At 36.2% G+C, this 72,089-nt stretch overlaps 1 protein-coding gene across 3 annotated transcripts; it reads right to left on the bottom strand.

Moving 5' to 3' along the window:
* Nucleotides 1–29,254: 29,254 nt before the first annotated feature.
* LOC141657480 (MLO-like protein 15) lies at nt 29,255–59,667 on the bottom strand. 3 transcript variants are annotated; one of them, XM_074464727.1, is made up of 15 exons: nt 59,463–59,660; nt 59,323–59,374; nt 53,002–53,204; nt 51,390–51,506; nt 50,410–50,464; nt 48,318–48,412; nt 44,487–44,561; nt 44,252–44,340; nt 44,130–44,179; nt 32,066–32,106; nt 31,549–31,761; nt 31,377–31,444; nt 29,995–30,055; nt 29,769–29,902; nt 29,257–29,506 (listed from the first exon to the last, which is right to left on the bottom strand). In XM_074464727.1, the coding sequence occupies exons 1-14, from the start codon at nt 59,577–59,579 to the stop codon at nt 29,783–29,785; spliced, it is 1,356 nt and encodes a 451-aa protein (XP_074320828.1). In that variant the 5' UTR covers nt 59,580–59,660; the 3' UTR covers nt 29,257–29,506; nt 29,769–29,782. The 3 variants fall into 3 exon arrangements, with proteins under 3 accessions (XP_074320830.1, XP_074320828.1, XP_074320829.1); XM_074464729.1 differs by lacking the exon at nt 31,549–31,761 and having other exon boundaries at nt 29,255–29,506; nt 59,463–59,667; XM_074464728.1 differs by lacking the exons at nt 59,323–59,374; nt 59,463–59,660 and adding an exon at nt 53,632–53,652 and having other exon boundaries at nt 29,258–29,506.
* Between the last annotated feature and the right edge of the window lie 12,422 nt (nt 59,668–72,089).

Below are 72,089 nucleotides of genomic sequence, written 5' to 3'. Positions count from 1 at the left end.
TAGATTTGTAATGAGCTAGTGGTGTATGTGTTAGGACCTTAATTTATTTGGTCCTATTATGCTTGTAACCATGTACTTGTTTTGATGAGCTTAGTGAGAATTTTCACATTCTACCAAAAAAAAAAGAGTTTATATAGCTGAAAGTTTGAGTAAGAGCATGAATAATTGGTGGAAAAAGATGATAATTGTTGCATGATAATATGATATTTTTTTTTTATAACGCATGTTGTATGATGGAAGAGATTTTATAAGGTTGTTATGCTAGTAACATGTGAATATGATACTTGATGTCATATAATTGTGATTTTGTTTACGTAAAGTTATATAATAAAAACATGTGGGTAATATGTGATTGGTAAGTTGAATGATATATGTGCATCGAGTTATTTGTTGCTTGGCTTTTGAAGTTAGTAACATGTGGTTAGGGATACTGGTTTTATGAGCATCGAGTTGTTTTTGTTTACCATGTTGTCGTTTAAGTTGTTGGGAAGTAAAATCAAGTAGTTTTGTTTTCGATTATAGGGAGGTTGTCTTTAAACTGTTATAACTTGAGATCCATAAATTATTTTAATGTGATTCCAATTGGAGGTGATAGCTGGTCCTTTTACGATTCTAACGATAGGTCACACGCCCAAAACGACCAAGAAATGAGCGAGTTATGACTGTTTTAGGAAAACTGGACAGTGCTGAGAAATGCGTAGGTACTCGATCGAGTAGCCTTGGTACTCGATCGAGTAGGGGGGGAGGACTCGATCGAGTATGTTAGTTACTCGATCGAGTAGCCCTGGTAATTTGTTTTACGTGCTTCTGATCTTCACCTACTCGATCGAGTAAGTCACTTACTCGATCGAGTGTCCTGTACTCGATCTAGTGACCCCTGTTTTGGGTCATATGCTTATCTTTTGAATTCGTTGCATATTATGTTTAATTCAAAGTTGTTATTTTGCTTCTTTATGCATTGTTTTACATGTACGTTGGTCTTGACGCGTAAGTTACCCAATCTTGTGGTGTAGTGAGTGGCACCTGTGGTGAGTATGAGTTCGGTGGGAGGACATGAGTTATACGTGGTTGTGATAGATAGTGGAAAAAGAAAAGGAAGATCGTTATGGTTTATGGAGACATAGAGCATGTTTTGTGAGATGAGATGAGCGATATGTTTGTACGTTGAGTAATGCAAAAGTAATTAAATGTGGGCAAGGGATGATGTGAGTTTATGGAACGTGAGAATGAAAAGATTGAAATGAGGGACGCAAAGGGTGGCATCTTGAGATTTGTGAAGAATCATGGAGGGGGATGGTTAGGAGTCGTGTGGGTTAAGAATATACATAGTGAAAGTTCGTTTTAAAAGGGTTGAGAAGAGTAGTATATAGTGAACTTTGTGGAGACATGTCGCGAGGTGGATTTGTAGAAAGTGAATGAGTTTGGGAGATTTGGTTTATTAAGAGATGAAACTACTGTGTGATTTCCTTGGGCAATTAGCGGTATGAAAGGAATTTTGATTTCTAGAGATGTAATTGTTGAACAGTAAACGTTGATTCTATGGATGGATTAGTGGCAAGGGTGATTGATGACATAATAAGAGAATATTTGTGGTAAGAAAGAGTGAGATGATATCGATATGAAATAATTAGATATGAGTTTTGGAGCAGTGAGAAAGTAACCGGAACACTAAAGAGTTAGGTAGAAGTGATAAGGAGTTGAATGGTTAATTGATTTTGTAGAGTGTAAAAGAAAACAATGAGGGGAATAAAACTAAGGAAATGTTGACCGGAGTTATGTGATATAGAGGTAAGGAGACGTCGAGATGTGTGCTACCAATCATGAGGATGTTAGTTAATGGTTATAGAGGAGTTTTGGGACAACATGATTAGTCTTGAGTTTTGAGGAATTCAGGAAAGTAAGAAGTTGGTAGAATATCTGCATGATATGAGATTTTGGTGGAGATTTAGATGATGATACAGTTAAGAATGGTATTGGGAAGAATGTTGAAGTAATTTTGTCGATGGATTTGATGTTCGTTATTTGGGATGTTAACCAAAGATAGGAAAGAAATCGTGATATTTAGAGATGAGTGTAAGGATTTGATGTCCGGACAGTGGTAGTGATATGGTTTGTGACTAGTAGTTAAGGGTGATGGTATATTAGAAAGGTAACAATTCTGAAGCGGTTGATTTTGCAAAGACCAGGTTGATATGTATGGTTGTGAGAGAGTGTAAGATGTGGTTATATGAGGCGGTTGTTAGTAGTTGAGTATTAATAGTATGGTTACATTTGGTAGGGGGTGATGGATATGCGGATGGGAGAATATGTTATGAGGGGCATATGAGTTAAGCTCGGGCGACAGGTAACCTTTGTTGAGTGGTCACTTACGTGATCGGGATTGACTAGGTGGATGTGATTACGGGTCTATGATACGTGTAAATGTTTGTGTGAGGTTCTGACCTCACAAGAAGTGGCATGGTGTGATAATTATAAAGTTGTAATATGATTATTTTGTAATTTATGTTGGGTACGGTATACTAATGGAATGAGGTTCAAAAGGTAATAATGTGATTGATCTGGCATGGATAGTTAAAATTGTATGTGTATGGATGATACTTGTTTATTCCGTGAAATGGTAAGGATGATGTTCATGAGATTATTAGCTGTTTAATTCATATAACATGTTGCATTGTGATCTAGTAAAGTGGATTTGAGTAAGTTTTTCTTGTCCGAGAAGTTATGTTGGGTCAGTGTTTATGGGATTGTGTCTGTTATGATGTCTATCGGTGTAGTTGTGGTGCCTCAGGTGATGATCCGGGCACGGTACCTAGTGTTGGGATGCGGGTATTTTCGCACTGCGGTGTGGCTGTTGGTGGTGGTGTTGCGATGTCGTCACCGGTTGTGGTGGAGAAGGCGGGATGATTATGATTCGAGTTTCGAAAGTACATACCAGTTACACATAAATTGTTGTTTTGTTTGATGTTGCTTCCTGTGAGTTTCATTTGTATGCAGATAGACGTTGTTTTGTTTATTGATGTTCCTTACCATTAAGTTTTGGTATGAGGGTAGAGTATGATATGAAAGAGAGTTGTATATGTTTTCGTTGTTGTCATGGTATAGTGGCATTCTTGTTGATGGGACACGGTTGTCGGTTGTTCTGATTTTTGATCTTGTTTTAAGATGAGGCTTTACACATAGTCATGGTAAGTGATCGGTGGAACATGTGTTGTATTGATCTGGACGCTGCAGGTGGTTCATAATCAGATTTTGGGACAGTGAGTGTAGGGTGTTGGGAATTAGTGTCATGTTAAGTTTTGTATGAGTTTTGCGGTAATAAAGAAAAGAACTTGAGGATCTAGTGTGAGTGTACGTAACGAGTGTAGATCGTGAGTTATGCTTTTGGGAGATAGGTGCCTTACATAGAGAGGTATGTTGTTTTGCAGTAAGAATGGAGAGTTAGTATGGTGATTTTGCTACGAGTTTTATGGTATAGGTTAGGTGGTGTGCCGTACGAGTTGAGGTATGAAAAATGTTTAAGTAAGAAAGCCTTGGATATGTGCATGGCGAGTGTTTAGGTTATAGGTGGTTATCTTTGACATGCGGTGGTGATGAGGATAATGAAAACATATATCTAGGATTTAGTATTAGTGAGTTACGAGGACGTAACATTTATCTTAAGAGGAGTAGGATGCGATAAAAGAGATTTTGATGGTTGTTCATATGGTAGTATATTTGGAAGTAGAGTGTTGGTGTAGCATAAGATATGGACTTGTATATGTTGTGGTTGATAGTGTTAAAAGGTAATGGACGTGCTTGTAGTAGTTCGACGTTAGGAATGCGAGAATACTTCGATAGTGTTGACAGTTGGATGATGAGGTTATGAGTGTGAGTAAACTTCGAGGACGAAGTTCCTTATAAGGGTGGTAGAATGTAACATTCCGTTTGATGTTTATGTAGTTGGTTATATATGGAGTTAGTGTCGGGAGAGTTTATGATGTAGTTGATACGAAATCGTGAGCGAGGTGTGGAGGTAGGAATATTTGGTAGAGTTGGTGTTAAGAGTTCATGGTTTTATGTTTTTTAAGTTGGGGTTTTGTTTTGAGTTCTTAGTAGCTTTGTTGCGTCTTGACCGAGTTAGTATGTTGTTTTTATGTATGGGTTGAACTTCGGAGACGAAGTTCTTTTTAAAGAGGGAAGACTGTAATACTGCGGTTTTATGAGTCTCTGGGTACTCTATCGAGTAGGCCTTACTCTGTCGAGTAAGGGTGTGTTGCGTTTTAAAATAGTTTCTGACCTGTTGGGTACTCGATCGAGTAACGTAGATACTCGATCGAGTAAGGGGGCACTCGATCGAGTACCTTAGCTACTCGATCGAGTAGGCGGTTTACGGGGAATGATTTGACGGGTTTTGCTAATAACGCGAGTTTGATATAAAAGGTTTCCGTCAGTTTATTTAATCACTTTTAACCTTTCTAAACCCTTCAAAAGAAAAAGGAGTTACGTAGTTCTCTCTCGTCGCGTTGTTGCCAAATCCCCAAGGCTAGGAGTGTCGGATCTGTAGGGTAATATCCGTATAAAACCCTTAAATTATAGGACTATAACGTAGATTTAGCAAGTGATTATTGTCATAAAACATAAATACAAGAGAAACGATAAAGGTAAAGAATCAACCTCGGGTCCTAGTGCAATTCGGCAAAATGAACAGAAATCAACGTAGATTTCCTCCTAATTGTTGCACCCAAGACCGTCTGAGAATACGCGACATAGTACTCGGACTCAGTCGTAGAATCTGCTGTAACACTTTGTTTGGAACTCTTCCAGCTGACTGTAGCGCCATTAAGAGTAAAAACGAATCCAGACTGAGATTTCGAGTCATCTCGATCCATAAGTCAATGCCCAATCTTTAGTCCTCCGTAGGTACTTAAGAATGTTCTTGACAGCCATCCAATGTGATACACCTGGATGCTGTTGGAATCAACTTGTCATACTCAATGCATATGCCACGTTTGGACGTGTGCATATCATGGCATACATGATTGATCCTATAGCCGAGGCATAAGGAATCCGTGTCATGCGCTCTTTCTCTTCCGGTGTCTCTGGTGCCTGAGACTTGCTCAAATGCACCCCTAAAGCCATAGGAAGAAACCCCCTCTTGGAGTTAGTCATGCTGAATCTCTCTATAATCTTGTCTATGTAAGACTCCTGACTGAGAGATAACATCCGACGTGATCTATCTCGATAGATACGGATGCCCAAAATTCTTTGTGCCTCACCCAGATCTTTCATCTGGAAATGGTTCTTCAGCCATACTTTTACCGAAGTTAAGAGAGGTATGTCATTCCCAATCAGGAGTATGTCGTCAACATACAATATTAGGAAGACAATCTTGCTCCCACTCGACTTGATATATAGACATGGTTCCTCGACCGATCGAGTAAATCCATTTTCTTTTATCACTTGGTCGAAACGATGATTCCAACTCCTAGAAGCTTGCTTAAGTCCATAAATGGAACGCTTAAGCTTGCACACTTTCTTAGGATGTTCTGGATCGATGAAACCTTCGGGTTGTACCATGTACAACTCTTCCTCCAAAAAACCGTTTAAGAAGGCGGTTTTCACATCCATCTGCCAAATTTCATAGTCATGAAAAGCGGCAATCGCCAAGATAATCCGAATGGAACGCAAAGATGACTACGGGTGCAAAAATTTCATCGTAGTGCAAACCTGGCACTTGGGTGAAACCTTTAGCAACTAGTCGTGCTTTATAGATATCTTGTTGACCTTCCACCGAATGCTTTATCTTGTAAAGCCATTTGCATTGAAGGGGACGAACCTTAGCGGGTAAGTCAACAAGATCCCATACGTTGTTCTCATACATGGAGTCCATCTCGGATTGCATGGCTTCAAGCCATAGCTTTGAGTCGGAACTAGTCATGGCACCTTTATAGGTTGCGGGTTCACTACTCGTTAAGAGTCGAATGTCATCTATGTCATGTTCCTCGACCATACCAATGTATCTGTCTGCGAGGAATAGAGACTCTTCCCGACCTCCTAGGTTCCTCAGAATATTAACCGTAAGGTTCCTTCAATGGTCGCCGTATTTGGTTCTGGAATCTCCGACAGGTCGAAGGTTCTATCACTCTTTGCATTCTCGAGAAAGTCCTTCTCTAAGAATGTCGCACTAGCCGCAACAAATACACGTTGTTCGGTTGGCGAATAGAATTAATGACCAAGTGTTCCTTTAGGATAACCTATAAATTATGTCTTGACCGATCGCGGGCCGAGCTTATCCTCGTGTCTCCACTTGACATAAGCCTCGCAGCCCCAAACCCGTACAAAGGACAAGTTAGGGACTGTTCCCTTCCATATTTCATATGGAGTCTTGTCAACAAATAGACGGACTTCGGTTAAGTATTAGAGCAAATGACAGAAGAGCGTAACCCCACAATGAGTCGTGCAACACGGTGACTCATCATGGATCGAACCATATCAAGTAGTGTTCGATTTCTCCGTTCGGACACACCATTCAACTGAGGTGTTCCAGGTGGAGTTAACTGTAAGGCAATCCCACAGTCTTTGAGGTATTGATCAAACTCGTGAGAAAGATACTCGCCACCACGGTCCGAGCGCAGTTGTTTTAATCTTTCTACCCAAAGAGGTTCTGTACCCGATTCTCGGTATTCCTTGAATTTCTCAAAGGATTCACTTTTGTGCTTCATTAAGTAGACATAGCCATATCTACTTAAATCATCCGTGAAAGTGATGAAATACCTATAGCCTTCTCGTGCGGTGATTGACATAGGTCCACACACATCCGTATGTATGAGTCCTAATAGGTCGCGCGCGCATTCCAACACCTTTGAAGGAAATTCGAGTCATCTTACCGATGAGACATGATTCACACGTGCCAAATGATTGAAAATCAAAGGCCGAGATAGCTCCATTTTTGATGAGCTTTTTACGCGTTTCTCATTAATGTGTCCCATACTGGCGTTGCCATAGGTATGTTTGATCTTTGTCACCAACCTTTAACTTTTTATTCATTACGTGTAATATTTCGGTGGTCCGATCTAAAACATAAATTCCGTTCATGGAGACTGCCTTGCCATAAATCATATCGAGTAATGAGAAAATGCAAGAATTATTCTCTATTACAAATGAAAAACCAAGTTTGTCAAGTGCGGAAACTGAAATAATGTTTTTAGAAAGACTGGTACATAATAGCGATTATATAAAAATAACTCAAATCCGCTAGGAAGTTGGATCACATATGTTCCCCTCGAGACGGCAGCCACTCGTGCTCCATTCCCGACACGCAGTCCACCTCACCCTTTACGAGGGGTTCGATGTTTCGAGCCCCCGCACATGATTACACAGATGAGAACCATAACCAGTATCTAGTACCCAAGTTTCGTAATTTGCGTGGTTAATCTCAATCATATGAATAAAAGTAGAAGAGGAAGAAGACATACCAACAAATTTAACGCGACCGCTTTTATGTCCTCATGATAAACAGACATGTATGCCTCCAATGCCCACCTTCTTGGCAATGATGGCATTCCATGTTATCGGTCTTGCTCTTTGTCGCGCCCGATGAGTTGCTCGACTCACCAGCCCACTCTTACCCGACCCCGACTTCTTGAACTTCGGTTTGCCTACGCTAGGTTTGCACGAGCTTTGCCCTTACCCTTGCCCTTGTTTGACACAACGAGAACATCCTTAACTTCATGTCCTTCTGCCCGTACGAGAAGGAGTGCAGTTCATGGGGACGTTTCTTCAAATCATTCATATAGTAATTCGCTCTAAAGAGCGCAAAACCATCGTGGAGTGAATGAAGCATGCGGTCAATCACAATGTTCTCGCGATTTTACAATCAAGCGCCTCAGATCTCTCGACATTCTCAATCATGCCGAGAATGTGTGGGCTAACCGGTTGGCCTTTCGGAGTCTCGCATCAAAGAAGCGAGTGGTATGCTCATAGGTCACGATTCTCGGTCTTTGTCGAGAATTCCTTAGTGAGCGTGGTGAAAATCTTGTTTGCACCTTGGGCTATGAAGCGTTTCTGCAAATTGGATTCCATTGCAAAAATGAGTACGTTTTTAATCGCACCCGCTTCCATGACGAAGTCGCTATACTTGGAGACCTCGTTAACTCGAGCCGTGGGGCCCGGGGCTGGCGGGAGGGGCTCGATTAGATACTTGAGCTTCCCGTCGCATGGCGCATTCCGTAAATTCCGTGAAGTTTGATCCATCATTCTTCGCCTAGTAGACTGATTCATCTGATTCATAAAGATCCAAAGCCAGGACTCACGGTCCAATGTGGCACTTGGCATTGGGTCATCGAGGATGCCAATGTTATTAGCGCTTTAAAAAAAACGTGATCTACGCTGAAAAAGAAAGAAAAACAAAAACGAAATAAGCAACTCATCGAGGTGATTTAAGTCTATTTAAAATTCATTTTAATCGTGTAGACTCATTGCACTTGCATAATTGATCTCCCTCAAGAATAATACAAGTGATCCCAATACTCAATTTCCGTAAATTGATAAGCCAACTGTTTAGCTAGTTCTTCCGTAAGAACTCTTGGTCGATAGATTTCCGTAAATCCTATCTATAGTCCACCATAATCACAAGATCGTACGAGTGACCATAGTGTTGAGATAAAATAAGTCAATCAGTTCCAACTTACCCGACGTAGAAGGGGTCATATTATGCCTACCGACGAAGAAGGGATTCATTGGAGTTTGACCTATAAAGACTATTCTCAATTTTTGGTTATACGAGGAAGATCCCATCAACTTAGTTTTAATTCATTTTAAGTGAACAAATAACTAGCATTACGTGAATGAATTAACTTAGGTGATGGCTCAAAATGATCGTGTGACATGAGAATGTCATAGAAAACTAACGCGTGACCTCTATATGAGTCAGTTTTCATGCAATTATTAGGTGGTTTGGTTTTTAGGCGGAAAATGATGCAATCTATCGTTACGATAAAATAAATAAAAGAATGCAAAAACGTAAATAAAAATTCCTAGTGTGGCCTATCCTAGTAAAAAGAACATAATACAACTTTGGAATCCACCGTTGGACCCGAGAAGCTTGTCTTGATGTTCCATCTTGTCCATGCAAATGAAGTGAGCATCCGATCTCCATCTTTGGTCTTCTCAAAATTACAATTAAAATTTACAAAATATAAACCTATTTACATTCTAAATAAAAACTGTAATTATAAAAGAAAAAACAAAACGGAGATGCGAGATCTCAAAATACAACCAAGACCGTGTTCCATCATTACGGTAACACGTTCTACTAAGGCCACACTAAGTTACAACCGATTGTAAAAATAAATACGTAATTAAAAGCATTCAAAGCATTCAACAATAACGATAAATAAAATGCATCAACTAAATCAAATTTATTCGTGACATAATTCCGTAATTATGTTAAATTTATCCAAACCACCAAAGACAATTAAAATTATGTGATAAAACCGATTTAATCAACTTAATTTTAATTCATTACAACTGTTACTTTAAATCGCTTTAAAATAACTAAATGGTACGTGAGTGAACCATTTCACTATCAAGCGAGTGTACAACATCCGTATGATGTACATTTTATGGCCAAAAGAGAATTTAAAACAAAAAGAATAAAATTCAATGTCTTTAGCCAAAACGAAATCCTCGATCCAGGGACAAAAGTTCTCGATCGAGGAACAAAGGGTCGATCGAATGAAGCCGCCATTCGATCGAGAGGGTGCCAAACAAGAAGTACTGATCGACAGACTCGAGGTCGATCAAGGACTCATATTAGCAATATTGCTCGATCGAGTACGAGGATTTCTCGATCGAGCAAAGGGGGTTTTAAAAGAGGTCGATCGAGTGAAGCAGTGCTCGATCGAACGAAAAACAACATCGATAGAGGTCTCGATCGAGTAGAAAATTGCTCGACCGAGAGCAAAACATGCTGAAACTTTAAAAACCCTCGTGAAAACAGATTTGACGAAACAAAAACATATCAATTTTGATCAAAACCGCATCAAATAAATTTTAAAATGGTCAAAACTTGACATATTACTACAATCTCCGTATAAAATAACAATATGTAAAAATAAAACGAAAGCAAAAGATCCGCATGTGTAAACATGACACGGTTTTCAAAAACAAAAAACAACCGAAATGAAAATTCCAAATGCATGGTTTTCTCGACAAAACAAGATCGTCTCAAATCGTTTTTATTAAAAATCACAATGAAAAATATACGTGGCCTCGCTCTGATACCACTTGTAGGGTAATATCCGTATAAATCCCTTAAATTATAGGACTATAACGTAGATTCAGCATGTGATTATTGTCATAAAACATAAATACAAGAGAAACGATAAAGGTAAAGAATCAACCTCGGGTCCTAGTGCAATTCGGCAAAATGAACAGAAATCAACGTAGATTTCCTCCTAATTGTTGCACCCAAGACCGTCTGAGAATATGCCCTTGTGCTAGAATGTATTCTCTAATTGCCTTGCAATATTGAGAGAATTTGTTGTGAGTTTTACGAGATGTGAGATCTAGGTTTCAGAGGAAATTTTTCCAAAACCCTAGTTTGTGTGCAAAATGAATTGTCTAGGTCACAAAGGAGATGAGCTCTACTATTGTGTGTTTCGGCCAACCGTGGGTTTGCATGGGGAAGTGGGCTTCCACTTCCTCTTAATTTTACCTCGTGGTCCTAAACAAAAAATGCTAAATGTATATGACACGCTTTTATTATAAATCGTCATCGGTTATCGGTTATTAAAACATCAACTAATTACACGGATTAGCTGAAATATTAATACATGTCCGACAAAGACGATATTGTATAATTAATTCAATATACATCAATTTAAATATAATCGTTTATATTTAATTTACGAATTAACTGTTTAATTCGTTTTAGCCATTATTATTTAATCTGGATTAAATAATTATCTCAACATCGCGTTTGACTAATTATCAGTCAATGACTCCGACTAACTGCTTAGTCAACTTTGGCATCAACATGACTGTATTTTCATACCATCACATCTCTCAAACGTGTCCTATAGGTGTGACTTTTAGGGACCAGTTGATCACCGCCATCTGTATGACAATAACGTCAAACTTATCTAGCAAGCCAACCGTTATTGATAAACGTGGACCAACTGATTATAATACAAAAGTATACCCTTTGATCCTTTTAGAGATTTAAATGTTATTACACTAACTGTAAAGGACACCAGCCCCAACAGGATCATCTTGTTCTTTGCATCATAGTGTTCCTTGCGTCAAGGGTAAGATCTACATACCAATTTTATGCTGTTTCTTTGAGTTTGCTTAAAACCCTAATTGGGTAGATTTGGGGGTTTTGGGAGGGTTATGTTGATTAGGTGATAATTGTATGATTATGTGTATAGGAGAAGGGTTCGTAGAGGAAAGGTTTTGAGAAATTTTGCTAGATTGTCGATGTTTGTGTTGCATTCCGGTAGGGTTTCCTACTCGGTATTAATTACATAATGTATGGTGATTGTCTTTGTAGTTAGTGATTGTTGATTGATTCAGACGGTTGTGATTGTATATTGTTGATTGATTCGACGGTTGTGATTGTGTATTGTTGATTGATTCGATTTGGTTGTTGATGTTGTATTGTGATTGCTGATTGTTTGTCTCTAGTTCTCGAGATGCGTTCTCGGCTGAGTGGAGTCACTTGCGGGAGTGGCTTCACGCCCTAGTTTTGCCCTCCGTGGAACTCGCCACGGGAGGGGATGTACACATTAATGGGACGGGGTTATCGCTCGGTATGATGAGCGGGGCTTAGGTGGGAACGGCTGCGGTCCCCCATCGGCGGGCTGGTCCAAAGGGACGATCGGTGACGGAGATTAATTGGAGTGGGTGTGATTGTGTGTGTGACTGTTTGAGCTATGTTGTTTGTTGTGTTGTTTGATCATATAAATTGTGTGATTAGTACGACCCGTTTAAATGTTTTAAAAACAAAGGGTGATCCATTCGGGGTGGTGAGCAGTTATTGAGCGGTATGAGATGATGCGTATGGGATAGCCGGGATGAGTCACCACGTTGCGCTTAGAAGTCTTTCATTGTGTCCGACGCTTGATAGTATTTTGATAGTAGATAGTTTTGAGAACTTGTATTTCCTTTTATCAGTTTTGGTTTTGAACATGTAATCACTTAAACTATAATTACTTTTAAAGTACGTTTCTTTATTGTCTTATGATATTCATTGCCTCGGGCGACCGAGATGGTAGTATCCTTATACCTGAGTGGTCATGGTAAGGCACTTGGAGTATGGGGGTGTTACACATCTCTCCCCTGAGGAGTTGATTGGCGTTCCTAAGAATCGTCATAGTGACTGGATGACCGGAAAAGGTATTAGGGGCCGGGTTGAAAAAATTGTGACACGTGAAATGTTGCATTTAGCACACACGTATGTGCTAAACAACGAAGATGAGGTGCAACCTTATATTCAACAACACAAAGATGAGCTCAAATACGATCACCCAAACAAGACCGAGAAGTGGATTGCGAACGAGCATACGAAGACGTTTGCAGAGTGGTTTAGGAATATTGTCTTAGAGTGTACGGATCAAATTGGTGATGACATCTCTCCTAGGTTACTACGTCTTGGTTTAGGTCCAAATGCCAGGGTCACCTTTTACAACAGTTTTGCCATTAATGGATATACTTTTTACACCCGCGAGCAAGATGAATTGAGCACAATGCAAAATAGTGGTGTGAGTTCTGAATTTGAGGCAATGCACTTTGCTACTTCAAAAGATAAAAAGCCTATTTGGGGAAAATGCCTTTATTATGGTGTTATTCAAGAAATATTGGTACTAGATTACATTGATTTCACCATGCCTTTGTTTCGATGTAATCAAGGGTTGATAACAACATCCATTGTGTCCGAAAGGATAAGATGGGATTTACGTTGGTCAATCTGGGTAAGGTTGGCAATAATAAGGATGATCCTTTCATAATGGCATCCCAAGCTAAACAAGTGTTCTATGTCACCGATCATATGGATAAGAAGTGGTATGTTGTACTGTCTATAAGGAGTAGAAGGAGTAGTCCATCCGATAATGGTGATGATGATCAGGATGTCGTTTTGAGGGAATGGATCACTCTACCACTGTATCTTATTTCGACGATGTTGACACTAATCATGAGGATACTGAAAGCATCTATATGCGTGATGACCATGGTGAAAGTATTTGGGTTAACGAAGAAACTATGACATCCAAGAAACGTCCCGATCCCGAGATAGTTCATCGGAGACACGGTGATATGGACGACCAACATTTTGAGTCATTTTCGGACCAATAATTTGATGGTTTAATTTATTGGTAAATCAATAATGGTCATTGTTAAATAAAAATTCCCAAATTTGCATGGCATGGTAAATCCCGTAGCTTAGATATGCAAAGATGCATGCATCTTTGTGTTGTCTTATGTTCTTGATCTTATTATTAGATGTGGATGTCTTTGGTGTTGAAATTATCAATAATGTTGCAAGATATGGTGCTTCATTGCTTGTTACGATGTATATATTGTTACAGGTTTGGACTGTAATGGAATTACAGTAATTTTAAAAAAAAAAGGTTCAACAATAACAACGGTTTTATTTAAATTACCCGTTGTTAATACTTTCAACAACGGTTATAGTTACATTACCCGTTGTTATTACTTTCAACAACGGTTGTATTACCCCTACCCGTTGTCATTGATTTTTTTGACATATTTCATTTTGGCGCAAATTTGGTGAAAATATATTACAACGGGTATATTTTAACCGTTGTAATAAAGTTTTGACAACGGTTGACTTATATTGACCCGTTGTTATTAACATATAACAACGGTTTTCCTTTTAGAACCCGTTGTCAATAGTCTGTCTTAATAAAAAACTAATTTACAAACACATACACACACAACACCAGTTCAACCGTTGGTATCCTGAGTTAATTCTTCTCTCTTCCTCGCTTTCTACATTCTCGTTGCCGGCCGTCGCCCAATTTCCGACGCCCAGATTCCGTTGCCTTCCCTTATCATCCTGCTCGTTCTCTTTATCATCATCATCATCATCAGGTATGTTCACTTTAATTTTGTGTTTCGTCATTAGGGTTTTAAGACGATCATCTTTTTTCTTTTTCATGCATCTGTTTGTTTTTCGTCTTCTTTGTTATCTTTATCATCCCGCATCATCTACTTCACTCCTCTTATTAGGGTTTAGGATTTTAGAAGCTCAATCTGTTGTTTTAAATTTTCATTCCTATTAGGGTTTAGGGTTTTAGATAATACTCTGCATGTACGTTGTTAAGTTGTTCATTTCCTATATCATTCATATTTGGGTTTTAGGATTATCATGGGTGAAAAACGGAAAAGAAGTCAAAAGAATAATAAGCCTGAGGATAATAAGCCTGGTGAGAGGGGTGCTACGAAGTGCCAGAAAGTCCTTGCAGCTATAGCCGCTAAACAGTTGTTGGAAATAACATGGAGCTCGAAGGGTTTCCCTACTGGTCCAAATGCGGGTTATTTCTCTAGTTGGATTGGATGTTGCACAAGACAGTTTGTGCCTATCCATTTAGATGATGTTAGAAGTTTGAATCCAAAATTGGCGGAGTTATACTTGGCTCGTGTAAAGGAAGGCTTTATTATACCCGATGAAAGCCATGATAAGTATTTAATGCATAAGGCAAATGGATGTCCACAAGCAAAGGAGGTGTGACGTTGCTAGGGATTGGTTGTATGTGGACAAGGCAATGGGGGAGATGCGTAAGAGCCCACCGGAAAACAAGCGTCCCACCATCAACAGAACAATGGGATCTTTTCAAAGAGATGAGAACTACTGAGAAGTTTCCAGTTAAATATCCTCGCCTTTTAACGATTTACCTATCATTTTTTTAATTAATGAGTCCTTTATATAATCTTTTTATTATCTCATCTACTTGCGCTTTTATATAATTATTTGAAGGCCGTTAGCAGAAGAAATCATGCTAACATTTCATGCAATTAGGGAAATGGTATGGTTCTCGAGGAGGTTACAGAAAGATAGAAGAGAACCTCGTAAGTAGCATGCATTATTCCCCTGTGAGACTTTATTTTTTTAATCACACTTGGACTTGCATTGATACACATTTACATGTATAAATGTTACCATGTTAATGTGTAGGTGGCAAAGGGAGTGAAAGAGGTGGATCGGCATGTAACTTATAAAGAAGGGCACATGCCTAAAGGATCCCGGTCGCGTGACAAATATGATGAGGAAGTGTTGGCCAGCATAGTAAGCATTATTTTATTAAGACGAGTTCATTACTAAATTTATTATTTTAGTCACAAATATAATTTGAAGTTTATTTAATATATTATAGGACAACGTATTGAAAGAGGTAGAAGAAGAGAAATTCACTCCCAGTGGTCATAATGACGTTCTTGCTAGAGCGATCGGCCGACCCGAACATCCAGGTCGTTTAAGGGGCGTCCCGTTACAGGTTGGAGTAACGAAATATTATGGGACAACTGCCCTGATAAAGAAGAAAAGGAAGACTAAGTCTGAGAAGGCTGACATGGTACCATTTATTCTATTATTTTCATTTAAGTTCAATTCACATGTTATTGTTGGGATAAAAATTGCTGACACATTACATTCTTGGCACGCAGCTTCAGTTAATGGCATCCGTACTACTAAAGTTGAATGCTGGAGGCAAGCTTTCCGAAGAAGAAGTGAAGATGATGGAGGATGTCATTTGTAAAGGGGGTAATAAGGTACAACAGATTGATCAAGAGGCCGAGAACACTACTACCTTGGCAATACATGCTGAGAAGGAAGTATCGGTCAACGAGATTCAAAAAGATCAGGTACCTAGTGCTTCTGAAGCTGTAACTACTAAAGCCGATCAGGTACCACCTAATACTTCCTTATTTTTTTTTTCTTTCTTTTTTTGGGTAAGATCAGAGGGTGTGTTCCCAGCCAACTCTAATGTTATAACTTCAGACATCGTACCATTGGTTAATTTTATTAGGTAAATAATGGGTCCGAAAAGGAGATGCAACTTGAGAAGACAAATGATGGAAAACAAAGATACATCCCCTTCAAGTCGGTTCCTGTTTTCGAAGGTATGCATACATGAAGTGTTTAATTAGTTAAATTTATATGAATTTTATTAAATTTTGGGATATAATAATGTATGTGTATATTCTTCAGGTCGTAAACAAGAGGGTAGTAGTTATTCTTGCTGACGCTAAATTCGAAAATCCAAATGTGCGTGTTGGCCGGGGTCTCGTAGAAATGCACACCAAATCAGCCGCGGTAACTGTAGTAGTTCATGGCGAAAAACTTTTGTTGAATCATAGAAAAGTAGAGATAACTACAGTCTTTCCAGGCCATGAAAACTGTCAACTGCCTGTCCCAGTTCGTGACGACATTACCATTCTGGGAGATGCGGTTGGGAGTTTCATCCAATGGCCTGAAACTCACATCTACTTGGCTCGGTCGTCTCCGCCTCCGCAGCCGAAAGCAGTTGGGGTTAGAAGAAATACCTTTATATATATGTTACATTTTTATTTGTTGAATGTTTTTATATGTTAAATTTATATGTTATTTTTTTTTTTGTAGGGAACAAAAAAGCCGGCTTTGGCGGGTAAGCCTAATGTCCGGGGACTTGATGAGGTATTTAATTAACTTCTCCATTTTTATGAAAACCTCCCTTTAATTTTTTTTGTTTCTGTATTTCTAAAAAGCATGGAAATTTTTTGTATGTGTAGGGAACAGAAAAGACGGCTAAGGAGGATAAGCCTAAGTCCCCGGACATGCCAACTACCTCGTCCAGACAACAACTTGATGAGGTATTTAATTAACTTCTCCATTTTTTTAAAAACCTCGCTCCCTTAATTATATTTTGTCTGTATTTCTAAAAAGCATGCATGGTAATTTTGTGTAGGGGACAAAAAGACCGATAAGCCTAAGTCCCCAAATATACTGCTACTACTACCTCATCATTGAAAGAGCAGGTTGACGAGGTATTTAGTTAAGTACGCTTTTATTTTTATTACTCCAACTAGGATATGTTACCTTTGGATTTTTTATTATTTTAATTATCTACATGTGTAGGCTGGTGGTAGTAGCACAAAATCAAAGAATCATTATTTCCCCGACCTGAAGAAGTTAGGAGTTTAAACTCCACACAATATACTGGGAAGGATTAAATGCAAAAAGTAAGAACGGCGACGATGAGGAAACTGCATGAGGAGGCTTGCCGTCGCATAGCCACCGAGCAATTGATAGTTATTCCGCTCGAGGAGGATATTCTAGGGGTTGAGCGCGAAGCACTTATGTCATGGGATATGCTAGCCATTTAGGCTGGCCTAGACCAGATTGATGTGGCACACCTATTTGTTTGGATGAAGTAAGTTTCTTAATAAATAATTTCATATTCTAATATTCTGACTACTAGATAGTGTTTTAATTAAATACCGGAATTAATACCGTAATAATGTAGGATATTGAAATTGAGAGTGATCCCCGAGAAGAAGATTTCATCTGATCAATACGGATTCCTGTGCCCCTATGTTTTATCTTTATTTATTCCGGATTTCTCGTTCGAAGAACGGGTAGATTATATTGCTCAGCAATTGGCGGCAACCAAGAAGCTGATTTTTGCCGCTTATAATGAAAAAGGGTAATAAACAAATTAATATTATGTTTCCCCCTACAATTGCATTTTCATAACTAATATATGTACTTGTTAATAATGATGATGTCTCTTGATGTAGGACTCATTGGGTGCTAGCAGTCATCATGCCGACAAAGAAGAAAGTTTTTTTGGTTTGACTCTTTACATAATCCACCAAACGAGACTTTTAAGCGCTTGATTAATAAGTAAGTTTATAATACTGATTTATTTATAATAACATTAAGTTTCAATTTTTATTTATAGCAAAAAGCTCATTTTTGTCCCTAAAAAAATGAGTGTCTGCCTCTTTTTTTTTTTTTAAAAAAAAAAAAGGCCTTTGAGAAGAGAAGAGCTAACGAGCAGGATCAACCCACTAAAGATTCTGATGATGGCCCTGATTTTATTACGATAACAGGGGTACGTGGTCAAATACAATACATTAAGTGCAAAAATCTGTGTTTAATACTAATACAATACCTAAAGTTCAAGATTCTGATGTGAGCCTTCTCTCGTCTGTTTGGTTTTATGTAATAATAGGCCCCTCGCCAAATGGATAGCATACAATGTGGATACTACGTTTGTCGGTTCATGTTGGAGATTATTAGGCGAAGATATATCCTTATTCCAGAAAAGGTTAGTAATTTAATAATGTGTTACGTTTATTACTTTTTTGATGTTGCTATGCGCAAAGATTTGATGTTGTTACAATAATGTCTTGTCTTTAATTTATTTTTTCCGCAGTATGTAATCAACCCGTCACCCGAGATTCAAGCAAGACTCAAGTGTAGATATAGACGAGGTAAGGGACATGTTGGGCAAATAAGTCTTAGAAAATAGAAATGCATGATACTCGAGTTCGATCGACTTATTAGTAATTTTTTTGTTGAAGTTAGGGAATGCTGATTAGTTCATGTAAATTTAACTCCTTGTAATTATATATATATATATATATATATATATATATATATATATATATATGATATATATATATATATATATATGTATATATATGTTGTGGTTGAATTGAATCTATATATATATATATGAACCATATATATATATGATTATATATATATATATATATATATATATATATATATATGGTGTTTGTGGTTGAATTGAATCTATTGAGTTCGATGAACCCAAATGTGATTTATCTTTGTCTTTGGTATATGGTGTTCTTGATATATATGAAATGGCATGAAACAAATTTAATTTTTAAAAACATTAGGAGTTCGTAATAAAAATGGTTACTAAAAAAAACCGTTGTGAAGACCTTTCAAAATGGTTACGAAAAACAAAACCGTTGTGAATACCTTTCACAAATACCGCGCATAATATTCAACAACAGGTTTTAAACAAAGAACCGTTGTTAAAAGTCTTCACAATTTTGGAGGGAAAGTTACAACAACGGGTTTTAAACTAAGAACCGTTGTTACTACAAATTTCAACAACGGGTATGTATCATATACCCGTTGTTAAAAGTCTTCACAATTTTGGAGGGAAAGTTACAACAACGGTTATTAAACTAAGAACCGTTGTTATATTATTCCCACCAAATTTTTGAAACACTTTCCACAACGGCTTACACGCTAAAACAACTGCTTTTAACCGTGGTGAATACTTTCTACAACGGTTTAAGTAAATAACCTAACCGTTGTAAATACCTTTTACAAAGGCCGCTTTAACAACGTCCGCTTTTTGTTTTTACAACGGTTTTTACCCGTTGTTATTGACTGTATCTGTAGTAGTGTAGCTGATTAAATTAATTACCAATGGTTTTGAAAAAACTTATAAATGTGACTATAAATGTTAAAGCATCCTTTACTAACATTCATTAATCAAATCACAATATTTCATCCCCGTTACACAAATTCGAAACAACATGGCAATGAACCCTAATTTTATCAACAACGAAGAATAACTTACACAAACGATTGAAGATGATGTGAAGGTTCTCGCCGGCCTTCCCGCCGATCAACACACATTAATCAAAGCATCCCTTGAACATCAACGGAATTATTGGATTAAGAGGCGTGAAGCAGTCCGGCTTGTCAACAAAGCCTCATCATCATCATCTTCATACCCTCGTTGGCCTGTTACTCGCAACTTGGTCATGCGCAACCAGAGATATATGTTGAGTTGTACTCTTCCAACCTTATCTCCACATGCAAGTCGTGTCCTTGCATATATTCAATCTGTTATTGCAAAATATGAAGTCAATGACCCAAAAGTTAGCGGTATACCAGAGTGTCGTGATTGTTGGCAGGTTGAGAAGCGCTTTTTACGCTTAACCGGGGTTGTTCCCGCTTATTATACATCTTTTGATTTCTGATAATTGCTGTAATGTATTTAGTTTAAAATTAAATGAAATGATTATTTTAAAAGTGTTGAGTTATGCTTGTTTGATTTGCTTCCATTTTTTGAACTCCATAGATCAGTCAGTAATCAAGATCCAGATTGCTGCTACGTAATACTCATCAACAACGGTTCACCTGCAACCGTTGTCATTTGGTTCATTAACAACAGTTCAGCTATAACCGTTGTAAATTGGTTCAATAACAACGGTTAGCCTACAACTACAACCGTTGTAATTGTTTTTCATTAACAACGATTCACCTACAACCGGTGTGAATCGTGACGTTCTAACTTCAACGTGCACCGTTTATTAATTGTTTGACCATACGACTCAATATATTAAAAAAATAAATAAATATAAGATATGACGATACGACTCATTATATTAAAAAATAATTAATTGTTTGACTATACGGTATTTTTTAAGCCGTGTGACAGTGGCTAATACTTCGTATTTCTCATTATTCTTGATTTTTCCCCACTTGCTATCCCAGTTGCCTAATTGAGGAAAGAAGTTTGTACTAACTTAATACGGATTACCAAATATGGAAGATGGTTTTTTTTGCGGGAAAAACTTTACACAATGAAAGATAAATGACAACAGTTAGGCACCAACCGTTGTAATATAATGACAACAATTACGGGTTTATAATCAGCCGTGGTCATATTGCAAAATATAGAATACGGTTTCGCTTAACCCGTGTTTACTAGTTTCAATAAAATATTCAAACAAAAAACATGCAAACCTTCTCCTCGCCCACTTAAAACCCTCGAACACTAAGTTTCCCTAGAACCACTACTAATCTCTGTCGCTGTCGTCGTTGTTGCCGTCCCCTCCGTCATCGCCATACCTAAAGTAATAATAAACCCTACTCCTTCGTCTCATTAACTTAATGTCTTTATTTTCTTAGCTGTGATATTATCCAATAATTATCTTAGTTTTATTGTGTGTTAAACAACACCTATTATTTTAAGTATATTGTGTGTTAAAAAACGCCTGCTATGTCGACTTAATGCTTAAAGTTAGTAGTTTCTTAATTTCTGGTTTAGATATGGGTGGAAAGCGGAAAAGAAATGATGGAAAAAGGTCAAACGAAGAAGATTCAGGTGATGAGAATAATTTGGAATCAGATACTGGGCGAAGGACCCATAGGGTTTCCCTAGAAGCAATAGAAAGAGGGATACCTAATAAACTTATATGGGATCCATTAACGGGGCTGCCAGATGGTGATTTTGCTGCAAATTTTCCGACTTGGATTGGTTATTGTGTAATAGAGTATGTGCCTCTCGGTTTTCCGCGTATCAATCAGTTGAGTCAAGACAATGAGGAAAAGCTATGGGGGAGAATAAAGGTATGTATATACAATAATAAAGGCAGTGAGATGAAATTATCTTAGTATTCGATATGTGCTATTAGCCGAAACTAAATGCTCACCATATATGCAGGCAGCTTACACTGTCCCCCAAGAACATGATGGTTACCTTAGAAGCAAGATAGGTGAATCCTTCAGAGCATGGAAGTTAAAGGTTGCTCAGAACCACTTGTTCGACAAGAAGACCGGGCAGATAAAAAAGAAACCACCAAAGAATAAGTATAAGTTTGTCAGCCAGCAAGATTGGATTAACTTTATTGCTTATAGGCAGTCTGAGAATTTTAAGGTAATTTATCTGCGACTCATTGGGATCACTTTATTAGTAATTACTTAATAAGTAATGAAATATGCTTACGATACTCGATAAAATTCATTTTATGAAGACTATGAGTAGGCAGAACCAAGAGAACATTACAAAGAAAGAGAGCGTCTTTCATGGCTCCAGAGGTGGTTATAGATTGATTAAGAAGAAGCTTGGAATTGTCAATCGTCACGACGCTTGGGTGGCCGGTCACACTCCTAAGAATGGAAAGTTAGAAACTCCATATGATAAGGCCAAGAAAATTGTAAGTTTGAATAAATGTGTCACTCCTACCACTGGTGGTCGGTTATATAATTGTGAGTTTCAATAAAATTTAGTTGCATAATGGTTTTATGTGTATGTAGAAAATCTGAGAAGAAGGGCACGGGAAAATAGAAGCCTGGGACGCGATAACATTATTGCTAAACTCCATATCGATGTTGGTATCATTAAGTATATTGGGAAAAATACCTGAGTGGTGATGATAGGGTAAATAAATACGTATTTTATTCAACCTAATTTATATATATATATATATATATATATATATATATATATATATATATATATAAATATATATATATATTCAAATTACACTAATTTTAATCATATTCATTTCTACTACACAGCTACAAACAATTTCCAGGTAGATACTCAGAATGGTGGAAACGGGGGATAAGCCATCTGAAGAAGAGTTGGTTATGGTTCGGCAAGTCATAAAGGAAGCAGGGCATAAGAAGAAAAAAGCGCGCATGTGAATTGAGAAAGACATGGCAAAGGATCAAGATGGGGGAGATGAAGAGGAAGCCATGAAGGCAGGGGAGAAGGACGTGTAGGTGGGAGTCGAAGACACGTTCTTATCATCTTCAATTCCGGGTTTTGACGAGGTATTAGCTACTACGACTAGTTTATAATTGTTGTATATATACTAATTAATTAAATTTATTATTTAAAATAGTGCATGTATATATACTAATTAATTAAAAATGTGAAGGTCGTTTGCAAGAAGCCTTGTGTTCTTTACTACCAAGCCTCTACAATGGCATCGAGCATAACTGTTGTTGCTAGTGGAGTTGAGGTTGAAGGCATTGCCACCCGTGAGGGATGGAGGGAAGTAGAAGTGACCGAGTTATATCTGGAGAAGTATGGTATTCTAATAGTACCATGTATTGATAATTGGCTATTGCAAGATGTCGTGGGTTCTATTGTGCAATGGCTTGAAAAATTCATTACTGTTGACATCTCCGGGGTAGTTATGCTAAAGCGAACGCATTTTATATAATGAACGCCTTTAAATTTATTAGGGTAACCTTATCTAACATATAGTAAGTATTTGTATTTTTACATTTTCAGGAGTTACACGAAGCCATTATGGCTGAAATTAGGACTACTACGTCAACACCCAAAGTCACTGATTCGATTGCCTCTCCACCCAAAATTCAAGAGGTATTGATAATTTGAAAAATAGATTGTGAGTTTTTCCTTTTTTTTGGATTATTTCATGGGAATAATCCCACCTATGGCCCCCCTGCAAATAACACTCCAACCTATAAGTAATTCGAATTAAATCCATCCTATTCACTAATCTTCCCGTAACGAACTCACTTATCATGACCTGTAACTTTAGGTTACAATCTCTCTCCTTCTCATATAACTATTTTCGACTGATTTCTGCCATTTTTGTACATCTCCTCGATCTTTCTTCAACATTTATGTTCTACTTTTTGTTCTTTTGATTCTCCTTCTCTCTTATTCTTTTTATTCCGTTTTTTATTTTCAACTCCCCTTTTGATTCTACTTCTCCCTTATTCTTCTTATGCTAATTGAATTTTAAAAAATCTTAATTAATTCAAATTGGTATGTTAAACTGAATTGTAGCGGAATTACTGTGACTTATTTCAAATGGAGCTGCTTTCGGCACGGCGAAGGTGAGTCATGGTGGTGCTCGAATTCAGTTCAATGACGCTGCTCTTGTGGCTGGTTGATGCGAGCACGGTGCTGGAACTGAGAACAAAGGTGGAGGTGATGTGATGGCTGAAGGTAGCTATAATGATGCTCGGATTTGTCCACGGAGGAGCAGGTGAGTCGAATTGGTGGAGATACCTGATGTTGATGCCGATGTTGCTGGTGGTGGTGGCACGAATAGAGGTAACACCTGGTTGGTGCGGTTGTGGATTCGATGATGGTGATGAATTGAGTGGATGAATGTCGTGGTGGTGCTTGGTTCACGAATTGATGGGTGAAGGGGCGAATTTTATGGTGGCTTGAGAAGGGTACGAATTGATGGGTGGAGGTGGCGAATTATATGGAGATGTAGCTAATTAATTTCGTAATTCGTACTTCAAGCTGCCATGGCTGATAGCTTTTTAGTTAAGAGAGGGGGTGTTTGGTGTGTTTAAAGTGTGTTGAACACACTTAACTTCTATAAAATAATACGGATGACCTGTTCTTCAGGTTTACGGTCGCATGAGAGTGTTATGGGGAGATTAGTGAATAGGATGGATTTAATTCGAATTACAAATAGGATGAAGTGTTATTTGCAGGGGGGCATAAGTGGGATTATTCCTATGAAATAATCCTTTTTTTTTTGTTATTTAAATTATATATGACGTCTCGTGTAATGTATATATTTTATTTTTCTAAATTGTAGACCGAGGTTGTACGAACACCCAACATTGTTGTTCCACTTAAAGATAAATATCAGACCGGTGATTATAAGCAAAAATTGAGTACTCCAGCGTTCGTAGCTTTGCACCAGCTGGCTGAAAGGACGCTAGCTGTCGGGGGGTACTCATGATTGACATCCCAGAGGATGTTATGGGTTTCGGTTTCGTTATTTATATGGATGGGGATTCACTCTGTCAGTTTCTCGACCTTGACGAGTTAGATGCCATGCACATTAAAATTTGGATTAAGTAAGTTTTTAAATTAAAACTAGGCATTTGGTTTTACGAATAGTGATGTTTATTTAAATCATCATTGAAAATAACATTCTTCGTTCCATTTGACGTAATAGGTACCTGTGTACACACATGGCTGAGAGGAACTATGTTTCTCATGACTACGGATTCGTGTCACCTGAATTGTTCTCTCATAAGTACGTTGGATACACATACGAAGAGTACAACAAGAAAATTGCTGAACGGTTGAAGATGCCCAAAAGCCTATGGTTTGCCCCATACAATGACAATCAGTATGTATAGTAGTTTATTGTAATGAATCACTATTCTATTCATTTATTAACACACGCTTACATGCATGTATATGAACTAACAGTTCAATTTTCAATATTTCATAGCAAGCATTGGCTGCTAACGGTAATCAGTGTGAAAAAAGACATAGTGTACTGGATTGACTCTTGCGGACATTCTCCCACTGATAAATTTGTAAAGATGATGACTGAGTAAGTTTACAACCTTACATTATAATGTCAATTGTTATTGTATGACCTTTGAAGACTATGATCCTTTTAATGTCCCATTAGTATTACAGAGCCAAATGCTAATTATAATTTCCTATATATATTTATGAATTAGGGTGTTTCAAATAATGGGAGCATCAAGTCTAACTTTTTTCAGGATAAACGTAAGTGTATTCTTAATAATTACTCCTATCATTTAATTTATGTTTATGCGAGAGTTTGATCAAAATAGCTTATTTGTATCTGATTAATAGTCTCCTATACAAAAACCAGGCAGCAACGACTACGCCTTTTTCTGTTGTCGGTCCATGTGGGAGATTATCACCCGAAAGTATATCGACATACCCTCACCGGTTAGTGTATTTTAATAACTATTTCAAACGTAATTTGGGTTTAATTCTGTGTAATATTTCACTTATTCTGTCTATTTTGATTTATATTTTGATTTGTAGTTCCCACCTACAGTCAACAACAAAGACCCAACCTATTCCAAGGAAGACCTCGACGACATGAGAAATAAGTGGGCCACTTATTTTCTTTCACTACCGGAGTGTCAATAGTTCGCTCATTATGCATGTGTGTATATATTCTGTTTATAATATTTTGATGTTGGGTTGAATATTTTGATGCTGGATTTTTAGTTTTGGTCAACCTGTTTATAATATTTTGATGCTCGGTTGAATTGATCAATCTGTGTAATATTCTGATGTTACAGAATTAAAATTTTGCAATGCGCAACTGCTGAAATGCTATTTTGCAGTAGCATTTCAGCGGAACCTGCTACTGCAAAAATTAACATTTCAGCAGCTGCTGAAACCTGCTAAAACAATTTTTTTAAAAAATATTTATAAATTCGATCACGGTTAAAAATAAAACCGTGGTCAATAAATCTATTAAAAACGGTCGCATTTAAATAGAAACCCGTTGACATATTCATCCATAATATAACGGTTTAAAAATCACAAACCGTTGTCGAATTCATGACATTTAAAACGGTTTAATAAGCATAAACCGTTGTCATAATTACTATTTTACAACGGTTGTGTTTCAGTAAAACCGCTGTCATAGGTTTCCGTAGAGCATTCAGACTAATACTACCACGGTTTCAATATTATAGACAACGGTTTTTGAACAGTTCTTAATATTGTATTACGGTTATCTGAACCCCTTATTACATTTCATAACGGTTCCGCCTTTTAAATAACCGTGGTCATGAAATAACAACGGTCGATGTAATAACGGTTCCGTATTTTGTATTACAAAGGTATATCACCTTATATAACCGTTGTTGTACCGATTATTTGTCGTAGTGATTCAACCAAAAACAGGGTTCGAACCCCGGTTCGAGTAACCGGTTTTCAGATCCGGTTTGAAAATTCCAGTAAAATCGGTTACCCGGATTAAAAGAAGTGCGGGTGAGGTTTATGAAATTTAAGGTTTTTTAAAACCGGAGACCGAACAGATTTGCAAAACCGGGTCGGGTACCCAGTTTTGCTCAACCCTATGTACAACCACCTAGACAGGCATAAAGCCCTAGCATGCATGCAAAAACAAGCCCTTGAAGGTGTACAACCACCTAAACAGGCATACAAGCCCTTGAAGGTGTACAACCACCTAGACAAGCATAAGGAGCGCAGGGATTTCTAAGCAATCAGGATCCTGCAACGTTCTACTGGTCCTAGAATGACGATAAACTTGCCTAAGATACGCCCCTGTTGGCTTTAAACATGATGAACACACCTTGCATCATGAACAAGGTTAAGTAGTCAAATGCGGCATATGTCTAAATCAGCCATTGGACTGACACGACAGCTACCTAAGTCAAAATCAACCTTCTCAGATTGACACGACAGATCTAAATCAACCTCTCAAGTTGACACGGCCTCCTCTATCCAGAACGCGGCATATGTCTAAATCAGCCCCTTGGGTTGACACGACAGCTAGCTAGGTCTAAATTAGCCCCTTGGGTTGACACGATGACCTCCAGTCTAAATATGCTCCTTGGGAAGACACGACAAGCAATGTATTTGAAAACACTTACTAAGACTTGCATCTTATAAAGTCAAGTCCCCAAAATATTTCAACAGTCCTAGAACGACGATAAACTTACCTAAGTTACGTCTTACAATGACTTAACACTTACTCCTACCCCTGGACATGGGCACGTATATTTATCATCCTTCAAAGCATGTCTTGTCCTCGCAGACAAAGACAAAACATATAGGCATGGTCGACATTGCATTCACAACATACTATAGAGCCCATATCATACATTAGAGGGTCCTCGCATGCACATGCATTGCATTACTAACATTTTGCAGGTATCACCTACATAACAAGTGCACAATAAACTTGTGCCAACTACCAGACTCACCCTTGGTGACCAGATAACAGGATGGTAAGGGCAGGTGGAAACTATTCCTCCTGAGAAGCTGTCAGCAAGATTCCCGTGTCAGGCATCTGCTCCCCAACATCTGCCACCTGGTCCCTAGTGTCTGACACCAGCCGTCTAGTCCCCAACATCAGCCGACTGGTTCCCACCATCAGTCGTCTGGTTCCTAGCGTCAGCCGCCTGGTCAGCTGTCTGGTCTCCAGAGTCAGTCGTCTGGTCCCCAACACCAGCCGTCTGGTCCCCAGAGTCAACCGTCTGGTCCCTAGCCTCATCCAGCAGGATTTCAATGTCAATCATTTGGTTCCTAGCGTCTGTCATCTGGTTCCCAGCAGCAACCAACAATGTCCGCCTTCAGGAACCCAGCGTCCATCATCAGATTCCTGGCGTCCACCAAGTTAAGCTGAGCATCCTTCAGCAGAAATTCGCATGAAATCCGCTTGCTAGCAAAGTATGCTAGCAGAAATCTAAAAGTCGGCATCTTTAGAACATCGGCTTGCAGATTAGCAGAATTAAGGAGTGACAGAAATCAGTCTGCCAGAACAACGGAGTATGGTTCAGCAGAAACGAGTAGATCATGGCACCAGAATAATGGGTACAGAACAGGGATGCGGAATTATCTCAAATGTATCTACCAGGAGTCACACTTAGCAGCCTGTTCCAGTAGTCTGCTCTCGTACAGTTTCAGTAGTCTGCTCCAGCAGAAGTTTTACAGTATATCCTAGCAGAGTTTCAGCATCCTTCTCTAGCATGTTCCAGTGCCATCATTCAGCAGTATGGCTGCATCTTGTTTTAACAAAGTCTCAGCGGCTGAATCCAGAAACATAGAAACTGTTTGTTCCAGTAGCAGAAAGACAATATCAGGCAAACTTTGAAGAGTCAATTTCCCTCCTCAACGAAGCTGAGAAACGAAATTGGGGGCAAACTGTTTGGGCCAAAATTCATTATTTGGTCTAAGCTACGTGGCACGAGACGAGTGAGTAATTAATTAAGCAAATGGACCCATGTCATACATGGGGGAGTCGGGCCCACGGACCGAAGGAATAAGAACTCGGCATGGACTGAGATATCGATAAGACCACGAGTGAGATAAGGAAGTCCAAGTTGCTACCAAATTCTGAATAAGGAAAGTCCAAATTGATTCCAAACTCTACCTTGAGCAATAAGGCAATTAAGTGGGGAACCCTAATAAACCCACTGGGATTTATTCAATATAAATACAAGGAAGCAAGGAAGAGAAGAGTAATATTCATACACAGACAGCGTACCAAGCCCTTTCATTCTACGTACAAATAATCCCATTAATGGTGAAGCAGTGATGACCTCATCATTATCATCTTGTTCCCCTAATTACCAACCCACATACGGCACCCATCATCAATAATCGTTCATCATGAATCCCCATCACCATACATAGCCAACATCACATCAATACCCACTGGAAGATGGCTTTGCCAATTATACGCGCACATACAGATTCGTTGTTAAAGGAGTATATGTCCGTTGTATATTATATTTGTACTTCGATCGTCATATAGTGGAATATTGGCGGGATACTGACTCCCCCCGCGGTTGTTTTCCACATCGGTTTTTCGGCGTCACCAAAATCTCTTGTGTCATTGTTCTTTTATTTTGCCCTTTATATTATTTCGTCATAAGTCGCATATAATTTAACCCCCCGATACGAGGCTAAAAAGAATAAGTCACTTTAACTCATAACGAGATAGAATATCGTGTCTTGACAGTTTTTTGCCAAAACAGTGGTATGTATAAATGAATTTATATAATTTGAAAGCAATTTGTCGACTCTTAAGTCTGTCACACACTCAAAGTGCATACAAATAAACAAGCCGAATACGATATAAACAAAGTGACGATTAATATACGCCCACTCTTACAAATCAAAATGTAATTCGGGCATCCAATCCCCTCGCAGGTCCACTTCATATCCTTTATCCTCCAGTTCAGTGTCTCCAATCTGAGACTCTGAGAGCACAACAAATAACGATTACCGACATTATATACATTGTCAAGGGGTTTTAAATTACATCCAAAAAATTGTACTCCAAAATCGAATATTTTAATTTAATAATCATATAAAATCCTTTAATAGCCCATGTAAATAAGAGGAAAGACAGTGTAGGAACGGTATATCATATTGTAGTGTATTAATTTTTGGAAGATGCCAGATGAAGAATTGGATGACTACTGCTGGATACTTGTGAATAAAGTGATATGTATAACTTACAAATGGAAGAAACTTCAATTGCCACTCCTCCTGTGTGATGATTCTGAAACACTGTGTTCAGCTGACATGTTGCGGCGGTGAGTAGAACCAATTCTAGATCTTTCCGTAGCATCTTTGTTGTCGGAACTTCCCATCTTCAATAAATAAGAATGAGAGATTAGATGTTCACACCAAACACTTGAAATGCTATTAGTTAAAAATTAATTGAACTAGGAAGGTGACTTACCCGTGTCACAATTGCATATAGAGGTAGTGTGCTATAACTGAAAATGGTTTGGACTGCCACCCTTCAAGTAACAAATGCAAAACAGTTTTTCAGAATAATTGATGAGAGTTATATGCTCAAGCCTGGTCGTGCAATTATGCCATGCTAAAAAGGCTATCATGTGGTTAAGCCGTGGCTAACTCAATATTAGGCTATCATGTATATTTGGAGTTCTAGCGTATAACTAATAAAAAGTTAGCGTTTGTGCATTTCCACCGTTTCCAAAATAAATAACGTAAATCCAAAGTGTGAGTGAATAAAATTAAATTATTTTGCTATCGTTACATACACTACTCCGTAGAAGTGATAATAAAGAGTCATTTGGTTAATGAGGAACTTCATAATCCAAGAAATTTACAATTCATAGGAATTAAGTTACATAATCCTATTAGGTGAATTTGATAAAAGTGTTTGGTTATCTTATGTACGAATTGAATTCCACAAGAACTTACAATGACCAAAGGAGAGTAGGCAAGCCACTTTAATTTCATTATGTAGGCATGGAAGTTCCAATTCCTATATTCCTCCCAAAAATGACAACCAAACAACGTTGATTTTTCAAAATCGTGGGATTTTCTAATGCCCTGGTTTTCAATTAGTAACCAATCGACCCTTAAATTTATGATAAGGGGAAGATTGCATATACTACGTTGTATTAGTGAATAAGAGTAAATGTATAGACGTATAGTGATGTCCAGGGCAATAACAACTAACCTAATGACTTGATGTAACAGTGAGATTAGCTACCAAATATTACATACCCTAAATATCTTGAGCACTATGACAAAGAAATAGGTAGATGGACAATAAACATAAAAGTTTAGTTTTTTTAGTATGGTTTTTCTAACATATGTCGTAAGGACACACATTAATAATATAAATATTGGTAAGATTCACAAGATATTCTCATTAATTATGATAAATATGAGTTTATACTTGAATATTTGATGAGAATATCTTGTGAATCTTACCACATTTAGGCTATTAATATGTGCCGTTATTAAAAAAAATCGTTTTTTTGTAAATGTCAAGCCTTAATATACTTTTCCTTGATTTATAAATATTTTCGACATAAACAAATTTTTATTTACGGTAATAGTACTCATTTGAATAAAATTATTAATAGATAGCTACACTCTAGAACTTGCGTAGGCATTCCCATTTCTCACTTAGTGGTAAAAACTAACAAGATAATCATTTTGCAATTTACATGAATTTTTGTTCTGGGGTCTTTTAAAGGTTAATCAAACAACTCCTAAATCGAGCAATGATACAATGCACGGTACACTAGCAGTCTAGCAACGATGACTCTTAGATGAGGAGTAAAGGAAAAAAAAACTTACATGATAACAAGCCTAGCAATGGCAAAGTTACGGTCACCCATAATACAAGAGTTGAAGTCGAATTTGAACTGTAGCATATCAAGTCCAAATATGTTAAGGAGTTATGAATATACACATTACAAATGTTTAATATGAAGCTTCATATAGTTTTGAGCATGAAAGGTGTCCTTACCAATGTCCATAAGTATATTGCTAGCCCAAAAGAGTTCATAAATAAAATAACATGAATCGTGTGGAGGATAATTCTTGGGTTCTTGAACCAAAAGTAATCATCTGAAAGTTTAATCATTTTATCTCCTCGACGTACTACTGTATGTCTTTGAGCGAAATAGGTAACTAGATCTGTGATCACTTGTTCCAATTTGGTGCCCACGATAAGTAACAACTACAAGATGACATTGTTATCAAAATTACAATTCCACTATTCAAATAAAGGGTCACCGTACCAAATAATTTAAACGTCTTTGTCAATTTATAAGTTCAGTATTGCAGAATGCATTAGTTAACTTTTTGGATTAATTAGAATTATAGTTCTTGAAATTAAATAACTCTAAGAGATATTTAGAAATCAATCTTAATTTTTCGCAATTATAATTTTAGGAATATGTGGAAATTCAATCTTTCAGGAGGAACTTTGGTGGTTTTAGTTGAGATTACATTGCTAAACCTTACAAGAGTAATTTACTCACCGAGAGCGGGATTAATGATATCCAAAAATATATATTCCAACCTGCATCATATTTTAAGCCAAGAGATATATTAAGAACAAATGAGACTTCATATATAAGCATGTTGTTAGAGTGTCAAGTTAGATGAATTACTGGTGTTGTAATGGCAGTTATAGAGGTTTAATGCATATTCCGTCTTGTTTGTTCTAAGTGTGCGAAGAAGGTGCCAGAATAATGAAAGCATTTAAAAACAAAAATAAAATAGACTACGGTCAACTTTGAATATTTTTAGGAGGGAATTTTCTTGGGTTTTGCTGAATTTTTTGAGCTAATAACTTTTTCAGGAGGTCTTTCTTAGGACGGTCACAATTTGCGACGGGCTAAATGTAACCACTTTATAATAAAATGTAACCACACATAAAAATGTTATTTTTTTATGTGTGGTTACATTTTCTCATAAAATGGTCATATTTGGCCTGTCATAAGCTTGTGATGGAATAGTGTCCGTCATAAGTGAGAATTTGCATAACTTTTTATTAATTAATTGTGAGTTTTGGTATTTCTTAACTTTCATTGCCAAATCTGATTAGTTAAAATTTCATCCTATTCCTTACTTTAGTCAGGTTCAGAGAGTCCACAAATTTGGTTGAGTCCATAAGTTCTATTCTTAGCCAATTATTTTCTGATTGTAACTTTACTACTTGATAAGTATAACTTTATTACTTTACTAGGTTTGGTGCCCGGCTACGCCCGGGCTACCTTTATTTAACATTTAAATTTTATGTTCTATGAAATATAATTTCTCTAAATTTGGTTAACACATACATTTACAATTTATATATTAAAATTAGGGTAATCTGATAACTTATACCTTGAATAAGTCACTTTTTCAAATCTTATACCTAAGATAATTTTCTTTAAAATCTTATACCTAAAATAACATTTTTTTTCCAAACTTGATACCAAATCTTTAAAAAAATCCCAAAATTAACGATTTTGCCCTTGCTAATTTAATGGTTTTTAGAGGTGGTAATGGTGGATGTGTGTGTTAATAGGTGAGGCAAAGGATAACAATCTTTAATTAATAAGGGTAAGATTGTCAATTCAAGGCTTTTTTTTCAGATTTAGTATCAAGTTTAGAAGAAAATGTTATTTTAGGTATAAGATTTTAAAGAAAGTTATCTTAGGTATAAGATTTGAAAAAGTGACTTATTCAAGGTATAAGTTATCAAATTACCCTTAAAATTATGATGAGAGGTAAAATTAATCAACAAATTATGAGACACGTTCACCTCTCCCGCTATTAATATTATTACTTTCACTACATCCCCTGTTAATACTATTACGTTCACTACTTCTTCGGTTAGTGTTGTTTGTTTTAATATTCGTGCTATTTTTACGGTTAACCCGTTAGTTTTGTCAAACTCGTATATTTAAATAAGTTAATATTTTCTTAAAATCGAATTGTTAGTTAAATTTTCATACTCTTTCCGTTGTTCTTACTGTTACTTTCATTAAATGTGTTGTGACTACTATTACTTTCACTTCTCCCGCCGTCATTATTTTTTCTATCACTACTCCCGCATTTATTATTGTTAATTCCACTGCTCCCGTTGCTATATATTATTGTTGCTTTTACTACTCACATGGAAGATTACTATCATAATAGTTGATTATATAGTTGTATTAGAGTTATATATTTAAATAAATCTTAAATATTAAATTAGAATATTATTTAAGAGCAATCATTATTATTTACTAATTAAATTACAAATCTAATGAATTATGGAATATTATATTTTTTGAAAATCTGAATTGATTTACTTACCTTTAAATAGTTTCTAAAATATAACATATACTTATATTATATTTATGTACGTTAAATAATTAACATATTTATATACTAATTAATACCATAAGTGAGACCTGTTTATTTAAGGAAACTCGCCATATTCTGATATTCTCTAAATTTATAATTTTAACCATAACTGTATAATATTTACATTGAAATCCCTTGTTCAGGTCCATCACACGGCGCTAGCGATTTAAAACTATATAGTATAATTAATGTGTATAGATTTATTTAATTACATGAAAGTCCCTTGGTTTCTGGAATTAATATATAGTATTGATGAGTGTATTTTTTACATTTTAAAGTCATTGTGTATATAAAATTTTGAATTTAGAAATTTCTTTTATGTAATTTTAACAAAAGAATATGTAATTTTATTGTTTTACGAGTGTAATTTTAGTCGTTTAAGTTGTAACTTTAGTTATAGGATGGTTTTAAGTAAAAATGTGAATTTATATACTTTTATGAGGGTAACTTTACCCCTTTTAAGTGTAACCTTAGCCGTTGAAGGTGTAACTTTAGTTGTATGATGTTTCTAAGTAAAAATTTGAATTTATAATTTTTATGAGTGTAACTTTACCCCTTTTAAGTGTAACTTTAGTCGTTGGGGGTGTAACTTTAGTTGTATGATGTTTCTAAGTAAAAATTTAAATTTATAATTTTAATGGGTGTCACTTTACCTCCTTTTTAAGTGTAACTTTAGTTGTTGGAGTCGTAATTTTAGTTGCTAGAATCATAACTTTAGTCGTATGTTGGTTTATATGTGAAAATTTAAATTAATATAATTTAAAATATAACTTTAGTCCTTTCAAGTGTAACTTTTATTCTCCGAGAGTGTAACTTTTGTCCGACCACTTTAAACCACCGACAAAACCACCACCATCAGTCTCGTATCCGCACCACAACCAACAACCACCACGCACATCTCACCCCAAAACCACCAACGATACCAAAACACCATCACTGACCCGCGACATCAACAACCCACCGCCACCACTAACAGTTCAGATCTGGAAAAAAAGGCGACATCAACAAACCACTGCCACCACTCAAAGTTCAGATCTGAAAAAAAAAACATAAAGGAGAGGGGAGGGAGGAGGCGACTGCATTTTAGTAGGAGGGAGAAGAGGGAGAGGGGGAGGGACAGAGTAGGCGGGAGAAGAGGGAGAGGGGGGGGGGAGGCGGCGGGTGGTGGTGGTGCGTGGTGAGGAGAAGAAGGGGCGATGGTGGTGGTGCGGAATGAGAGAGGGGGAAAGGAGAGATGCGGCAGTCGTTGGCCGGGGTCTGACGGCGGCGAGGTTGGCTTGGGGGTGGCAGCGGCGTTTGCTTACTGGTGGCGTCGGCGTGGTGTGGGAGTGGTGGTCGATGAGGGCAGGGCAGGTGGTGGCAGGCGGCGGTGGAAGTTTAGAGAGAAAATGGAAGAGAATGAAGAGAGAGAGAGAGAGAGAGAGAGAGAGAGAGAGAGAGAGAGAGAGAGAGAGAGAGGGGTAGGGTATGTGAGGGTGATTAGGGTCTTGGGTGGTTTTATATGTAGCTTTTTTTTTTAATCTTAGCCCTTTATTCTTTTGATCTAATGGCTTGGAGTAGAACTTAGGAACTCAACCTAAAAGGGAGGACTTACATGATCCTCTCTCTCTCTCTCTCTCTCTCTCTATATATATATATATATATAGAGAGAGAGAGAGAGAGAGAGAGAAAGAGAAATGATATCCTATAAGTCCACCCTTTTAGGGTGAGTCCTTGAGTCCTCATTAAAGCCCATAGATCTAATAATGGATGGTTGAGATTAAATCAAAATAAAAGGGCTGAGATATAAAAACCAAGACACCCTAACTCTCACATCTCTCCCACTCTCATTTCACTGCCTCCACAACTCTCTCTCTCTCTCTCTCTCTCTCTCTCTCTCTCTCTCTCTCTCATCTTCTGTCCCCTCCAATATTCATTCACCAACTCCGGTGGTACCATGCCGCCACCACACCTTTCTATTTCTCCTCCCCTCCTCCACTGCCAGGATCCACACCACGCCGACACCACCCTGCCCACGCCGCCATCTCGTTGACGCCGTCCCGAGTTGTTGCCCGCGCCGCACCATGGCCAACCCCTCCCTTCTTCTCAAATCTCGTTTTTGTGTTTTTCTTTCAGTTTTCGTTTAATTTTTGGTGGCGGTGGTTGTTTTTAACGGTGGTGAGTATTTTTTTCTTGTTTGGTGGTGGTGTGGGGTGTTGACGGTGGGGATTGTTGTTTTTTTTTTCTTAGATCTCTTTTTTTTTGCAGATTTCGTTTTTTTTTCCTCATAGTTCTTTTTTTTTTGTGGTGGTGACGACGGGTGTTGACGGTGGGAGTAATTGTGTCTTCAGTTTTTCATTTTTTTAGGGTTGGCTGTTGGTGGTTTGATGGTCGTGGTCAGAAGGTGGTGAGGGTGGCGGTGGTCAAAAGGTGTAGAGGTGCGTGTTGCAGGTGGTCTGTGAGAAAGAAGGGTGGTCGTGATGGTGATGGACATGACTAACGTAACACTCTTATCGGACAAAAGTTACACACTTACCAGACTGAAGTTACACTCTTATCGGATTGAAGTTACACTCATATCGGACTAAAGTTCACTCTTATCGGATTGAAGTTACACTCATATCGGACTAAAGTTACACTTATTATGACTATAGATACAATCGTACAATCGTAAATGAGTAAAGTTACATAAAATTGTGTTAAAATTATAAAATTTCAACATGAATTAAAAATTACATAAATTTAAATTTTTACATAAAAAATGACTTTAAAAATTAAAGTTACATCCTTAAAATAGTAAATTACACTTGTAAAACAGTAGAGTTACACTCATAACGGATTGAAGTTACATAAATCATTAAAATTACTTGAATTTAAATTTATATATTCAAAATAATATTATATAACAAAAGTTCAAATTTTTGTATTAAAAAAATGGCTTAAAATGATCAAATTCAAATTTTTATATTAAAAAATGGCCTTAAATGATTAAAGTTACACTCATAAAGAATTAAAGTTACACTTATGGACTAAAGTTACACTCATAAAGTACTAAAGTTACACTAGAAAATGAGTGGCTAAGATTAGGACTTATAAACTCAACCAAATTTGTGCTCTCTCTCTCTCTCTCTCTCTCTCTCTCTCTCTCTCTCTCTCTCTCTCTCTCTCTCTCTCTCTCTCTTAAAGTTACACTCATAAAGTACTAAAGTTACACTCAGAAAATGAGTGGCTAAGATTAGGACTTATAGACTGAACCAAATTCTCTCTCTCTCTCTCTCTCTCTCTCTCTCTCTCTCTCTCTCTCTCTCTCTCTCTCTCTCTCTCTCTCTCTCTCTCTCTCTCTCTCTCTCTCTATATATATATATATATATATATATATATATATATATATATATATATATATATATAGTGGGTGGGTTCAGGTACGAACTAAGTTATGGTGCGAACTGTACGAACTACTTAAATACACAGTATAATACTTCTCAGATACGCAATACTTCTCAGATACATAGTATAAATACTTCTGGATACACAAGTTTATACTTCCGGATACACATTGTATTACTACCCGGATACGCATGGTATTAGTACTGGATACACATATACCCGGTAGTAATACCAAGTGTATCTAGGGTGGTATTTTGTGTATCCACCTTCGTCGCCATTACCACTGCCCCCACCACCATCACCACAACCACAACCACCCCCACCATCATCACCACCATTACCATGCGTATCTGGTAGTAATACCGTACGTATCAGGGCTAGTATTTTGTATATTCACCAAACCACAACCACAATAGTGACATTACAACCACCCCAGCCCCAACTAACACTACCTCGACACACCTACTGCTAGCACCTCCACCACATCTACGACCACCAGACCAACACCGCGCTCATAACCGCTATAAACTCAACCCTCACACACCAACCTGTCAAACCCCACGTTGGCATCTCACTGTTTCTGCCCTCCATTTTCGCACCACCGACATCCCCCGTTGACCTCCTTATATACACATCTCTATCTACGCATCTCCGTATCTACGCATCTCGCCATTTCTGCCCTCCATTTTCGAACAAAGCTAAGAGAATGAACGGAGATTGTCGAGTGATGGTGACCAGAAGGTGGATGAAAGGACGGTAGTAGTCATGCTCAAATCGTGGCGACATGGATCTGGGTTATCGGAGGCGACATGGAAGAAGCGACAACAGGTGAACAGTGGATGCTGGGAGGTGGTGCCTCAAACGCAGGTTGTTGGCGCCAGCATATTGGTCATTGGAAGCACCGTCGGCTTCTGGTTCGTCGGAGGACATGCTGCCATCAAGTGTTGTTGGGTGGTAAGTTGGAGATCAGAGAGAGAAGGGTTGAGTTTGTTAGGGTTTGGGGTGGATTTGGGCTTCTTTTTAATTATTGGGTGAGTTGAATCTGAGCCCTATATTCAAGTTCGTACAGTTCACCCCCTAATTTAGTTCGCACGGATCTTGATATATATATATATATATATATATATATATATATATATATATATATATATATATATATATATATATATATATATATATATATATATATATAGGAATGAGATCATGTGAGGATAAACTATCTTTTTGAGGATTGAGGATTGTGTTATAATATTAGAGGTTTTTCAACACAATATCACAGTTATTCGATAAAATATCACACAAAAGAACACCTGTGCAAAAAAAAAAAAATTTTTTTTTTTTGACAAAGGTCTGATTTTTCGTGATATTTTATTGAAGAACTTGTGATATTGTATTCACAAATCCTCAATCCTCAAATATTTAGGAGTTCTCACCGGATCTTGACTCTCTCTCTCTCTCTCTATATATATATATATATATATATATATATATATATATATATATATATATATATATATATATATATATATATATATTGGAGATCTAATGAGTCCACTATAAATATTGAGTCCATAAATCCTCTTAGAGGCCATCAGATCAAACTAGGTGGATGGATGAGATTAAAAACAAAAAATACACACCCCACCTAATTAAAGTACATATGAACTAATTAATAACTCATTCACTAATTAATTATCTTTCTCTCTCATAGTTAAGTTTATGACATTTTAATATTCTTAGAGTGTACTCCCTCCATTTTTTAATATATGACGGTTTACATTTACGAGGTAAGCCTTTGACTTTAATATTTAGAGAAATATATTTGTTCAAAAATTATAAAAATGTTACCATTAAATTCCTTACGAAATGCTCTTTCATATGAGTATACAGATCATATTATTTAGTCTTATATTTTAAGAGATATTGAAGGGAGAAATGAGTATCTCGAAATGTGAGAAAGTCATATATAAAAAAATAGAGGGAGTAACTTTTATTTTTTTCGAGTGTACAGTTTTACAAGTGTAACTTCAATCTTTTACGGGTGTAACTTTAGACCTGAAAAGTGTAACTTTATATTAAAAACTGATTTTAACTTTTTTTTTTAACTTTTGAAACAAGTTTATGACATTTTAGTATTTTAAAAGTGTAACTTTTGTCTTTTACGAGTGTAACTTTAATTATGAATAGTATAACTTTATACTAAAAAGTGGTTTTAACTTATATTATTTTGATTTTTTGAAATTTCAAAAAAGGTTTATAATATTTTAGTATTTTTTAGAATGTAACTTTTGTCTTTTATAATTGTAACTTTAATTCTAAATAGTGTAACTTTATACTTAAAAAAGTGTTTTTAACTTATATTATTTTGATTTTTTAGAATTTTAAGACAAATTTATGACATTTTAGTATTTTTAAAGTGTAACTTTAGTGTTTTACGAGTGTAACTTTAATTTCGAATAGTATAACTTTATACCAAAAAAGTGATTTTGACTTATATTATTTTGATTTTTTGTAATTTTAAGACTTGTTTATGACATTTTAATATTTTCAGAGTGTAACTTTACCTTAATAATGGAATTATATACAACAAAGTAATTTTAACACATCATATCTTGAGTTTTTGGAAATTTTTACTAATTTACGAGTGTAACCCTAATCTTCTACTAGTGTAACTTTAGTCAGTTGAGAATGTAACCTAAGTCCGTTGAGTGTGTAACTTTAGTCCATATTAGGAGTGTAACTTCAATCTTTTACGAGTGTAATTTTAACGCATCATATTTTAAGTTTTGGTAATTTTTACTAATTTAGGAGTGGAACTCTAGTCTTCTAGTAGTGTAACTTTGATACTCTATGGATGTGACTCCAGTCCAACAACCTCCGCCTGGGTCAACAATAACACCAAATCAATGATTATTTTTCCAAAAATCAACTTCTTATTTAATAAATCTAAAATTAAAATAAATAAATTATATGAAATCTATTTAGTAGATCTAAGATTAAAATAAAAGATTCACACAAAATAAAACGAGATCTGATAAATGTGGTAATGAATTTGAAAATCGAAATCTGGAAAAAAAAAAAATATAACAAGACGAGATTTCAAAAATAAAATAACAAAACGACATTTTAAATCACAAGCAATAGATTTATTTTATTAGTTTTTTGAAATTAGTAGTACTTTTGAGTAGATCTAAAAATGGAGGGAAAAAACAATAAATAAATAATAATAAAGTAGATCTACGAAGTAGATCAGAAAAACAACCAAAAATGGAGATTTGAACAGTAGAAACTTAAAGAAAAAATCAACCACCACTCACTAAACTCCTCACCGCCACCATGCACGTGACCAAGAATGACCACCAGCCTCCCTATAGTCTCCTTTTACGCCACTGACACCACGACCCACCACCACCACCACGCACCACTGACCCTATCACCGGATCACTACCACACGCAACCACCATCACTAATTTTAAAAACCCCATACAATATCACTAGCAACACCACAACCACCACCCACGAAATTAAAAAAATCTAAAACTTATAAAAAAAACAGATCTATGTTTTTGTTTTGTTTTTAGATATAGTCGTCTTAAAATAAAACCCGACACAAAAAGAAAATCTGAAGTGGTGACCGAAATAAAAAGCAAATCTAGAGGAATGGTGAGTGGTGGTGCTAGGTGGTGGCCGACATATTCTGTGGCGTCAATGGTGTGGTGTTTTTTCAAATCAAAAAAAAAAAAAAGAGAAAGGAGGAGAGGGAAGCGGTGGCAAGGGTGGTTGGTGGGTGGGGAGGTGTGCGGTGATTGCATATCAGGTGGTGATAGTGGCGGGGCTGTGGTGTTGGTGGGTGTTGGTTGTGAGCTCCGGTGAAGAAAGGGGGAAAAGGGAGGGTGGCCGGTTTTTTGGGTGGGTGTTGGCAGTGGCGGGAGGTTGTGTGGGTGGCGACGTCGACGCGGGAGGTTGTCGGGGTGGCGACGTTGACGCGTTGTAGGGAGGGGTATTGGTGGAAGGGTGACCGTTTTTTTTTTCTCAGATTTGGTGAGGTGATTTTTTTTGTGTGTGATTTATAAAATGAGAGGATTAAGATGCGAGTTGAGAAAGAAGTAGGATAGAGAGAGAGAGAGAGAGAGAGAGAGAGAGAGAGAGAGAGAGAGAGAGAGAGAGAGAGAGAGAGAGAGAGAGAGAGAGGAGAGAGAGAGAGAGAGAGAGAGAGAGAGAGAGAGAGAGAGGGGGGTTGTGTGAAATGAGAGAAATGAGAGAAATGGAGTGTTTAATTAGGTGGGTTAGTGATTAATTAGTGAAAGTATGAGTGAGAGTGTAACTAACCATCATTTTTTTGCATTCAATCTCAACCGCCCATCTTGAAGATCCAAGGGCTTGTAACTTGCAAGAGGACTTAGGGACTCAACACTAAAAGATGGACTCACTTGATCCTATATATATATATTGGGTTGGGGTCAGGTGGGTTGGGGTCAGGTGCGAACTAAAGTACGGTGCGAACCGTATGAACTACTCAGATACACCAGATACACATATCAATATTCTTAGATATACGTATCAGTACTGTCAGATACACATATTATACATGTATCTAGTAGTATTCATACATGTATCCAGTAGTATTCGTACATGTATCCACCACCCAAAGTATAAACTACCACCACCAAGACCAGCACCATATCACCACCATATCACCTGCCACCACCATCACGTCCGCCCCAACAGCCAATTGAACCTACAACCTCCCCCGCTACCACCACCTCATCCCCAACGGAAACCCACACGCACCAATAGTCACCACCCACTACTACCACCACCACCACCACCACCATCAGACCCACCACCACCACTCACAACCACCACATACCACACCACCAAAACAACCATGACTCATCCCCATGGCCAGCACCACTCCTCACCCCCGACGACAACCACCATCATTTCAACCCCAGCCCCGCCACCACGACCACCGCCTTATCCCCCCACAACGCCCTATAACATTCGAACCAGTCCAATTTCACCATAAAACCATTTTCCAAAGCTAGATCTGCTCGACAAGAAATAGAGTGAGCCTAGATCTAGTCGATTTTTTGAAAGAAATGTAAATGATGGTCGAAGTGGGCTGATTGCCGGTCGTGCGTGTGCTCATCGGCGTCGAGAGAACCACAAGTTGAAGTAGATATGAATGAGTGAATGACCACCGCCAAAGTACACAAAACCGCTACACAAACCACCACCCCACCCGGCACATAACCTGGCGCCTGAGTTTATCCTCCAATGTCGGCGGATCTGGGTGTCGCGTCGTCATAACCAGCAAGTTGACGGAGATCGATAAAAGAGGGGAAATATGTAGAGGGGTTAAAGGTGTTATGATTTAGGTGGTAGATGGGACGGTCGGACGAAACGGGTCGCATGTATGCTGATGTTGTCGCCGACGTGGTTGTGGGGCCACCGGCAGTGAGGGTGGTGGGGGTTGTGATGTCTGAAAGATGTTGGGTTGTGGCCTTATAGGTTCATTTTGACGTGTAATCTGGTCGGTGTCGGATGTCGCCGGAGTCGGAGAGTGGTGATTTGTGGGAGGTGGGAGGTGAGTAGTGGAAAGAGTTGAAAGACAATGGGGTGAATTATTTGTCAGGGGGTGAGTTTATTATGAGGGAGAGAGTGTGTTTTAATGTGGGTCGTTGATTAGTTCAATCTAAGGTTCTGTGTTTAGTTCGTAGGTTCGTATTGAACTTTAAGTTCGCACGAGATCCTACATATATATATATATATATATATATATATATATATATATATATATATATATATATATATATATATATATATATATATATATATATATTATATATATATATATACAACCGAGTCATAGTTATTGGGGATTAGTAACAAATTATTAAATTCCCACATTAGATTGGCGGTGCCTGTTAAGGAGGAGAGAATGTTTCATAGTAATTTTAATATTTTTAATCAACTATGTTTAGTTTGTTGAAAATCATTCCTGAATTTTATCAATGTGGTACATATATAAAACTACGATTGAATTAAACTTTCGAATTAAACTGGAACACATAGGTTAAGTTACTTGATAGTTAGGGTGGATTTACTAAATTTAAGAAGTGAAAAATTCATATTTTCATAATAGAGTATTATAGCCTTAGCGGTGTGTAAAAGCAATCGGTGAACCACCATTCGATTTATCATGGATAATCATTAATCCGAAAGTTTTGGTCATATGCACACTTAAGAGTGGAATTTGCCCTCTCAAAAAAAAAAAGAGTGGAATTTGCTTTGCTTTACTTTGTTAGTTACTGTCATATAAAGTTCAAGAGTCTTGATTTGCACCCTCAACCCTCGTTTGCTTTGCAATTACGATTAAGCAGTGGTTTGATCACTATTTGCACTCGTAAATAATTTGCACAATAGGTTTTATAGATTCTAATTTGGTAAAACGAATTCGTTGTTCAAACCGGTGTATATGATAAAACCACACTCCCTGCCATACAATAATTCTTATATAAATTCGTTTTACGCAAATATTATTGCAAAATCAAGTGATATTTTATCTAAACGACTCTACTAATATAAGTTCCATCAACCACCACTTTTCCTAATAAAAACATTAATGTCATTGTTTGGTTTTACAATATTTTGATACATGGGACTTATTCTATGAAAACCCTCTTTATAGTTTCTTCAAATTCTCTCTTTTAAATAATTATTGATGTAAGTTAAAACCATTCAGTCTATGTTGTACGGCCATTTTAATACAATGATGTAATAAGTCAAATAAATAGAGTTGCAATGATAATGATGTTTCATAAAGGTAAAAGATACCTGCAACATGAAGTGTTAAGGAAATAACAGCGAAGAGCCATAGAAACCATCTGCCAAGAAAAAAAGGGGGAGTCAATTTTTTTCACAAAAGATTGAGAACATGGTAATTACTCGAAATATACCTTATCGTTACAACTTTCTGAAAATCAGCTTCATATGCATATATCACATAATCGTGAAAGTTGTAATTATGATCCCCTTCATGATGTGCCTGAAATACCCAGGAGACTCTTTATAAGAATGTAGAAGCAAGAAAATACTCTAACGTTTATGACGATGACATTAAGTCAATGATATCAAATGAGGTTGACTAGCGGACATTTTCATTATACAAACTAGGTTTAAATTATATCTTACCACAATGAAGCCGAATCTCATTGCTTCATAATCCGCTTTAGTTACCACCCCAAGAAGATGCTTGATGAATGAGTTCTGGGAAATATCACAAATTTTCAGAAAATCAACAAATACAACTTATTATAGCAAAGCTAATATACTCCCTACAACTTACATCACTCAATTCAATCAATAACATTTAACTTTAGTCTTGTACAAGTTTAATGTGAATCTTTAATAGTGTAACTTTATTATAATAACCGCAAAAAAACACCACCAACCACCACCCTCGCCTCCTCAAAGTCAAACACCACCACCTTGGAGCCCTCACCATCCACGACCTGCAACAACACCCACCACCTCTTCAACATCCTCCACCACCTCTTCAACACCCACCACCCACAACCGCAGCCATGCCACCAGACTCACCACCCTCGCCTCCTCCAACTAATAACAACAACAACAACAACCACTAACACCATACACCTTCAAAAAACCACAAAAAAAGAGATCTAAAAAAAATAAAGATCTGAAAAAGAGTGAGAGGCGAGGAAATGAGAGGTGGGAAGAGACAGCAGGTGGGGTGGCGGCGGCGGATTAAATGGTGTTGATGGCGACAGCAGTAGGTGAGATAAGAGAACGAGGAAAGGAGAGAGCTGAGAGACGAGGAAACGAGAGAGAACGTTGGATGGTGTGGTGGTTCAACATATGAGTCGTCGGGGGTGAGGAGGTCAGCGAAGGTAAGGGTGGTGGCTGGAGGGGGGGTGACGGTGGTGGTGAACATATGAAAAGGTGGGTTTTCGGGTAGTAAGTGGAGGCGGTCGGCGCCGGCAATACGAGTAGGAGGGGGTGTCGGGTGGTCGTCATGAGTTTGGGTTTGGGGTCGCCAGATTGGTTTTCGGGTTGTCATTGGAAGCGTTCGACACCAGGAGTACGAGCAGGGGAGGGGGATGTCAGTTGGTCGTCGTTAGTTAGGGTTTGGGGTCGTCGGATTTGTAAGAGGTGGTAGTTCGGTGGTGGTAGTGGTGGTGGGGTGGTGGTGGTTGTGGTGGTAGGGTGCTGGTGTGTGCTGACGAGGAAGATGAGAGAGCGAGAGAGGTTTTATTTTTTTAGGTTAGAAAAAAGAATGGAGGGCGAGGGAGTAAATGAGAGGTTAATTTTCAAATTCATTTTAGCCCACAAATTTTATTCTAATCTTAGCCTTTCATTCATTCCATTTGAATTTTATCTTTACCTTTTATTTTACTCATCCTAATGCTCAAATATTTAGGTGTTATCACCATATCCCCCCCCCCCCCCTTCTCCCTCTCTCTCTCTCACTCTCATAGGGATGTCAATTTCACCCGCATTCGATTGAAATCCGATCCACCCAACCCTAAAAGATGGATGAAAACCTGACTTAAATGGATGATGGATGTATGACGGATGAAACGGATGACGGATGGGTTGGATAAAGAAATTTCACCTACCATCCATCCATCACCCGTTTTTATTACTTTTTATTTAATTTTTTTTTTTACATATAACACATTATTAAGATATAAAATATTCATATTTTTATACTTTCAATATATATATTTTGTGAACCGACCCATTATAAAGCTAAACTAAAATAATAATCTAACTTTATTTTTATAAAGAATAAAAAATCATCATTTCTTTTAACTTGAAACATATAAATACACAACACCCGTTTATCACCCGATCCACCCGTTTCATCCATGGATGATGGATGATATGTTTCACGGATGCCAGACAGGCCGGATGAGATTTTAAAAGGACCGATGGAAGACGGATGAGGCTTCACCCGATCAGAACCCGATCCATTGACATCCCTACTCTCGTATATATATATATATATATATATATATATATATATATATATATATATATATATATATATATATATATATATATATATATATATATATATATATATATATATATATATATATATATATAGAGAGAGAGAGAGAGAGAGAGAGAGAGTCAAGATCCGGTGAGAACGAACACTCGGTGAGAACGGTGAGAACGACTCCCCTCTCTTGAATTAAAGAAATCGACGACCCAAATCAGTTATATTACAAATCTCACCCTCTACCTCACATTAACTCCCGACAAATGAAAAAACCCATTACCAAAACTTCCAGCCCACCATCCCAAGTCCAAACAACCAAGGCTGCCATTGTCGGAGGTCCGACATCATCTCGCCGGCGCCGGCATGCGACAAATATCGACCAAAACCAAAATCCCGTCACTCTCAAACCCATTTCATCAACCCTCGTCTCTCACTCTTCAATCTCCCCAGCTTCTACTATCGTCGGCGAGCAACGATTCCAAGGACCTTCCCGTCGCCGACAAACCTACACCACCTCTACATCATCGTGGCTTTTTAGACCGTTTCTGTGGTGGCTGTCAGTGGTGCACGACGTCGGTGTTGAGCCCAACGAGTGATGCGCATCATTCCAGTTAAACTCTACTGGAGTTAACTTTCACGTCATTGATTGGTGTCGTCGGAGATACGCATCTCTTCATCGTCAGCCTCCGTATTTTGTCACCATAGAAATGGCCGGCAAAGACGTCGACTAGCGTCGTCGACCGGTTCATTTCTGTTAATCGGCGTTGGTTTCAATCTCTTTTCTCTTCACTTATTCTTCACCTTATTTCGATTCATTTTTGTTAATCAACGCCGGCAAATAATTGGAGATGAGACCTTCGTGAGTTGCAATTGTTGTTGTTGGTATGCGAAATTCCAGCAATGACTTAATTGACGATGGTTGTTCAGCTCGTCGTCGGAGTCGGGAGTTGTCTAGGGACGTCGGATGTGCGGTGGGAGGTGTTGGTCAGACTCTCAGGGGTGTATGGGTTGATTTGGTTTATTGAGATTAGAATTTTTAATTTGGGGTTTTATTATTGGATTTTAGTTTTTTTTTTTTAATTTAAGGCTGTCTTATGTATTTAGATCACTTTTTTTGTGTATCTAGAATACTATTGAGTGTAAGTAATTTTTTTTTTTTTTTTTGTATTATATGTTGGAAAAATAATGTACCTAGGATTAAAAAAATGTTTCTTCATTGTTATAAAATGTACTTAGAACTTTTGTAAATAGGGTATCTACAATATCAAAAAATGTATCTACACTTTCATAAAAAAAATGTATATAGAATAAAAAAAAAGGTAGAAAAGTGTACCTAGGATAGAAAAAAGTGTATATAAAATTAAAGTAAAAAGTGTATCTAGGATAGAAAAAAGTGTATATAGAATTCGAGTAAAAAATGTACCTAGCATTGAAAAAAGTGTATCTATATTCTTAAAAAGTGTATATAGAGACCTCAAGTAAAAAGCGTATCTACAACAGTCTAATGCATATCTGAGATTTGGTAAAAAAAAAAAAAAGGTATACCTTATGTATAAACATATATTCAAGTGTATCTAGTGCGTTCTTACCGAGTGATCGTTCTCACCGGATCCTATATATATATATATATACATATATATATATATACATATATATATATATACATATATATATATACATATATATATATATACATATATATATATATATATATATATATATATATATATATATATATATATATATATATATATATATATATATATATATATATATATGAGGATTGAGGACTGCTTGAAATAACACAGATTTTTCAATACAATATCACAGGTTATTCGATGAAATATTACAAAATTTCACATCAGTCCTGAGGAAAAAAATTGACTAAAATAATTTTTTATTTGATTTCTCAGGGATCCTGTGATATTTCATCGAATAACTTGTGATATTTCATCGCATAACCTGTGTTATTGTAAGATAAGCTATAAACTTACCACATAATTTCGGCGGAACCAAGCAGCATTACCATCTCCATATCTGTCCTTTACGAAAGTTAATTGCTTGGTGAGAATGACTTCACCGCTCTCAACTGTATAATTAAGAATAAAAATTAATCAATTATGTCATAACGAAGTCAGAATTCTATAAAGCACGTGTTTCTAATCTTAAGTAAATATTAAAGAATACAATAATTCTTGTATATAACGCGACAGTTAATTTACTTAACTACCTTTGCTATAATAACCCTCTTATATACAATGAATCTATCAATTCTTATACCATACACCCATGTGTATGGTGCATGGTACTCCCACACTTTCAACTTTCACCCATGATCTTTTTTATTATAGTGCATAATTTGGGTAGTTTCTTAAAAAAATACTACTAAAAAAAAAATTAAAACTATTACTAATGTTTATAGTTTTTTTTACCTATAAATAAAGATCACATTTGATATAATTTAATGCTCATTTATGATACTTAAATATATATTCATAAAATTAAAGGGACATATTCACATGTTATATGGGGTTGTAGTGAATATGCAATAATATTTTGTGAATGTGAAATTTATACATTGTGAATATGTAATTACACATTGTGAAACTAAAATTTATACATTGAAAATGTAATTATATTTTTCGAATATGCGTTATTGATTGAATATGTAAAGTTCTATTAAATGAATATCTATGATTAGCTCAACATATACGTTTGTTATTCTTATGAAGATGAATTAATAATTTGTGAATATGTTTGTTATACTGCGTGAATATCTATGTTAATTGTGTGAATATGTGAGTATAATTTGAGAATATAACTTTTAATTTACGTGAATATGTCAATTATGTGACGTGAATATCTTAGTGTTCTGAATATGTTAATTCTGTGATGTGAATATGTGAGTAAAATTAATATAAACACAAAAATATATTAAATGTGATATCTACTTGTAGAGAAATAAAAATTATGAATAATGGTATAATTTTTACATTTTTCTAATTTATAAAATTTAAAATTTTAAAGTATTAAATAAAAAAATTAAGTGGGAGTACTATGCAGCATACACTTGGGTGTATGGTATAATTTACTTTATTATTATTATTATTATTATTATTATTATTATTATTATTAATTGTTTTACAATATTTTATCGTAAAATTATTTTATAACACACTTAGGACCATTTTACAATAAAGTATTGTAAAACTATATGCCAAAGACGTTACTGTCATTTTCATGGAAAAATGTTGATTAATGGAAAATCTAATCGTTACAACTACCACCTTCCACCGATGACCTTACCACCAAGCCCATAGCCAACCACCGGTCATCCCAAATCGAACCCATATTCTGGATAGCCGATCCACCATAATCCATTATTTCTGATGACCTCCCTAACCACCACCACAATCCTCTTTAAACCCATTTCCTAAACGGGTTCACCATTATCTCTACCTAGGGTGCCTATTAGTTCACGATCCGACGGCGGCGAAGCCGACAGAGTCACCCAGTCAAGTGTTTAGGGTTTGATTTTTACGCACCGCGAAGAAGGAGGCGATTTGATTAAAGGGCAGTTCAGTGGTAGTTGTCGTAATTGTTGATCGGTGATTTGAGGCGGTGTAGTGCACAAAGCTTTACGAGGGGATTAGAGTGGTCGGGGATAAATGTCGTTGTAGAGCAAGGAGATGCGAGTGGTCGCGGGAAAGGGACGATCAAGGCGGTGAGGCTTTGATGGTGGTGGGTGTTGGTTGAGACGGACGGTGGTCGTGGCAAGGTGGTTGGAGTAGGCTGCCATGGTTGATTGGGATGGGAGAGAATATTAGATAAAAATTTACAGCTGAGTATTTGTCTGTAAGTTGATGTGTAACAGTGTAAGATTCTACTCCCTCCATACCACACCAATGGTAGCATGGACCCACTTTTCTCCTCACAAAAAGTGGGTCTATGTTACCATTGGTGTGGTATGAAGGGAGTAATATGTGGTGTTATCTAACGCCCCTGGGACGTTCATTATCAGGCTCCATAAAACAATTCCATAGAAGATTAATTGAATATTAAAATAGATATTCAAGTTCACATTACCATTTTCTGGCTTCTTTAACTGTATATCGCACTCCCATTTAGCCCATTGACTTATCTGCAATTTTAAAATATCGATGAATGACTAATTCGGTTATTAACGAACCCAAACTTTTAAACAATAGGACATAAATAAAAAACTAAAGGCACACGAATTAGTATTGAAATTGCACTAGAGGAAGGTTGGCAGGATCGAGATGCTACTTTGGATTGAAGATGATGGGTAGCATCGGACAGCAGAATCTAACAAACAAGTGAGTGACGGATCGCTCCCCTCTCATACAAATGCAAGTGGGAGGGTAAGCAGTTAATGTATTATACAACTGGTTGTATATACAACTTATTTAATGTAGTCGAGCTTTGTTATAAAGTTATTGAGTTCTACTAACAAAATTATCGAGCTATCATACAAAGTTATTGAGCTTAACATAATAATTATTAAGCTCAATACTTTGTAAAATAGCTCAATAATTTGTAAAATAACTCAACAACTTTGTGTGAGAGTTCAACAACTTTGAGCCTGTTGTACAATGCTAATATACAACCAGTTGTAGGATAATATTTGTGGAGGGTAAGTGGGGCGAAAAAGAAGCGCCTCACTTGCCTCCCACTTACATTTGTGTGAGAGAGAGGTGACCTGACATTCATTTGTGACGGATAGTTTCCATCACAAGTGAGACTAGCTGATGATTTAAGGGATACCATTTTCTTTGTTTGATTAGTAAAAAAATGATTGAATTGAGAGATTTGAAAGAAAAAATAATTTCATCTCCATCCCTTTTCCTTCTCATTTTTCACGTACAAAACATAAATTTTCCAACCTTGTTTTATTTTTATCAAAAAAATTAAACCAAACTTATTATTTATAAAGAAAATAACTCAAAATTTATCCGTGCGGCATCCCATACAACGATAAGAAAAAAAGTGAATGATGATTAAGTAGCAGAGTGGAGAATAATGAGATGATATAATATTGAAAATACCTTAGCCTTTCCTAGAAGAACAGTAATTGTGCAGCTTGAGACATGAACAACGGCTAAAACGAAGATAAGGTAGTGTAGATCATGAAGTACACCAAGTCCTATGAATGGAACCAGTCCCTGTAAGGATAAGTATTTAATTAATACTCCTACATACTCAATGTTATCCCTCACTAATACTCATTGTTATTTGATTCTACATGTAATTATTTCTTTCAATGACCAAGCGAAGTTCTTACTCCATCCTTCTGAAGACAAAGGAGAAAGGGAGTTGATGCGATTCTATTTCAAATAAAGACAATAATCCCTTAGTTTTATACTATAATAGAATAAATCAATTACTCAATTAAGTTTGGTGTGCTTCTTTTTTTTATTTTGATTAAGCACATTCAATCTAATCATAAACAAAATTTTTATTTTGGGTTTTCTGAACAAAGTCTTTTTTATATTTGATAACACAAGGTCAAGCTTGCTTACATCAACCTCTGCCTCGCAATTTACATAGTTCTTAACGATATTGGGTAACGTTCTTTTTATTGTGATCATTTTTAAACACACTTAGATCTAGCAAAACTAATGCGGCCCAAATTAACCCGACCCAAACGATCTTACTCGAATAATTATAGTCAGATCATATACTAACTATTAAGCCAAATAAGTTATTTAATTATCAATCCCTCCATCACAATAACATTGTCTCCATTTCCTTCAAGTCAACGGATTATATTGCGGATTGTTTTCTTTTTCTTTAAATTATTAGAAAATAAAAAGTAGGATAATGAAAATGGAATGTATGAAGTACTCTTGTTTAATAATTTCATATATGTTTATTCTTTTTTTTTTTTTTTTAATTCTCTATTTACAACGGTTGATTAAGTAAAAACAAATTTAAAACCTAGTCTGGTTGTTTGATTTGCTTCCGTCTGAAGTTATTAACATGACAGAAGACAAGACTATAAGCATGATACATGACACAATTATTATCATGTCATATTACTCATATTCTTAGATCAGAATTATAAAACATGGTTGTAAACATAATATGAGACACAAGTGTGATGACGATTAAGAGCGAGAGAAATGACTTTTAAAGACACTAGATTTTTTAGTGGGATAAGTGAAGTATACAAAGTATAAATATTATACTAATATGAGAAAATCATTTATTCTAAATCGATAGATTATCTTCCCGCATTTGTCCATTTGAACTAATATTGTATTCTAGCAACAATTAAATATTTAAGTTGATTTATAAATCAATTTATATAATATCTATATATGGCCGTGTAACTTTTCACGGCAACTAAGTTAATACTAATTAGAAACTTAATCCAACCAGAATATACCTAAGGGATTTATTGATACAATACAAAAAAACTAAGACTAATATAATTTTTAATGGCAATATCTAAATCTATATTTTATTCTAAGATTATCACATTTTATTCTCTTTGTTTAAGCGAAACATTTGAAAGCAACCAGTGCATTTTTGTACTGGTTAAACACTAGTATCATATTCCCTTAAAAAAACACTAGTATCATATTGTATCAGCCATTAAGGAAAGTACGTGCAAGATATATGGGTATGAAAATCTTGAAAAGAGAATATGTGCACCTTCTTGCAAGCGAAGTCTTCACCTTCCTCCCCTAAAAGGCGACGACGTCGATACGATGACAGAAATATTTGAAGACTGGAACCGGCATCATTAGAATGACAAGGTAGCCAATAGTCCACATATTTCTCCGGTATGCACCAATGCTGGACATTATCTTGCACAAATGCCAGAAGTAGAGATACAAAACCCATCAACATCAACTCTGCAATACATGGGGTTTTAAGGAGTTCGTGAGTAATACTTATGATACAAATGTATATTTTACCATACATATGATTTGAAGAAATATGGCAATGATGGCAACATTATCATATTTACCTACAGGCATCGTAAAAAGGATAAAATAAATCATCTAATTTCGAATAAATGTTTTAAATAGGCGGATAACAATAAATGTTTTTTAAACTTCTTTTAACTAGGACATGAGACTACACAAAAAATCTCATATGCTAAAATCGAGAGTAAACTAAATTTAGTCTTTTAAGAAGGTGAAAATCGAAGAAAAAAACCGAAAAATTTCAATTAAGGACTTAAATAAGACAAGAAATCTACGAAATTTTTAATAACAGATATGAGAGTATTTGATTATGGATGAATATATATATATAGAAAAGGGATGAAGAACATACATGAGTGTTGGGAAGAGGAGAGCGAAAATAATTTTAAATATCTCAAATTCCTTGCATTTGAGAGAGATTTCTCTCTTAAGAGCAAGTTATTCCAAGTTTTTGTTGATGTCGTAGAAGTGGTCCCATATTTAAGCAAACATATTTTAAATCATTTAACTTGATTAATAGAACTTTTAATTAAATCATTTTAATTTACAAAATGGAAATAATTGATGATTTACTCAAATATTTTCATTTCGTCTATATGTTGAGTTTTCCAATTAAATAATGATTTTTAATATAATTCACTAAATGTATTTTATAAGTGAATTTAATAGTATATATTAGCTAGTAAGGGTATACATCTTTGCAATTATAATATCAATTTTTTTTTGTTGATTTTCGAGTGAAGTTATTTTTTTTTGTTTCAGTATTTTGAATTAAACCCTTTACTTAATTTGTCTTTTTGAATTAGTGCCTAAGATATTTAGCCTGCCTTTTTAAAAAAATAAAAATAAACAAACTTTATTAAAGGTAAGTTAAAATCGATATGGTTTTTCTTTCTTATAATTCAAATGATTTATAGGTTACAACAATTAGTTAGATTAACAAATATTTTTCATAAAAAAAGGACCATTTTTGTGACACATACAAAACTTGCTATTGTGTTTTCACAAAAACATATAAGGTGAGAATGTGAGATTATTATTGGAAGACACCCCAAAAAGTGGGATTGGTTTTGTTGAATTTCCTAATAATTTCCTAACAACAATTATTTGAAGATCCTCATAACTTAAAAGTCCTAGAAAAACAAATGGGCCCACCATGTTTTTTCTTGCCTTTTGATTGGTTGCTGAGTTTATTTATATGATTAGGAAAAAAGTAATAATGAAACTAACGACAAATTTATTTATATATTAAAAATCTAGTATAAAAGCCAAATTTTCTCTTGCCTTTTGATTGGTTGCTGAGTTTTAAGAATAATTAACATATGGACCCCACCATGTTTTCTATGCCAATTAATTACCCCCTCTCCTCAACTCAATTCCTATTCTAATTAATCAACTTCAAATGTTTAATCTTAACAATGATGAGTGGTTAATTAAGAACATCTAAAATCTAAAAATTACAATATTTACAAAATTATACCTAAAAAATAACAAATCAATAAATTTAAAAATTTATATTTACAATAAGAACTATTTATTTTTTGGTTGATAATATAACCTAATAAATACAAATCAACATTTATTCTTTAGATCTATATTTGAGAAAACATAAAATAAAATAATCGGAAAAAGTTTAAATTTTTTGGTTGGTAAAATCATTGAAAATATAAAAAATAAAATCATATTCCTTGCAAAAACAAAAATCAAAATTTAAATCTCCAATCCATAAAATCAAACAACTTCAAAATAACATGTAAAGAATCATTCATAATAAATCACAGTTGTTAACATATGGTTATCACTTATCACAAATTGTTATGTAAGAATTACAATTATTTTAATAACTCGATATTTTAAATTTATAATTACTCCCTCCGACTCCACAAGTTATTTATATTTATATTTTTTGTGAAAAGTATTTAATTTATTGAATACTTGCCCGTCTTAAATGATGATTTGTGTAAGACGATAGCTATTACTATTTATGAGATGATTTTACCCTGTGAGACGTTTCGATGTCTAAAAATACAAATTGTTTATTAGCATTCGATGAATAATTTTTTTATAAAAATGGACCGTCTCACAGTATAAGACCACCTTATTCTAAAATTTGTGGGATGTTTGTTATTTAGTAAAAAAAACCAACTTAGCTAATATAGGCTAGATAACAAATGAATAATATATAAATATAGATGACAAGTGATCGGGACGGAATGAGTAGTAGTTTCATAAATCATACTCATATCATAGTCGTATGAGCTTTGATAACTGTGAGAATATCGGCCCAATTTAGGATTGTTCGTTCCCATACTTTCGAGATAATATATTTTTATGTATTGCATTGAAATTTGAACATTTAATTATTAATATTACGACTCCGTGCATTTTCTGCACGGGTTTAAAACTAGTATTAGGTGAAAATTTAATCAAAAATTAATAAATAATACTAGGTTGTGACGGAATTTTCCAACGTATATTTGACAAGTATATCACAATATCTATCGCAAAAATGTTGCAATGAGAATTTTGTCACAAATATGTTTCATTATATTTGCAGCGAGATTCTGCAAACGCATAATGTCCTTTACAAATGGCTTTTCGTGACTCATTTTCAACATTTTGCGTCCGATATTTGTCGTAGCTGACAATTCCTTTTATTTTATTTGTAGTGTGACTTGTATTTAGAGAAAATAATGGGAACATCGGGTGACTACAAAACACGAATAACAATACCTAATGGCGGAGTCACAGTTTATAATTAGAATTTTAGGTTGTCCAAAAAAAATCGATCTCCTTTAATGTGAACCACCTCTTGCTCCGCCATTGACGATGACGATGATGATGATGATGACGATGACAATGACAATGAGTCAATGATGGTAAAAAAAAAAAACAACTACTACTAGTAATGATAGAACTAGAACTGACAAACAGTTCATCCGCTTTGATTTTGCATCGAGTTAACTCGATTCGATCTTAACTGGATTAACCAATGTTTTGGTTCAGAAGATTGATTTCGACCATGTTCATTTCGGTTAGCCTCTTTAATCGAATTGTGCTATTTCGAGTCGAATTTTGCTTACTGTTCCTTATACTTGCTAATTTGAAAGTAATAATTTAAAATTCCATTAATAAATAAAAAATCAATGAAAAAACTCGAAAATAGTAATATGAAAATAAATAAATTTTAAATTAGGTTAACTAGCCTGTTGAATTTTTATTGGTTCGGTCGGAATCAGGTCCGGGTATCATTCGGCTATATTGAATCCAGTTCAATTTCGGTCGGAATTTAATTCACTCGGGTTTTAGGTACTATTGAGGTTTCTCATATCAATTGTTTATCGATTCATATATTTTCGATCGTTTTTGGGCCTTGGATTGTCTAGCAATAAATATAGAAATACACCATAAATAGCGACGACATTTTCATTCCGAAAGACGATATTTCCCTTGACACACAAAAAAAAAATTCTCTCTCTACTCTTTTTTCTCTCAATTTCTCCTAAAACCAAGTAAATCAACTAAAATTAAAAAAAAAACCAACTAAAAATTTCGTTTCGCATGACGGGACTCGAATGACCGGTACGTTAACGATTTAATCGAATAGTTAATTAAGTTAATTTTTTTTCCCGAATCATTTATTGTAATCATTAATTGAATTACGTCATGTTATAATTAAATTGGACTAAACATTGCGGAATTTTGCAGGCATACGAAATCGTCCAACCCATGAACAAACAATGAATCTCAACAATCAACCCATGACCAAACATTGAGAATCAACGTTCAACCATGGTTGAACATTTACAATCAACGTTTGACCGTGGGCCAATTGATGAAACTCAACGTTTAACGATTGTTGAACGTTGAGTATCAAAGTTCAGCCATGGTTGGACGTTGATTCTCAATGTTTAGTCCATGGTTGAACGTTGATTCTCAATGTATGGCCATGGGTTAATTGTTGAGTGGTAATGGTCAATCCATGGTCAGACAATTAATTTAGTTTATTTTTGTTTTTCCTCCGTTTAACATAAATACCCGTTATCGACTAAAATAATTAAATAAATAAAAAGTCAACAAATAAAGGCAATAAACACGGTTAAAATTTTTTAAAAATAATAAAATCATCAAATAAACGGAATAAACACAGTTAGAAAATTAAAAAAAATAAAAAAATCAGCAAACAAAGGCAATAAACACGGTTCAAAAAAATTGAACGGCCCATGAACAAACAACAAATTTAATCGATGGTTTCCTGGCAAAAAGTTGAAGATCAAAAATCAACCATGGTCCAAATGTTAACATTCAACATTTAATCATGGCCAAAATTAAAGTTGAATATCAACATTTCACCATGGACAAATGTTCACATTCAACATTGTACCATGGTCTAAATGCTGAACATCAACATTTGCCCATGGTAAAACGTTGATGTTCAACGGTTGGACCATGATTCAATGTTGAATGTCAACATTTAGCCATGGTGCAACTCTCCTTCCCCAAAATCGACAACCACGAAACACCTACAATTCATCCAAATTGACCCAACCCCACCACTTCGCCTACAACACCACTTTAATTTGATGAAATTAACAACATACAAACTAATTGACGTACAAGAAATTATGAAGAAAATCACAACCTAATTTACACTAATTCAATTAAAATTATACAACCTAGAACATAAGCTAATTACAACTGATTCAAATAAATAACCAAATTCAAGTGGTATAATCGATTAACAACAGCAATAAGTGAAACAAACCATAATAAAAAAAAAAAAACTTAATTTCAAAGTTTAACCTTTGATTTCTAAGCTAATTATTAAGAAAAAAAAAAAGAATATTAACCGGATTGTTCACGGTAGGGCTAAGGTGGTTGGGCCAGAGGGGGTTGGTCCGACAGAAGGGAGAGGTTGTCGCGGCAGTGGGGCAGTGGCAGTGGTGGTCCGTCGAGTAGAGGGTGGTGGTGGAAGGTGCAAGTTTCTATTTTGTGGGGTTTTGAATTAGAGAAGAAAAGGGTGAGTTAATGAGAGAGGGAGGGCAATATCGTCTTTTGGAATGAAAACGTCGTTGATAGTTACTAAAACATCGTCGATGTTTTACAATCCAACATAAAAATGAAGGGTTGAATGCACGACATTAGAATAGACACGTTTGCATGATTTAACACGTATCATTCGGTTATATTTAATTAGGTTCAATTTCGGTTGAAATTGATTGACTCGTGTTTCGGTTACTATTGGGGTTTCACATATCGTATATTCGATTGTTTAGCAATTCAGAAATCAGATATTTTCGATCGTTTTGGGGTTTGAATCCCCTATCTACTAAAAGAATAGGTGAATATAGAGATTTTCCTGCTCAAATCATTATCCTACAAATCGGGCATCTTTTTTGGATATTCTATATAAATGCTGAGCTTTACATATACCCTGCACCGCTCATTGTCAATATTTGTAGAGAAATTTATTTTACCAATTATTTTGGACTACCATACATTTTACATGTGACGTTATTTTATCATATATTATCTGATTACTAAATAATTTATTAATACCCATTTATCATCATTTTTTTTTACCATAAATGTATCTAATAATTAAGAAAGGTAGATTACAACATTAAATTTAACAAGTTAATGTAAACTTTACCTCTTAATAATAATAATTATCATTAATTTTAATTGACCTCTTATAATACGATACGAAAATAGAAATTAAGAAATTCTTACCTCTTAATACTAATCATTAATAATTGTAGACTATAATATTAAATTTAATGTTTAATTACTAAATGTTAATTTCTCTACATATTTATAATCTTAAAAAACCGTACATTTGCACGGAATCTAAACCGGTTGTCTAGCTGCACAATAAAAATGAAGGGTTGACTTTATGGTATCAAGCATTCAAACGTACCAATGCTTCCAAAACAAAGTACTCCGTAGTAAAGTATAATGAATACTCCGTATTATTATTTACTCCTCTAATTTACAATTGAATAAATATGAGTCAAGATTAAATCTTTCATAAAGAATTTACCTTCTTTAATCTTCTCCAAAGCCTTCTGAAGGGGTTTCTTATCATCCAAGTGCTACAACATTAATTGTGTATTTCTTACAATTAGCATTTGCAACATTTGAAAAAAAGAAAAGAAAGAAAACTCAAAGAAGACAACTTACTTGGCCAAGTTTACTAAGAAGCTTATCAATTCCCAAAGAAAAACCAACGATGACGAAGACAACGGCTCCGATGACCCATGATGGGGTGGACTCGAATGATGGACCTTCTTCTACCATTTTCTTAACCTTTTTCTCTAACGTTTAATTGTCTGTGTACTTGTGTAAACCTCTTGTTGCATAATCCTTGGTTTTATGCTTACAAGGTGCTAAGTTGATTAGCATAATTAAATATGACCGTGATTAGTTTAATACGTGCTTAAAAGTCGTCTTAAGTACAAGTTTGGAAGTCAACTAAAATAATAAGAGTTGTTACGATCATTGGTATAGGAAGCAGTCACTTGTAGATTAGAATACTATGAAAATGTCTGTCGATTTGTAGGAACGGCGTTTGTCGTTGTCTGGTTTTCTTTTAATGGTCACCTACTATCAGTTATCAGGAAACGGCCTTTAATCGGAAAGTTGGAATTGCTTAATACTTAACTCCGTGGTAAAAACAATTACTGCATTTGTCTTTTAAAAATTGTTGAGATATCCTAAGATATCGAGTCTTATATTATGGATAGTTTCCATATTCTGTAAATATCGTCGGTTTCCATATTATGTCTAGGGTTTAGTCTTAGTCTCATGTATATCACAAATTGTTTAATGAGACGGTCTTATATGATAAGACCTCTCTATTTATTTAAAGCCCAACCCAATTGCTCTAATTAGAATTTTGAGAGGGAATACAAATTACAACTACCTACTAAACTACTAACCATCACTCTTTGCTACGGTTTTTATACTCTTTCATCATTTCCTCTCTCTGACTCTCTCACCCGTTCTCACAATTTTTTTTTTTTCGTATTTTTTTCTTGTATGTATTCTCAAACAGCATTATGTTCTTTTTTTTTTTTTTTTTGATAAAATGTAAGTATATATCAAAAGAGAAAGGTCACCATACAATGGGATCGGGACACTCATCGAGACAACGAAATGTCAGGCCCATATTACAACGTACCGCCAAAATTGGCGGCCCAACATAACATACACAAACACAAACCTAAAAAAAGATGAAATCAAGCAGCATTATGTTCGATACTAGTACTACGTACTTATTCGAAGACGTTTTACCCATTTTCAATACGTACAAGGTTTGTGCTACATTAATTGAACACATTAAAGTAAGTAACTTCCTCCTTTTCTTTATTGTATTTTAGTTTTCGTTAAATTTTCAATCAGATTTCGGTCATTATTGCATTTCTCGAGTATGCAACGCTATTTTCAGAATTTCGGGCAATTTCGTGAATTTAGTTAAATTTTCGACTCGATATCAAGGTTTATCAAATTGTGTGTCTTTGTGTACGCACTATTTCGTGTCATGAGCATTTTGTTTAGGTATATATAGATTGATTGTCATTCAATTTTGTCAAGTTCTTCAAATTTGTGTATTTTAGTTGGTCATAAATTGAGATTCAATTTTTTTAAAACTCGGATTAAAATTAAACCTCTGATTTTTTTTAAGCAAATAACTTGAGATTTTAACTTAAAAACTCGGGTTTTAAGTTGCTCTTTTGTCAAAAGCTAACTAGCTCAAATGGAAGAGCATGTGTAAATTGTAATGCACAAGGTGTGGGTTCGAATCCCGCGTTGGCTACTTGATATTTGGTGTTTGGCACCGACAATGAACGTCTGCCTATTCATCATTAATTATAATTTGTTTTTAAAATTTTTGATGTTTTAATTCTGTTGTTATACTTTTAGTTGAGAAATCGGATATAAGTTCAGGCACAAGTAGCTTCAACCATTCAAGTATTTAAGAGATCAAATTTAAAACTATTAGTTTAAACTTACAACTTTGAGTTTTAAGTTCAAAATTCTGGATTTTTATTTGAGAACTTGAGGTTTTAAGCTAAAAAGCCGGGAATTATAAATATGAGTTTTTTTTTTTTTTTTTTTTTTTTTTTTTTTTTTTATGTTTTAAGTTGAAAACTCAAGATTCTAATAAAGAAACTTTAGTTGATTATTTTAAAATTTCAAGGTAATAAATGTAATAAAAAGCTAAAAACTTAATATTTTGTGTTGAAAAACCACATATTAAGTTGAAAATCCAACATTCGAAACCCAAATTTCTAAAACTAACATTTTAATTTAATTATTAGATAATTCATCTTTTAATTTCTAAATCACGTGCTTTTAACTTAAGAACTAGACATTTTAATTTAATATTCAACATTTATAATCTAAGCTATAAATACCTACACTCTTGATCCTGATGAATTATCAATGTATGTATCATGAATACATGTTGAACTAATTTGTAACATGAATAATCTCATGAACAATTGAACGTGGTAAACGGTACTACATGGAGTGGGACCCAAGTGAGGAAAACTCACATTTTTTTTCCAGTTAGGCCACGTTTTCACAATTCTTACTGCAAAGTACGAGTAACTTTTTTTTTTTTAATGAAAAGTCTCTTGTTGGACTAATATCTCTTATTGGGTCCGTCCTATGTTATAGGACGGTCCTATAGGAGAGTAGCTGCATGTATATATATACATACATACGTCTATTGTAATTGAGAGGTAGTCAATCAATAAAATCGTCACATATAATTTTGGGTTATTTCATGGGAATAATCCAACCTATGACTCATCTTCTTATATTAATCCATCCTAGCGTTTAATCTCATTTTCATTTAACTTGAAAACTCAGGTCATATAACAGGTCATTTTTTTTTTCCGGGTTATTTATCCTTTCTTTCTTCTCTTTTATTTCTTCATCTTTCATTCTCTCCTCTATTTTTCACCTGGGTTTGTAGCTTCGTAGCTGTGGCGCGCCATTTGAAAAGGTGGAGTTATCTCATATCTGACATCAACTTGACATACCATGGCAAAGGTGGTCCCGCCGTCTTTGTGTGCAAAAATGTCAAGTTTATAATTACAGGAAAGCAAATTCCGAAAGTCTGTACTGCTCAAGCTACTGTTAATGCTGCAGAATTTTGAGGGCTTTCGATTTTTATGTGACTTTCAATTCTATCATTCTTTATCAATCAATAGTTGGAAATAAACTCCTAAATTATCAACAAAGGCAACTAGTTTAGCAGAGTAGCATATGGATTATGGCTTTGAAGTGATAGACATGTATGTCAAGTGTAGACAGTTCAAATGAACAATTAGATTGAAAAAAGAAGAAAATTTCTAGGTTACTCAATAATTTCCAACAAATACATATACTTATCCTCTCTTCTTACTTCCAACGACTAAAGCCCTCACCTTTACGACTGTTGTTGAATCTTGGCGCTTGATAATTATAGTTTCAGTTTTGCCTGGGGTATGTATATGCTTCATAATTGATTTTTTGCAGGTTTTTATACAGATTTGGCGATGAATGTTTGTTGTAGGGATGATGAAGTTTTTAAAGTGAGAGTAGAGACTTCTAGTGATTAAGATAGAAGTTTTTAGAGGATACATGAAATATTTAGATTTGTAAAGAAATTAATTTGGGGAAAAATAATAAAGGTGAGGAAATTAAATTGGGGGAAAATAATTTAGGGTTTTTGATTGATTAAGGGGATGAAGATGTTAAGTGATGTTTTTGTTTCTCATTAAAATGAAGGAGTTCAAGAGGAAAGGTGACCGGTTTTACAGGTATCCTTTCCAAGAGATCAGTGCAAGTTAAATGACGTCAAAGATAAGATTTTTCTCGGTTAAACACTAGGATGGATTAATATAAGAAGATGAGGCATAGGTTGGATTATTCCCATGAAATAACCCTATAATTTTTCCATATACAATTTAACATGGTAATCAGAGCTAGGTTTTTCTAGCATTGTATGAGTAACGAAGACGGCGAAGACGTTTTGTCTGAACACAATGTTCACGATTCTCATTCTAGTTCTCAAGTCAATTCTTCCGACTCCGAGTCAGACGATATGACAAAAGATTCAAAGTTGAAACTCAGTCCGTATTTTCTCTCAACATCAGACAAGGCCGGAGACAAATTAATCCTTGTCACGTTGAAGGGAGAAAATTATGATGAATGGGCGCAAAAGATGCGTGGTGCTTTGCGTTCGAAGAAGAAGACCGGTTTCATTGATGGGACGATTAAGAAACCCGCTGATGATTCGGACAAAATTGATGATTGGTACATGGTTAATGCCATGGTGGTTAATTGGATATTCAATTGTATCGAACAAGATCTCGGTTCGACGATTTCATATGTCGATGAAGCAAAAGAATTGTGGGATGACATTGAGCAACGCTTTAGCGAAATGAATGGTCCGAAGTTGCACAAGACAAAGGGTTCGATCATGGCTTGCAAGCAAGGTGAAAAGAGATGATTACTGAATATTATGGACGTCTCAAGAAGCTTTGGGATAAACTTGATAAGTTTGATCGACAACCGACTTGTACCTGTGGTGGTTGTAAGTGTGGATTAAATAAACAACTCGACAAGAAACGTGATGAAGATAAGCTTCATGATTTTTTGTTGTCCATCGATTCATCTTATTCCACGATGGTGTCGAATTTGTTTCAACAAGAGCCCCTGTCATCTCTCAATCGCGCGTATTCTACGCTCATTCAAGAAGAAGGTGTCAAAGGAAAGGTTGTTCAGGTTGTTGGAGCCCGAAACAATGAAAACAGGGCTGCACCCATTGGTGGTTTTGTCGCTCATTCTACACCCACGGTCAATGCTGTACGGACACAGGAGGTGGACGAGAAATAAAATGAAGGCCGTCCTAGATGTGATAATTACAACAAATGGGGACATGTTCGGAAGTCGTGCTTTGACATTATAGGTTACCCAAAGGGATGGCGAGATAGAGGCAGAGGAAACGGAGGCGCCTATGGTTGAGGCCGTGGAGGTAGTAACAACACGCAAGGATACGCCAGGGGAGCTGCTGCTGCGGGACGAGTCACTGGCGATGTGGTCGATAACAAAGAACAATATATTAGAATGCCAAAGGAGCAGTGGGATGCATATGTTAATCACGCTAAAGCGTCATCTTCGAGGGTGGAAATGAATGGTAAGACGGATAATAATGTTTTATGGTTACTTGATTCGGGTGCAACCCACCATATGACAGGATGTTTTGAATTATTGCAAGACGTACAAGAAATTGATGCTTGTATCGTGGCACTTTCTAATGAGAAGTTCTCTAAGGCATCCAAAGAAGGAAGAGTAGTTCGGGGGAATTTAAATTTGCAAAATGTTCTCTTTGTTCCAGATTTCAATTGCAATCTTGTCTCCATATATCAATTGTCTAAGGATCTTGATTGCTAGATAAAATTCACTAATAATTCGTGTGTTATACAGGACCGCGTGTCGAAGAAGACGATTGGCACGGGTGGGCATAAGGGAAGGCTATATTTTCTCCAAGGGGAGTCAAATCGCGAGGTTTATGCTGCACACAAAGGGCCAGATAACATGGAGGTTTGGCAACGTAGACTAGGGCACCCTTCGAGAAGAATAATTAATTTTTTACCGCTTATTAATAATAATAAGTGTGATGAACGAGATACTGAAATTTGTGATATTTGTTTGCGTGCTAAACAGACAAGAGAAAAATTTATTGTTAGCGAAAATAAAGCTAAGTCAATTTTTGAGCTTATTCATTGTGATTTATGGGGAGATTACCGTGTTGCGACTTCTTGTGGTAGTCGATATTTTCTCACTGTGGTTGATGATTTTTCTCGTGATGTATGGGTTTATTTGATTAAAACAAAGGATGAGGTTTCTCAATTATTACAAAATTTTGTGGTTATGGCAAAGCGACAATTTAATGCCGAGGTTAAGTTGATGCGTACTGATAATGGGACGGAATTCACATGTTTAAAAGGTTATTTCAACACCCATGGTATAATACATCAAACTACTTGTGTCGGTACTTCACAGCAGAATGGACGGGTTGAAAGAAAACATCGTCACATTCTTAATGTGGCTAGGGCGTTACGTTTTCAAGCCGGTTTGCCAGTTGAATTTTGGGGAGAGTGAGTTTTAGCGGCACATTATCTCATTAATCTAACACCATCCGCTTTGCTCGAGGGTAAGGCACCTTATGAGATATTATTTAATAAGTCACCTAGTTACGATAATTTGCAAACGTTTGGTTGCTTATGTTATGCTAAGCATACTCATATGGATAGGGATAAATTTGTATCGCGTAGTCAGCGGTGTATTTTTGTTGGGTACCCATTCAATAAAAAGGGATGGGAAGTTTACGATTTGGATTACAAAGAGTTTTTTATATTTCGTGATGTAATTTTTGATGAGTTTGTTTTCCCGTTCTTTGTTAATTCAAGCAATGGACCTGCCACTTCTACTAATGGTATGGGAAGAGAGGACATAGTCGTGCCCTCTGATCCGGTTGTGGAAGGTGAGATCATTTTGAATAACGTGCCTATTGGTGATGATGAAACAAACGTGCACGGTGGTGTGGAGGATGATGGTAGAGTCGCTGATCCGGAGTGTTGGGTGAGCATTATGCTATTGGCGGTACAAATGACGGGTTATCCAGGGAGGACGTTCCCATTTAATATGAGTTAGGGTGCGGAAAACGACCTCATGTTCCATGGTCCAAGTAAAGTGAGGACGAGTATGTGACAGGGGCAACACATGTTCTTAACGATGTCGAAGAATATAGCCTTCTCCCAAGCAATCCCGTTCAATCGCCATCTTCAGGTATGCCGTATCCTCTAGCACATGTAGTTTCTTGTGATAATTTTTCTTTGCGACACCGTTCTTTTGTAGCTGCAGTGGATGGATGCATTGAGCCTACTTCCTTTCGCGAGGCAGTGAAAGATAAACGGTGGTGCGATGCTATGAATGTCGAAATTGATGCTTTAATTCGTAATGGCACATGGGATATTGTTGAGTTACCTGCCGGTAAGAAAGCAATTGGCAATAAATGGGTTTACAAAATTAAATTGCGTGCTGATAGTTCAGTTGAAAGGTTCAAGGCTCGACTTGTTGTACTTGGCAATCGTCAAGAAGCTGGAATTGATTTCTTTGAGACTTTTGCTCCTACTGCTAAAATGGTCACCATTCGTGTTTTTTTGGCCATAACAGCGTCACAGAATTGGGAATTGCATCAAATGGATGTCCATAACGCCTTTCTTTATGAGGATTTGGAGGAAGATGTATATATGAGATTACCGCTTGGTTACTCCATGGACACGCCAGGTAAGGTTTGTCGGCATACGAAATTATTATACGGTCTCCGTTAAGCTTCTAGGTGTTGGTTCGAGAAATTGTCAAATTCTCTTATGGCCTACAGATTTCAGCAATGTATGTCCGATTATTCCCTATTTTGTTATCAGTCTTCTGGCATTGAAATATACGTCCTAGTTTATGTGGACGATTTGGTAATTAGAGGTAATAATGCGGACGGTATTCGCCGTGTTAAAGAATATATCAGTAAATGTTTTTATATAAAGAACTTGGGACAATTAAAGTACTTCTTGGGTCTTGAAGTAGCTAGGTGATCGTGTGGCATTTTTCTTTGTCAAAGAAAATATGCACTTGATATCCTTAGCAAAACGGGTCTTATTGGAGGTCGTCCATCTAATATTCCTATTGAGCAAAATCACAGGTTAGGCGTGGCTGATAACGCCTTAGTCACGGACCCGGAAGCTCATCGTCATTTGGTTGGGCGATTGATTTATTTGACCAATATCCGACCTGACTTATCTTACCGTGTTTCATATTTTGTCACAATTTATGCACGTACCACGGGAGACACATTGGCAAGATGCATTACGAGTAGTTCGTTACCTCAACAGTCATCTTGGTCAAGGTTTGCTATTTCGATCTGGGTCGTCTCTCGTCATGTCTATTTTTTGTGACGCAGATTGGGGTAGTTGTCCATTAACGTGTCGATCACTGACTGCGTATTTCGTATTGTTGGGAGGTGTACCTATTTCTTGGAAAACCAAGAAACAACCCACTGTTTCACTTTCTTTCGCTGAAGCTGAATACCGTGCTATGCGAGCTGCCATATGTGAAGTCAAATGGTTGAGAGGGATATTGAGTTTCCTTAATGTTTCAGTCGACTGTCCTGCTCGTCTTCATTGTGATAATAGTGCAGCGTTACATCTCGCCTGTAATCCTATTTTTCACGAGCGTACTAACCACATTGAAATTGATTGTCATTTTGTGAGGGATGCGATAAAAGATGGTCTTCTTTCTCCGGCTTATGTTCATACGTCTGAATAACTTGCGGATATTTTAACCAAGGTATTGGGAGTGCGTCAGTTTCTGCATTTCTTTTCCAAGTTGGACGTTGTTAATCCACACGCTCCAACTTGGGGGGGGGGGGTTGGAGATATCGTAAGATATCGAGTCTTATATTATGGGTAGTTTCCATATTCTGTAAATATCGTCGGTTTCCATATTTTGTCTAGGGTTTTAGTCTTAGTGATACGGCCGTTTTAGTACCAAAAATAAATACTTTAGTACTACCAACAGAAGTCAGCGGTAAGTAGGGTCGATCTCCACAGGGAGGCGGTCACTGTCTACTTGTCAATTCGGTCTGCCTAAGGTCACCAGATGGGGGTTTTAATTGTTTGAACTAAACTAAATGAGATTAAAGCGAGAGAAAAGAATAAGAAGGATTAATATTAAAGAGAGAGAACTAGGATTGTCGGGTCATCAATGAATATCGGATAATTGCAGCTAAGGTCACAGATCGGTCGCGTGTATCGGTCTAAGGGGTCACGAATATCTCCTTCCGGTCTCAATTTACCCTAAAACACTATTAGCTTAGCTTCCGCCCTCACTAAAGCATCCTAATGTTCACTGCAGGTCTCACCCCTTCCAACCTTCCGGTCTAGGTTAAGGCTTACCAAATAAATTAGCTAAATGCATCGATTCAAGCAGCTAATAACAGTTAATTGCAGTGGTTAACAACAAAGACATGATAGCAATGAAAGATCTGTAAACCTAATTAGCAACTAACAATAATTCATTGAATCCCCTAAATCCTAGCAGGAGATTTAGCTATGCATACTGGTAAATAAGGCAAGAGCGAAAGATAAAGAAATAATAAGCATCACAAATTAAAGAGAGAGTAAAGAGAGGATTACAGATTAATATCCGACAAATAGAGAGAAAAGCAATGTTCAATAGTAAGAAAAGGAAAAGTAATGTATGAAGTCCCCCCTCCAAAACCTCATGTCGTCTTTCCTATTTATAGGAAAGACAATTATTAACCTAATACGATGTTAAAACCTTGCGGAAGATAGAAAAGTACTCGATCGAGTACTTTAAAACTCCTCTATCGAGTAAATTATAGCAAAACCTCTCGATCGAGTAGAAAACCTACACGATCGAACACTATCTAAAATAAGCTATTCGATCGAGGACCTAAACTACTCGATCGAACACTATTCTACTCGATTGAGTGGTTTCCAGCGCATAATTCCTACTTCGCGCACTGAAATTCAAACGGCTGCCATTTGTTCGTTACCTGGGCAAACAGAGCGTTTCCGGTGGTGTTGGAAAGCTAAGAGGATAAATTTCATCTCTAATTGGAATAACCTGAAAATCAGTTGAAGAATTCGTGATATGGCTCTTCAAAGTAGGCACTAGTAATTTGAAGTTTTTCCTTTGCGCGCCAAGCTATCTTACTTATCTGCTTATCACAATTAGTAGTTTCCAAGCTCCGACTCAACTCATCTCCTAAATGCATGCATAGGGACATGTTTTAGGCTTGATTACGCTCCTTTCCTGTTCATACCTGCAAATAATACAAGACAAACCAAAGTGTACTATTCGGGGGACATTTGTAGCTAAACACTATTAAATATGCATTGGAATGCGTGCAAATGAAGTATAAAAATACCTATATAAAATGCACGCATCAAATCTCCCCAAACCAAACCTTTGCTTGTCCCCAAGCAAACTATATGCAAAACTAATGGAACAGAAAAGAAAACTCAGAGCTAGCTACAAATGCCAACTTAAACCAATTTAATGCAGCAAACTAACACTTATAGCAAAAACTGTCAAATGCAAACGAGTTGTAAGGTGTTTATAATAAAGCTGAACCGTCGACCTTGCAAGACCATTAATGATGGACTCTCACGGATCACTCTTCTCTCATGAAGTAAAGCGTAAGCATATGAATTGTAAGAGAAGAAGAAAAATAGTCGCTCACCTAAACTACGACCCACATAAACACGTTTGCAACTAATATGATAGACAATTCTAGCTACCGTACATATACAATCCAATCAAGCAAGGTCCATCACAGCTGAGGGCTTACAAAAATATGGTAAAGTGAGGTAATGGGTAAGAAAAGGCAAAACATTTATGGGATATGTAAGGTAATAGTCAAGCTAGCTACCTAACGGAACCATACTGAATAATATCCGATTCTTAGCCATCTCAAAATTCAAGCATAATGCCCTAAATTTGGCATACAAACTCACCAAACCAAACCAAACATACTCCTCAATAGATATAAATAAAGCATAGGAGTGAAACCTTCAACAATCAAACATCTTTTTTTTTCTTTTGATTTTTCTTCTCGGTTTTTTTCTTTTGATTCACGTTTTTTTCATTTTTCAATTCTTTTTCATCATCCTCCTTTTTCTCTTTTCTACCAACTCCAGAACGATATAATACGAACCAAACTTTGATCGATAAAATATATACCTCAAAACATACACTAACTAGCTTGACAAGACAGGCTAAATCTGGATATAGTTAAGGGTCAACAGGCAAATTTGGCTAATGTGGAGTTAAATGCGTAAAAATGAAAGTAACGGGGAATGTAAGCACCTCCCTGCATGTGACACCAACCACTAACCCGAATGTATGTAGGCAAAAAGCAATTGAATTTTATATATGTGCAAATTAATGAACATGTTATGCAAGGAGTATACTACTGACAATCCTACAAGAACTGGTCATAAATGACACCAGTTCATTAAGCTCTAGTTACTTAGAATTTATAACTAGTTTGCCAAAATTTCAGGTCAAGTCTATATGTTCAGCTAAATTTCAACATTAACTCGTAGATAAGCAAAAAGACAAAGCTAAAGATATTAATTTATGCAAGGCTTAAGCAAAAAAGACAATTGCATTGTAATTTCATCATTGAAATCCACCGTTCCGACTCAACCTATATGCTAAAATAAACGTGAAATTTTTTGATTTTTATAAATTTTTTGATTTTTATGAGATTTTTGAATTTTATAAAACTAAACAACAATGCATACAGAAATTAAACGTGATAACAGAAATGCAATAAAAACATAAATGCAAACACATATATGGATGCATAACCTTCCCAAACCAAACCGTACAATGCCCTCATTGTACCTAAAATAGGGAAAGGAAATGCAACCTAAAAAGGAGAGAGTGGATGCGAAAAACTCACAAAAATACGCGAAGTAGGGACCTCCCCAAACCAGTCAACAACATGGGAGATCACAAACAGCTTCACAGTGGCGTCATTGGAAACGAATCAAAGCAAGCAAACTGGATGGTACTTCGATCGAGAAGGTATAGGACTCGATCGAGTACACTGGGCTGCAAAAGCTCTCGATCGAGAAACAAAAGGGCTCGATCGAATAGCCATCATCTCTGGGTGCTCGATCGAGAAGAGTAGTGCGATCGAAGGGCTCAAGTACTCGATCGAGTAGAAAACTGCTTGATTGAGAGCTCCCTAATGCGTGAATTCCTAGGCGTAGAGTAAAACACCTGCAAAAGACGCAAATAGCAACCACAAATACGACCAAAACCAAGCCTAAATTGTTCAGAGTCTATGGTTCAAAAACCAATTATTACACACACAACTGAAATGTTTGAAAAACAACTAAAAAATAAAACTTCGGGTTGCCTCCCGGACAACGCTAGTTTCAGACATGTCCCAGCTCGACCTTCTCTTTTCTTCAACAACCATTCGAATTGAGCCCAGTCAAAACAGCTCAAAGCATGCAGCAGACGATAAAATTACTGCGCATGTGCTACACAAAACTGTATGCGTGCGTGGATTGGCTATACATGAGACGGTTTAATGCACTACTCGGATATGAAAAATGATTTCATAAATGGTGTTCTAACTTCATTTGCATTAAAATAACACTATTTAGAGTTAAAACCGTCTTCGGACCCAAAACCGACTCAGATTCCCGCAACACGAGTCAACCCGAGTCAACTCGAATCTCGAATGCCAAAAATAATGCCATGAATGTCTTTATCATGTCATTTACATTAAAATGACCCTAGTTAGAGTCAAAACCGACACCGGGCCAAAAACCGACTACAAATTCAAATCCCAACTCGCACGGGTCAAACCCTAGTCAAGCACACAAAACACCTACCTCAAGTAACATCCAAAATCATCTTATTAGGTGCCTATATTGTTACACGACATCCTATTTATTTAACAAAAATCAAACTAACCAAACAATGGATGAAGCAAAGGCCATATCCAAATTAAAAGAGACAGTACACCCCTTTGGATTACTAGGTCGCTCGCGCCTCAATGGGCTATCTCCTTAGCCTCCAAGCAAACTCAGCCGACCTACCACCCCACAATTCTCTATAAATACCCACCGTCACACCCCATAATCCTCACGCGAGCGTCCTCCCCCTCACATCTCCCTTAAACTTCTAGACTCGACTTCTTCAGTC

The sequence above is a fragment of the Silene latifolia genome, chromosome 5, assembly GCF_048544455.1.
Source record: "Silene latifolia isolate original U9 population chromosome 5, ASM4854445v1, whole genome shotgun sequence".
In the NCBI taxonomy this organism is placed as follows: Eukaryota; Viridiplantae; Streptophyta; class Magnoliopsida; order Caryophyllales; family Caryophyllaceae; genus Silene; species Silene latifolia.
Note: the sequence above shows the minus strand (reverse complement) of the source record. Positions and strands in the feature narration are given on the sequence as shown.

Bases quoted from the DNA above. Each gene is read 5' to 3' on its own strand.
- LOC141657480 (XM_074464727.1), bottom strand. From the start codon at position 59,579: ATGGTAGAAGAAGGTCCATCATTCGAGTCCACCCCATCATGGGTCATC. The intron at 44,341-44,486 runs GTAAGATATAAT...TGGGTATTTCAG, and splicing joins TGAGATTCGGCTTCATTGTG to GCACATCATGAAGGGGATCA. The intron at 30,056-31,376 runs GTAAGTTTTTTT...TGTTACTTGAAG, and splicing joins ATTGCTAGGCTTGTTATCAT to GGTGGCAGTCCAAACCATTT.